Source organism: Mytilus edulis, chromosome 1 (genome assembly GCF_963676685.1).
Source record: "Mytilus edulis chromosome 1, xbMytEdul2.2, whole genome shotgun sequence".
Lineage (NCBI taxonomy): Eukaryota > Metazoa > Mollusca > Bivalvia > Mytilida > Mytilidae > Mytilus > Mytilus edulis.
The window spans coordinates 111,994,315-112,055,232 of NC_092344.1; the positions used below are offsets into that span (position 1 = coordinate 111,994,315).

At 33.0% G+C, this 60,918-nt stretch overlaps 2 protein-coding genes across 2 annotated transcripts; one reads left to right on the forward strand and one right to left on the reverse strand.

Annotated features, from left to right (window-relative positions):
* Positions 1 to 6,810: 6,810 nt before the first annotated feature.
* On the forward strand, positions 6,811 to 29,436 carry LOC139499930 (FGGY carbohydrate kinase domain-containing protein-like). The gene is made up of 16 exons (XM_071288586.1): positions 6,811 to 6,918; positions 12,058 to 12,247; positions 13,923 to 14,040; positions 15,451 to 15,602; positions 16,157 to 16,242; positions 17,095 to 17,222; positions 17,875 to 18,003; positions 19,331 to 19,428; positions 20,157 to 20,264; positions 20,578 to 20,639; positions 21,853 to 22,009; positions 22,456 to 22,530; positions 23,249 to 23,369; positions 24,801 to 24,895; positions 27,379 to 27,440; positions 29,033 to 29,436. Exons 2-16 carry the CDS (start codon positions 12,071 to 12,073, stop codon positions 29,109 to 29,111), a joined length of 1,647 nt encoding a protein of 548 aa, XP_071144687.1. The 5' UTR covers positions 6,811 to 6,918; positions 12,058 to 12,070; the 3' UTR covers positions 29,112 to 29,436.
* Positions 29,437 to 31,571: 2,135 nt separating this feature from the next.
* Positions 31,572 to 55,063, reverse strand: LOC139499863 (ran-binding protein 3-like). Its single transcript, XM_071288447.1, has 16 exons — positions 55,021 to 55,063; positions 50,161 to 50,216; positions 49,379 to 49,409; positions 47,834 to 47,914; positions 46,295 to 46,363; positions 45,522 to 45,566; positions 44,905 to 44,997; positions 41,027 to 41,141; positions 40,286 to 40,364; positions 39,020 to 39,194; positions 38,564 to 38,682; positions 37,387 to 37,513; positions 36,232 to 36,371; positions 35,055 to 35,209; positions 34,221 to 34,288; positions 31,572 to 33,579 (listed from the first exon to the last, which is right to left on the reverse strand). Exons 1-16 carry the CDS (start codon positions 55,037 to 55,039, stop codon positions 33,524 to 33,526), a joined length of 1,428 nt encoding a protein of 475 aa, XP_071144548.1. The 5' UTR covers positions 55,040 to 55,063; the 3' UTR covers positions 31,572 to 33,523.
* Positions 55,064 to 60,918: the final 5,855 nt, after the last annotated feature.

Consider the following 60,918-nt stretch of genomic DNA (forward strand, 5'->3'; position numbering starts at 1 on the left):
GCTCTGTTAAAGGTTTTTGATTTGGGTTTGATAGGTGAAGATGTAGTGATCCCATTAGACTCTGGTAGTATATCACAAGATGTAGTGATCCCATTAGACTCTGGTAGTATATCACAAGATGTAGTGATCCCATTAGACTCTGGCAGTATATCACAAGATGTAGTGATCCCATTAGACTCTGGTAGTATATCACAAGATGTAGTGATCCCATTAGACTCTGGTAGTATATCACAAGATGTAGTGATCCCATTAGACTCTGGTAGTATATCACAAGATGTAGTGATCCCATTAGACTCTGGCAGTATATCACAAGATGTAGTGATCCCATTAGACTCTGGCAGTATATCACAATATGTAGTGATCCCATTAGACTCTGGCAGTATATCACAAGATGTAGTGATCCCATTAGACTCTGGCAGTATATCACAAGATGTAGTGATCCCATTAGACTCTGGCAGTATATCACAAGACGTAGTGATCCCATTAGACCCTGGTAGTATATCACAAGACGTAGTGATCCCATTAGACTCTGGCAGTATATCACAAGATGTAGTGATCCCATTAGACCCTGGTAGTATATCACAAGATGTAGTGATCCCATTAGACTCTGGTAGTATATCACAAGATGTAGTGGTCCCATTAGACCATGGTAGTATATCACAAGATGTAGTGATCCCATTAGACTCTGGCAGTATATCACAAGATGTAGTGATCCCATTAGACCCTGGTAGTATATCACAAGATGTAGTGATCCCATTAGACTCTGGTAGTATATCACAAGATGTAGTGGTCCCATTAGACCCTGGTAGTATATCACAAGATGTAGTGATCCCATTAGACTCTGGCAGTATATCACAAGATGTAGTGATCCCATTAGACCCTGGTAGTATATCACAAGATGTAGTGATCCCATTAGACTCTGGTAGTATATCACAAGATGTAGTGATCCCATTAGACCCTGGTAGTATATCACAAGATGTAGTGATCCCATTAGACTCTGGCAGTATATCACAAGATGTAGTGATCCCATTAGACTCTGGTAGTATATCACAAGATGTAGTGATCCCATTAGACTCTGGCAGTATATCACAAGATGTAGTGATCCCATTAGACCCTGGCAGTATATCACAAGATGTAGTGATCCCATTAGACTCTGGTAGTATATCACAAGATGTAGTGATCCCATTAGACTCTGGTAGTATATCACAAGATGTAGTGACCCCATTAGACTCTGGTAGTATATCACAAGATGTAGTGATCCCATTAGACTCTGGTAGTATATCACAAGATGTAGTGATCCCATTAGACTCTGGTAGTATATCACAAGATGTAGTGATCCCATTAGACTCTGGCAGTATATCACAAGATGTAGTGATCCCATTAGACTCTGGCAGTATATCATAAGATGTAGTGATCCCATTAGACTCTGGTAGTATATCACAAGATGTAGTGATCCCATTAGACTCTGGTAGTATATCACATGATGTAGTGATCCCATTAGACTCTGGTAGTATATCACAAGATGTAGTGGTCCCATTAGACTCTGGTAGTATATCACAAGATGTAGTGATCCCATTAGACTCTGGTAGTATATCACAAGATGTAGTGATCCCATTAGACTCTGGTAGTATATCACAAGATGTAGTGATCCCATTAGACTTTGGCAGTATATCACAATATGTAGTGATCCCATTAGACTCTGGCAGTATATCACAAGATGTAGTGATCCCATTAGACTCTGGCAGTATATCACAAGATGTAGTGATCCCATTAGACTCTGGTAGTATATCAAAAGATGTAGTGATCCCATTAGACTCTGGTAGTATATCACAAGATGTAGTGGTCCCATTAGACTCTGGCAGTATATCACAAGATGTAGTGGTCCCATTAGACTTTGGCAGTATATCACAAGATGTAGTGATCCCATTAGACTTTGGTAGTATATCACAAGATGTAGTGGTCCCATTAGACTCTGGCAGTATATCACAAGATGTAGTGATCCCATTAGACTCTGGCAGTATATCACAAGATGTAGTGATCCCATTAGACTCTGGCAGTATATCACAAGATGTAGTGATCCCATTAGACTCTGGCAGTATATCACAAGATGTAGTGGTCCCATTAGACTCTAGCAGTATATCACAAAATGTAGTGATCCCATTACACTCTGGCAGTATATCACAAGATGTAGTGGTCCCATTAGACTCTGGTAGTATATCACAAGTTAACACATGGCAAGAGTTAAATCTCTTTGTTCTTACTGTGTTATAATCTGGATAATGCACAGCAAAGGTGTGCATTAACTACCTCAGATATGCTGCACAGTTCAAATCTATTTTTATCTTAAGGGGCGGTTCCTGGATTTTAAAAGGGGCGTTATTCTATCAAATAAAAAAAAATATCACCGAGTGTAGCGAGACTAAAGACAAAATTGACGATTTTAAGCTAAAACACGATACTTTGTCCAATCCAAGGGTTAAAGACCTGTTCGCCCCCACCCCCGAATCCGCTATCTGCCTTGAAATTACGACAAAGTTGAACTTCGTACAAACATCGTAGTTTCAAAATAGGAAAACGAAAGGTTTCTCGTTCCTTTTTTTTTTTTTTTTATCTAAGCTGGGACATAAACTATTTTATTATATTTTGTGTACAACGTAAATCTAAATCAGTGTTTTAAAGTTAGAAAGATAGTTAAAACAATTTTTGGTAATTTCTGCCAAAAAAGAAATGTATCTTAGAATATCCGAATAAAAGAAATCTGATTAGGATTAGTTTCAGACTCAATGGAATTATAACGACTTTTTGGATAGCTATTCCTATAAAAGGACTATTTTTGGATCGAATTTAATGAGGATCATATTTAAGTTAGTTTCAAAACGGGGATTAGCTGGTTAGCTGGAGATCAATCAGACTTTATTTAGATGGACGTGTCTTAAAAAGTAATACAGTAGATAAAAAGGAAATTGGTTGGTTTGGGGGGGGGGGGGGTAAATGTTTTAAAAGAGAAATGTATTTTCTGTTTATTTAACATTTAAAATTTAGGTAATATAACATCTTCATCGGTTCTTTTTTTCTCTAAGCATATCATTGAGGGAAAGAAATTCAAAAGCAATTAATCTAATTTAAACTCAATAACCCTTGCAGTTATTTTTCTTTTCATACACCAATTTGAAAGTACACAATATGTCAAAGTCTTAATCGTCACCAATTAAATAAAAATTGGGAATAAATTTAACGGAAACGATAAAAATAAATACACCATTACATCGCAATTTTAGAATGAGTCTAAATATCCAAAAAAGTATTAATTTTAAACTTACCAAAGTCGTATTTCCCCTACAAGAAACTTTCCTAGGATCAGTGGATTGCGGAATAACGTCCACATTTCTAAAACGTTCACGTAAATTGATTGCGTCATGTGTTAAAACAGTTATTGGCCAATCAAATCGGTATATGTAATTTAATCTGCACAGCACGAGATGACCCAATAACCCGAACTCCTACGTCGTTCGGGTTATTTGGTCATCTCATGCTGTGCAGATTAAATGGCATATACCGACTTGCTTGGTCAATAACTATAACATGTAGTGATCCCATTAGACTCTGGCAGTATATCAAAAGTTGAGTCTTGTTCTGTGTTAACGCTTGATCTAGTTTCGTTCGTAATGCTGGATGTTGATGGAAAAGATATATGTGACTCGCTGTATATGACTATCTCAAATATATACAGAGAACAAAATTTCGATGTTCATGATTGCGGAGGGATAAGTCAATACGGACTGCGGATGAGAGTTTTAGAAATTAGTTCAATGGGCAACACAGTGTCATGAATATATGTGCATTTAAGAAATAAGGCATGGGGGCTTGAATTTATACTGGTTTTACCACGGGTTGGCCTTTTATGCTAAATATTTTACCATGCTCAGTGTAAAATATCGACAAATATAATCTATATAAATGCCTACCCACGTTAAAATGAGCATAGATCATGACGTGAAGGAATTATTTCTTTCTTAAGTAATGAACAGTCGGAACATGATTATATGAGTTATTCTTAAATTTCATTGTTTCATTCACTTAATTTTATTTATAACTATAGTTACACATGCTAAGAGAATATATCTTGAAGAGAACTATTCAAACAGTATCGAAACTTTTTGAAAACCCATTTGATCGACACTTGTTTCGACTGAAGTGTTAAATTCAAATATAGACCAAAGAATAAAGGAATTTTAGATGAATAAAATCTATTTCGATTTAATGTCCTCTTTTATCAAGTTACATGTAGACAAATCTATTTAGAGTGTCCTGATGAAAAAAATCAACATATATTATTTGTACCTTTAACAGATTGAAAGGACAGTACGTCAATCCTGCTATTTAAAGTTTATTCTTCGTGGCTATTTATTTACATACAAATAATCACATTTATGTAATGTAAGTTATTACACTAACTTTGTTTTCTATTGTCATTAAATCGACCCACGGAGTGTTTTCTTTACTGAAAAAATAAAAAAAGTTGTGTACATTTAACCTGAGACTACTATAACATATGTGTTATAGTAGTCTCAGATTTAACATAATGTTCGCTTTCATTGTACACTACATTGGTTAATAATGAATTAAATCAGAACCATTAATAGGCTTGAGTAGTTTCAAAATTCAATAGATCTCAATAGACTGAACAATAACATCTTGTACTGGGAGAATTCAGGAAAGAGTTGGTAAATGTTTTCATTACATGCTAGATTTCGTCGGTTTGAATTACAGAGTTTATCATGTTTTAACTGGTATCTGCAACAACAAAGCCACATTTACACCCAATCACCAAGTTCAAGAGATAAACGGTGTTAATTTTACTGTTTTTTTTCTCTGCTAAAAGCAGAAAGAATAATAATAAAACATCGTCAAAAAAGTTAAACCATTATGATAAAGGATTTAAATCAAAATCTCATTTAGACCTATATTCTGCAGGCATTTTCAATATGAATACAAAGGAAATGTTAAGTATACCGCAAAGAGGCAACCGTCAACCTTATATACTTGGGGACAGGACAATTCCTATACAAATGTACTAGTAATGTTCACAGCAAAGTAAGATCTACAAATAATTCAATTGAATATGACAAAAAATGTCAATTGACACTCCTTCAGGTAGATCTTACATTACTGAAGATTATTGCTGTTTACAGTTTATCTCGAACTATACTAATATTCAAGATAATAACCAAAAACTTCCTTATCCAAGTTCAGAGGCACCGGTCCTACTAAAAAGCGCCCGGGAGCGCCCGAGAGCGCCCGGGAAAAGAAAAAGCGCCCGGGGAAAAGAAAAAGCGCCCGGGGAAGGAAAATTAGCGCCCGGGAGAATAAAATAATAATATTATATAACTAAATTTTTTCCATAAAAAAAATCATTGCTTGTTTTGTCCTTAATATAAATTGGGATATGTACAATGCAACATCTAAAGTGCCGGTTCTTGCACTTTTGCATTTTAGATTTCAAAATTGTATATAAATAAGTAAATAAATATAAATGAGAGTATATAGAAGAATCATGAACGATATTGTCCTCGATCAAAACGTATATTTTGTTACTTTAAAAAAAATAATCAGTGCCTGAGGTCTAATATTTTAGCAACTGCATGGTGAACACCTTTTTTTGTGCAGATGCTGATTAGGATATATGATATCTTTTTATAAAACTACAACTGTTTTAATGGCAATGCTTATCAGGATTTTAATGCTTAGTTTTAAATTTAAACAAAACTTCTGCTTTTTACCCCCTTATTTTAACTACGGTACATGTATAGTACCGCTTTATTTGCTGATTTATTATGTGTTACTCTTTAATTTTGATTAGATTAATACTTTTCTGTGAAAATTTTTTTATTACATTTTTCATTTTGGTATCGTTTTTGAAAAACATGTCTTTGATGTCTTACATTTTATAAATCTTCAACATAAACTGTGATCCATTACTATCTGTCTTCCGAAATAGTAGGCCTTTTCATATATTATTGTTAAAATTGAAACATTTATACTTGTTTTTGTGTTTTTATTAAAAATATCTATTATCTTAATTTACAAATTACTTGTCTAAAATTAAAAAAAAAATCAATGTGCATAACTTATTTCATCGCCGGACACAAAGTTGTCTCATGCCAATAAAATATCTATATAATTTCCCCGGGCGCTAATTTTCTTCCCCGGGCTCTTTTTCTTTTCCCCGGGCGCTTTTTCTTTTCCCCGGGCGCTATTTTTTCTTCCCCGGGCGCTTTTTCTTTTCCCCGGGCGCCTTTTCTTCACCCGGGCGCTCCCGGGCGCATTTTAGTAGGACCCCAGAGGCACTGAGCAACACAAAAACGTGTTGTCTGATTCTTCTGAAAATTTCAGTGCAGATGGATCTAAACCTGATGATATATATTTTTTATACCATGTCAGATAGCTCCAATTGCCTGGTGTCGCGATAAAAGACAAACCCTATGTTCTATTATAGTTTAGTCATGTCGGGCATATGTTCAGTGTTATATGGCAAGCGAGGTTACCGGACACATATTAAACTAGATACCCCTATGTGGCCAAGTGTGAATGATTAAATTTGACAAAGACACAGTTTTAAAACTAAAAATGATGATAGTGGCCAAGTTTTGTTGACTTTGTCTCTGCACTTTCAGAGGATGACAAATGTAAAAATTAAAGACGACGGACGACAGACGACTAGTGATGAGAAAATTTCACTTGGCCCTTTGGACCAGGCCGTGAGCTAAAAAGGTATGCAACTAGAATCCTCTTTGAATTTAACGCTTCGAGCTACGAACAAGATGTAGATCGATGTAGGTCGAGAACCAGCTGATAAATAAACTACAGCAGTTTAGATAGTTTCTCTCCCCTTCTCACTCTGAGCCCATCACAAAACAGGTATTTTTCATATGAACACATCACCTTGAAATGCATATTTTTCTTGCACTTACAATCAGAAGTACACAATGCAAAGTCAGAGTATCAATCTGGAACATTGTTTTCTATTTGGAAATATAAGTTATAACATTTTTAAAATAGTTGTCACTTTGATTCTTGAACGGTTTACGCCACCATCTCTAGTCCAAAATAATTTTCTGGGACGCCTTCCTTCATGTTTTTTGCTGGGACGCTTTCTAGGCGTCCCAGAAAATAATTAAAATAGCCTTACCAGACGTCATAATTATTTGCACTACACCATCTCCAGTAACATATGCCCTTTGTTATTTAAGGTTCATCATAAGGAATTGAAAAATAGGGCCGTGTTTACACCTCCAAAATTACTATGAGTACAAACAAACTGGTACATCCAGGAAAGTTTTAAGGCATGGCAGGAACTAGATATATAAAAGTTATATGAAGTCTACGTTTCAGAAAATTAAAATTTAACCTGGATTTTGACGTTCATTTTTTTCCAGTCTGCAGAAGATAGCAAAATAAACAAACACCTGAGTTTCATTTGATACGGTCCATTCAGTAACACAGTTTAAACCTGTTAAATCACCTATTGTTTACAGGTGTCTATTGTCCATCTATTGTCCATTTAAATCAATACTACTCACAACATTGATTATATGAGGGGAGCTTCTCAATCGTTTTCACTACTTAGTTAATTTTTGCACCTTCTGCAGGAACGAAAAAAAATGGATAGCAAAATCTAGAAAAGTTTATAATTTTCTGAAACATAAAATGCATTTAAAATTTATATATCTAGTTCCTGCCATCCCTTAAAACTGTTGCAGGTGTATAGGTTAGTCTGTACTCAGAGTAAAATTTGGGGTGTAAATACGGCCATTTTAGCCAAAAGGTTATGATGAACCTTAAAGGTTCCATAACAATTGAACAAAATGTCTGTTTACATCTCGAAAATTTGTGGGTACAAACAAACCTTTGCAGTTTGAAAAAAATTGTAGTCTACCATCCATTAGCAGGGGCAGATCCAGGATTTTTGAAAGTCAGATCAATTACTGCAATTCCCATTTTTTTTTTAGCTCACCTGGCCTGAAAGGTAAAGTGAGCTTTTCTCATTACTTGGCGTCTGTTGTCTGTTGTTGTACGCTGTCGTCTGTCGTCATTAACTTTTATAAAATTATCTCCTCTGAAACTGCTGGGCTTAATTTAACCAAAGTTGGCCACAATCATCATTGGGGTATCTAGTTTAAAAAAATGTGTCTGTTGACCAAGCATACCAGCCAAGATGGCCGCCATGGCTAAAATTAGAACATAAGGGTAAAATGTAGATTTTGGCTCATATCTCTGAAACCAAAGCATTTAGAGCAAATCTGATGAAAATCAAATTGTTCATTAGGTCAAATCTATCTGCCCATCAATTTTCAGACCAATCACGCAACTTGTTGTTAGGTTGCTGCCCCATAATTGGTAATTTTAAGAAAATTTTGAAGCTTTTGGTTATTATCTTGAATATTATTATAGATAGAGATAAACAGCAATAATGTTCAGCAAAGTAAGATCTACAAATAAATCAACATGACCAAAATGGTCAGTTGACCCCTTAAGGAGTTATTGTCCTCTATAGTCAATTTTTGTCGAGCCTGCAACTTTTGCAGAAAGCTCGACATAGGGATAGTGATCCTGCAGCAGTGGCGGGGCTACGGTGGCAGCAGCTACGTGTGCGGCGTTAGCTCAGTTCTTAAAAGCTTTATATTTTAGAAGGTGAAAGACCTGGATGCTTCATACTTTGTATATAGATGCCTCATGTTACGAAGTTTCCGTCAGTCACATGGCCGATGTCCTTGACCTCATTTTCATGGTTCAGTGACCACTTGAAAAAAAAGTTCAGAATTTTTGTAATGTTGAATTCTCTCTTATTATAAGTAATAGGATAACTATATTTGGTATGTGCGTACCTTGCAAGGTCCTCATGCCTGTCAGACAGTTTTCACTTGACCTCGACCTCATTTCATGGATCAGTGAACAAGGTTAAGTTTTGGTGGTCAAGTCCATATCTCAGATACTATAAGCAATAGGGCTAGTATATTTGGTGTATGGAAGGACTGGAAGGTGTACATGTCCAACTGGCAGGTGTCATCTGACCTTGACCTCATTTGCATGGTTCAGTGGTTATAGTTAAGTTTTTGTGTTTTGGTCTGTTTTTCTCATACTTTAGGCCACAATTAAAAATATTTTGGTTTGCCCAAACCCTACCCAAAGGTTGAGACTGTGGGTAGGTAGGTAGGCGTTTTCTTTTTTTTCTTTTTTAAAAGAGAAATTGAAGTATCAGGTGTTTATTAATCTTCATGCCTATCTGATTAAAATAAAACTTCTTCAAATCAGGACAATAAAAGAATTTGAGTAGGCAGCTTTTTTCTGGGTAGGTAGCGTTTGGGCATCTGACCTTGACCTCATTTTCATGGTTCATTGGTCTTTGTTAAGCTATCTTGGTTAATGTTAAGTTTATGTGACCGTTGTAATAAAGCTTTATACTTAGGACTATCAACATAATATCAATGAATAGTAAAGAAGGCGAGACATTTCAGTGTGTGCACTCTTGTTACCAATTTTTTGTAAATTTTTGTATTCTTTTACAAAAATCTTCTCCTCTGAAACTACTAAGACAAATTGAATCTAACTTGTCCACAATCATCATTAGGGTATCTTTTTTTAGAAAATGTGTCCGATAACCCTACCCGCGAACCAAGATGGCTGACATGGCTAAAAGTAGTACATGGGGTAAAATGCAGATTTTGGCTCATATCTCTGAAACTAAAGCATTTAGAACAAATCTGATGAGAAAACAAATTATTCATTAAGTCAAGATCTGTCTGCCCTGAAATTTTCAGACCAATCAAGCAACTTGTTGTTGGGTTGCTGCCCTTGAATTGGTAATTTTAAGAAACTTTTGCAGCTTTTGGTTATTATAGATAGAGATAAACTGTAAACAGCAATAATGTACAGCAAAGTATTTAAAGAACTACAAATAAGTCAACATGACCAAAATGGTCAATTTACCCCTAAAGGAGTTATTGCCCTTTATAGTTAATTTTTAACAATTTTCAAAAAATTTGTAAATTTTTGTAAATTTTTACAAAATATTTTCCACTGTCACTTTTGGGTCAAGTTCATTATAGATAAAGATAATTGTAAGCAGCAAGAATGTTCAGTAAAGTAAGATTTACAAACACATCACCAACACCAAAACACAATTTTTGTCATGAATCCATCTGTGTCCTTTGTTTGATATCCACATAGACCAAGATGAGCGATAAGGCTCTTAAGAGCCTCTAGTTCATATATATGAATTAAAACAATGCATTTTAATAAATATAACCTGCTGGGGCATTTCATCTGAATTATTTCACCCAACTTTTCAAAATAAGATGTGCATAGGCGGATCCAGGCCCCCCCCTTTCGTGGTAAAAATTTGGTTGATTATATAGGGAATCATTGAAGCATGACTGGAGCGGGCCCCCCTCCCTTAGGTAAGTCAGCGGGCCCCACCCTTAGGAAAAGTTCTGGATCCGCCACTGATGTGGTATGGTTACCAAATGAATTGACTCTCCACCAAATTCAGTCTGAGACCAAATGATTGACGTAAACAGGGTAAAAGTTAGCAACTTTACAAAACTGTATAGGTCATAAATTAACAATGTGAAAAACCATATTGCAAAGCATGCTCAGGGCTTTCCATTGAAATTGAAGTAGAAGGCTCAATTAAAATTATAAGCGGCTGTAACATGCGTTCGGCGAAGCCGGACGCCCACCAAGCTGTAAGCTTGGTGTCTTACGGCCGGGGGTCTGGGGGCCGCTCAAGGCCTCCAGAAGCTCTGGCATAAATAGAGCAAAATCCTGCATTCTCGCAATCTCCTGGCACCTAATTTCATCTTTCAAATGTCCATTATTTATGTATGAAATTAAAGAAAGAAAAAAAAAAACTTAAAGAAATTTCATTTTTTTTTATGTTAGTTTTTTATTTTCATTACCTTATGCTTAAAATTCATTTACTTTTAAAGGAGTTTTATTTAAATAATCATCCGGTTTGTTAGAAATCTTGATCGATTTATTTTGCATAACTACGTGCATTTGTAAACAAATGACCCCCCTTTTCTCTCTTAAGACAGTTACGCGTATTTAAATTATAATTATTTCTCAAACATTGACAGAAAATTGACATATCCTCTGATTTTCTCTTTTTTTTTTTGTAAACTGTTCAATAAGTAGGATACATAAATCATTAGGAAATGTTATTCATTTGAGGTCGAGTCGACAATATTCTACTTTCGTTTTTGACCTTGATTCTCTGAACACCACGTGGGCTTTGAAAAATGAACTTCAAAAGATACTGTTTTCCAGATTCTGAACAATATGATCTACTACACTTTCTTTAATTTGACTAATAATATTCCATAACATAAGATTGTCATTCTATCTGATTGTCTTCACGTTTCAAAAGCCAAAAAAAAAACCAACGAGTTAATGACTATCGGAACGTCTCTATTGTTATCGTTCAATGACCACCGGAACGTCTCTCTTGTTATCTTTGAAAAGAAACGATGCATTCTGACTTTAAATAGACAACCAATCAGTGACCTGAATTCATGTGAACTATACTTAGCCCAAGGTAAACACTGACTTTTCATCCTTGTTTATCGTGACCGCGACTTTGCGACAATACGTCTCTCGGCTGCCTGTAAACATTTGAAAAAGATATTTTTTTCTTTTTGAATTTATATTTTTGTCAGTGAAGTAGCCGGCACTTGAAGCCACCGTAAGCGGCGGATTTCCGCCGGCTACCGGCTTCAATGGAAAGCCCTGCATGCTGTAAAAGCCATTAAAAGGACTTAAATGGCAAATGAGAAACTGATGACAGATAAATAAACAGAAATACAAGAAGATGAACAAAAAAGAGATTATAAGTGATGAATTATGTTGTAACCTATAATGTTGAAAAAGCACATAGACCTAGGTGCAGTTAGACAAAGTCAGATATCTCTAATTCATAAAATTGACTTACAAAGCAATATTTAATTTTGAGTTGCAATCTTTAACCTTCTTCATCTTAAAAATATTGAATAATTTCAGTTTCTATGGTAATATGAAATATTATATTGGTGTAGATGTTGGGACAGGGAGTGTTAGATCAGCATTATTTGATAGTCATGGAAATTTGGTAACCATAGCAACAGAGGAAATCAAGATATGGACCCCCTCAGCTGACTATTATGAGCAATCATCATCTAATATCTGGAATGCTGTCATTCATACAATAAAGGTACCAGATAAAAAAAAATTTAGCCAGAAAAAAATTACGTTGACAGATGTTAACAAAAATTCCTGGTCTGTTAGTAAAGATGTCTAAAGGCAAATTATCTAAAGGTAAAAGATGTGTAGTGAATATATTATATCCTATCAAAACCATTTTAAAGTTTTTCTACAAGATATGAAAATAGGTTTTGATTTGACAGCAGTTTTATCTTTATTTTAGGAATGTTTTTATTAGATTCGTTTGGATTCTGATGATTGTCACAGTTACTCTCCAAGGTATAAAACTCTTTTCCAATTATTTTCTTCATTTTTTCAGATAAGTTTGCTTTGACTGCTCCTGAAATGCATATTGCAGTCATCGATAAGGTATTTTTTTAATCTCTGTGAAGTTTCCACTTCAATTAACTTAGTTGCTTTCAATTAAAAGAGAAGATGTACAAAACTATCCTTATGTTATGCAATGTAGGCTGTGTGTCTATAACTGATAACTGGTAACAGAGAAAAAAATCAACCTTCACATAAATTCATCAATATAAATACTTATAACTTATCTAACTAATCTAACTGGTTTAGACATGTTTAACTGTGTAGAGAATTGAGGGGGATATATATATAATGGTTGTCACATTTTTCTGTAATTAAACATACCGGTATTTTGCCTAAAAGATCCCCTTGAAACAAAGGTATTTAAACCACAATGAAAAGCTTTTGCAGAAAGTTTTGGTCCTTTTTATTATTTTATTCATTACAGTTTTTAGCATTACTTTGTTAGCCCTTCCTGAATCAGAAAAAATGTTTGTGTCTTGAAATTCAATATTAACCAGGGAAATACGAACTAACTTCAGTAAATGATTTGAAAGTACATCAATTTTACATTTTTTTGAAGCATTTTTTGACAAACAAAACTAGAATTTAACGTTTAATATTGCCACAAAATTCTTCTTAATTCTGCTGGAGTTGTCTCCCATCTCATATGGATACATAATTTTGGGGGGATATATGGGTACAATGTTGTTGCATCGGGTTCCGTATGGGTTTCACTCATCACATATTGTTGTTATTGAAACACTATTATTGCAACCTGTTGACTAGATTTGAAGAACATGGTGTGAAACATAAAACAATAAATAGATTTACAAATGTACATGTTTAGGTGTAATACCACCAAATCATAGTACGTCACATCCAGTTGTATACGAAAGTAGGTCTAAAAAAATATTCCCTTGAATTTGACAGTTGTAGGTAATTAATCCTACATTTTATTGCAGTGAAAACATTTCTGTTTCATAAACATATGTCTTGGGTATTTCAAAACACCATTATTTTTTATTTGGGATTTCTATAGAAAATTTTGTAATCTTGAGGTTACATAGTGATTAAACCTTGTACACAGATAAAATAAGGGGAGAAATTTGATGGTTATTTTCTTATATGCAATGAAATGGTATGTGATTTTTTTTCTGTAGTACTGGACAGGATAAAACTTTACTCATGCCAAGTATTTCTTTATTTGAAACAAGGATAAATTCTGCACTTTTTTTTGAAAAGTGCAAATTTAACAAAGACTAATAGGGGAAAATCAATGGTGGTATTACACCTATATATATATATATATATATACTGCTATTTGAAGGGTTTTGTGTAAATTGCTTGATATTTTGACACGCTTATGTTCATTACAGAAAATCTTATTAGATTCTGAAGTGAGAAAAGAAGATATAGGAGGAATAGGTTTTGATGCTACATGTTCATTAGTAGTGATTGAGGAAAATGATAGTCCTGTTACAGTTAGTCCTTCAGGTAATGTACAAAATTCTATAAAAAATAGTCCATTATGTAGTAGCTAATCCTTCAGATGTGTTTTCCCCCTATATTCAAGGGAGTCAGTTATAATTATTTTACAAATATTTTATGTCATTTTGAAGATTTCCCCCATTATTTCTGCTATATATAGATACAAACTATCACTTGGTCTCAGTAGAGATGTTAGATATAAACCATTTCACAACAATGGAACAACTTTGGCAAAGTGTGAAACAATATCATTTCAATTTTAAGTATAATATTAAGCCTAAGCTATTTATACATAACTATTGAAAAATCAAGTATGCCTTTATTTATTACCAAGCAGAACATTTAATCATTTTAAAAAGGGCGGGAGAATTTACCAAGGTGCAATGCGAAAATATATATAATGAAAAAAAAAAACGAAAAAAAAAGACCATGGCTGGAGAAAAAGACAAATGACAAGTCTCTGAAACAATACACAGAAAACTAAATTGAGCAACATTGACCCTAACAAAAACTGAAGATGAACTATGGTGCTCCTGAATGGTAACCACATCCTGCGCAAGTGGAATTGAATGCATTATCATATACAGAAGTTTCAGTTTTATCAGTATGAAACAGTGTTGACAAAGCACATTGTATATTTTGTGTAGTAGCCAGTCAGTTGTGAACAGTGTGGACGAAGCACATTGTATATTTTGTGTAGTAGCCAGTCAGTTGTGAACAGTGTGGACGAAGCACATTGTATATATTGTGTAGTAGCCAGTCAGTTGTGAACAGTGTGGACGAAGCACATTGTATATATTGTGTAGTAGCCAGTCAGTTGTGAACAGTGGACGAAGCACATTGTATATATTGTGTAGTAGCCAGTCAGTTGTGAACAGTGTGGACAAAGCACATTGTATATATTGTGTAGTAGCCAGTCAGTTGTGAACAGTGTGGACAAAGCACATTGTATATATTGTGTAGTAGCCAGTCAGTTGTGAACAGTGTGGACGAAGCACATTGTATATATTGTGTAGTAGCCAGTCAGTTGTGAACAGTGTGGACAAAGCACATTGTATATATTGTGTAGTAGCCAGTCAGTTGTGAACAGTGTGGACAAAGCACATTGTATATATTGTGTAGTAGCCAGTCAGTTGTGAACAGTGTGGACAAAGCACATTGTATATATTGTGTAGTAGCCAGTCAGTTGTGAACAGTGTGGACGAAGCACATTGTATATATTGTGTAGTAGCCAGTCAGTTGTGAACAGTACTGTTGACATGTTGTATCACCAATGAAACATGTGAAGATATCTTTTAATGAGGTATAAACACCATTTTGAAATCATGTGACAGCTTCTTCACCAGGCAAATCAAACTATTTATGGAAAATATTTAATGTTACTTATTATATTTGAATGAAATTGTTATTTGAAAGGTAAAGCTGAATGTAACATAATAATGTGGATGGACCATAGAGCTGTGGATCAAACTGAGAGGATTAATTCCACACAACATCCTGTGTTAAAGAATACTGGAGGTCAGATCAGTGTAGAAATGGAACCACCTAAATTGATGTGGATAAAAGAGGTTATTTAAAATCAGTAGACTCATTCATTTGATCTATAACAAAAGATAGCAAATTTATTAACAAAATTTTGAATTTTTGGCTGACTAATGTTGTTAAAGAAGGTGTTTCATTCATTGTCTTCTGATGGATAATATCAATGATATTCCAAATTGTTGTTAATGTGGATTAACAGGGAAGGTAATGTAAAAATAATAATTCATTATTTGTTGTGTGAACTGAAAATTCTTAAAAAAGTTGGAAATAGAATAGATTGTTTTTTACCATAGATCAACTTTTTGAAGATCATTTCTGTCAGTTATCAATCACCATATATGCATTAATTCTATAGAAATAGACAATGTCAGAAGCAAAAGAGAGGGTCCACTCTACTAATGATTAATAATGATTTTTTTTTGCGTGCTCTTGGTGTTACGTGAGAGAGAGAAAAGCCACCACAATCATTAAAGCAATAATAGCAACATGATGTAGGTAGCATTTGATATCATAGAATCAGAAGGATTTTTATAGATTTTAAATTAATACATGTATAGAGATATATTATTTTGTATTACAGAATTTACCTGATACCTGGAAAAGTGCTACACACTTTTTTGATTTAGCAGATTATTTAACTTGGAAAGCTACAGGAAATCTAACTAGGTAAGATAATGAATCTTGTTTATAAGATACCATTCTGAAAAATACTGAAATTGCAACTTCTTTACACAGGTGTGTTTTTTTTAAATACTATTGTAAAAAAAGGGTGCTAATCCAGCACTGGAAACAGGGTAAAATATATGTTTTAGTGTTTATATTTTAGAAAGTAATGACCTAGGAAAAATGTTCAGTAGATATAAGCTGAGTTAAAAAGTACTAAAAATCTGCAATAAGACTATTTTGATCATCTTCGCTAGCCAAGGGTTACGATCCACTCCCGCTCTCTTCACCCCTGGCAGATTGAGCTAACATTTGTGATATCAATGTTGCGCCATCTATCGGAAAGTAAAAGTCACGCCCATTCCGAATACATTATTCTTGACCAATGGTAGCACTTGAACTCTTCAATTTGGAGGTAAAAACACGGTAGCGTCTAGATTCTACACACTTGGTAAACGAAAATATGCGTCAACATTCATGCATTTGTGCATGAAACATACACAGGGACTTCTATTAGTTGATTAAAAACATTCAAGTTATCACTAAATATAGTCGTATGTTTAGTGATGTAAAGACATGTTGCACAATAAACACGTGGCAATTGTTTACAAACACTTTCTTCATCTACACGTGATCATGGTATAGGCGCTTTTTGATTGGATGCAGCGAGTTTCTACTGCAACCAATAAAAATCCTTACCTTGTGTCTCCGAAATTTTATCTCAATCCGCCATGGGTGAAGAGAGCGAAGATGATTTTGATGGGAAAACACCATTTTATATCTCACAAGTAGTATAACTCTGTGAGAGCAATTCATGTTGGGCAAGCACCTTATCATTGCTCAATATTTGGACAGGTCATTATGTTGTCTGACATGTAAATGGACATACCAAGCTGATGACCAAGGTCACAGGGGTTGGAATGATGAATTCTGGGAAATGATAGGACTTGATGATTTTGTAAAGGAAAAATATCAAAGGTGTGGTAAGTTTTGTTGTTTAATTTCTGTCATTTGTATGTAATATTATGCTTAAAAGATAAATCACAATTACCTGAGTTGAAATTTTTACAGTCTCAATCAGGGGTCACCACACTTTGGAATTATAGGGGGAGAAGTGACTTCTCCCTGGAAGCCAAACACGGAGAAGTGTAGACCCAACAGGGAGACTTCTCAGAGAAGTGAATTCCAATATGCAGACTTCAAGGAAAATTGAAGGATCAAGTTGATACATTTTAAGATTATTTTTTTTTAAGACTCTATACTTTTTTGTTATTTTTCAAAGCATTTTTGAATGACAACTTCAGCTGAGAACTGTATACAGGCAAATTTTGTTCACATGAATTTAACGTGAAATTAACGTGAATTTAATGTATTATTCATGTGAACAAAATTTGGCTGTGAACAATTTGAAATTACTGTATATAATAGATATTTGGTCAAGTTGAAATATTATTCTGACACTTGCTTCTTTAGATAACATGGAATATTTTTGAATATCATTTTGTCAATTTATATGGTGAACTTAAATCTAAAGTATGTTATTACGTGGTTTACGATCTATTCAAGGAAAAGTATAATCAGATAATGACAGAATCTGATTTACTTTCTTTAATATTTTACATGCTTTATTAATAGGAACTGATGTCAAGTCACCTGGTGATGTATGTGGACAAGGATTGACCAATGAGGCAGCAGAACAGCTTGGACTGGTTCCTGGCACTGCAGTTGGAACTTCTATCATTGATGCACATGCTGGGGTCTTAGGTTCTATATCTTTTTAAATTATTATTATTTATTAGAATTCATGTGCAAATTCTGTTTAGTTTAAACATATTTATTTATAGTGGATTGGGAAACAATTTTTAATCCCTTTCCACTTTGCGGGTGCGAGTGCTGCCTTGTAGTGGCTTTAGTCTGCTCTTTTTTCGAGATCTACAAGGGTGTCTTTAACTTGCAAGAGATATGACTCTCTCTTAACACGGGTCAGCTATTTATCGTCCCCTTCCGACAGACTATCATCGTTTCCTCAAGACCATACTCATGAATGGTGTCAAGGTTGCACTTTGTATATGCAGTGATTTCTTTCAGACTATAATTCTGATAAATGAGTTTAAATGTGAGAAAAACTGATTTTAGAGAGTTTTCTATTTGAATAAATGTCTGTATAGGTTGCACTTTGTAAATACAGCTGTTTCTCAAAACACGCCTCTTTTGGGGAGATCTTGAATATTCATAGAAAATTATTTTTTTCGGTTATGCTTTCTTGTGTACCATCTCACAGAGACATAACTTGGGAATGTTACCAGTAAATTTACATGTGCATATTGTTTACATTGAAATCTGTGGTAACCTTTCATTCGAGGTAGGGGTAGATAAGAAAATTAGTGCTAGTTTAAACTCTGAGAAGTTCAGAGCATATAAACGTTGAAAATATGCCACACAGCTCTATATTTTGACATTTGAAAAAAAATTGTGGTGCATATGAACTTTCAATTGTAGGATAAGATTTTTTTCAAAACTTCATAGTAAAAGTAATACAGTCGAACCAGGAACCTTTGTGTTAGTAGTCCGATGGACTAACCACTATGAAAGTTCTGTTTTAAGGGTTATGATCAATTACCAGGTGAAGTCCATGAGCTTTTACAAAATATTGACCCCTTTGATATATTTCTGAATAAATAACTGTATATAAAGTTGAAACACAAAATCAGTTTCACTAAAGACAAACTCCCTTTGCAATATGTCCCATTACATACCGGTAAGTCTTTTAGTCTTGTGGACATTAACTTAATACAAGTATCATGTCTCACAATAATTAAGACTAACATTTTTGATCTGTACAAAGTTTTAACATAGTGGTGGATTTCATAACTGACTCCCTTGACATTTTTTAGTTGTTTTATATTTATTTATATTATTTTTAGTTGCACCAAAGGATATTTTTAATGTCAGATGCAAACATTAGTGTTGAATTAACTTGTTTGAAAACTGACTTTGATTGCAATATTGATAAAAATGTTTACCAAAATATATTTATATATTAACCCATAATGAAATGTTACATAGTTAATATAATTTTCTATTTTGCCAGGTTGTGTTGGTTGTATAGCAGAAGATGAACACTTTACCGTGCCAGACATAACTTCAAGGATGACCATGATCTGTGGAACTTCTACTTGCCACATGATTGTAGGTTTAAAAGTATTTCGTACAGTTTCGTTCCTTTTCTTAAAGGAGTAGGTTCGATAAGGCCATAAAATGGCCCCCTCATTTAGCTAAATTTAAAATTAGGATTTATTGACCAATATTACAATGAATCATAGCTAATACAGTGACTAGATAGGAAATAAGTATATTTGTTAACAATTTAAGTTCGTGCATTTTATTCATGACGTCACAAATAGTACTCGTTTTGAATTTTACCCCGTAACGAAAAATCAATGAAAATCGATAAATTTCCATTAATTATTGGACAGGAAACATAGGGCATATACTTCGACAAAAAAGATATTTGAAAATAATGTTTGTAATGACATTTTACATGTCCAGCTTGAAAATTTAGTTTGTTTACCCCTGCACTCTATATTTCCTGGTCCTAAAATTTGGCAGAAATCTGGCTGATTTTGTCAAATTTCACCAAAACCCTACTTTTGACCTAATTGTATGGTAAAAATGAACGCCTGTAACATTGAACTTAATAATTGGGGCCAAATATGGCCCTTATCGAACTTTCGGTTTCCTATAAAAGTTAAAAGTATTGTTTTAAAGAGAAACCACTTTTTCTTAGTGATCTACAACTTAATTGAATGAATATTGAATTTTATTAGTCAGTTGCTGAAAAAAACTAAATTCATTTTGTATATTGAATTATGATATTTCAAGTATTTAAGATTTTAAGATATATATTTATTTTAAAGATGAGTCAAGAAGCCATATTTGTACCTGGTGTGTGGGGACCATATTATTCACCAATATTACCAGGCTTGTGGAGCGCTGAAGGTGGACAAACAGCTGCTGGCAAACTGGTAAGTAAATATAGCATTCTGTGTCTATCTTCTCAGTATTCTGATGCTCTTTAGAAGATTTGGTGTGGATCAATTGTTTTCTCTGTTAAATTTATAAACAATTTGGACAATGCATGATTTAAAGTCGTATAGATACATGTAGTATAAAAACAACTTATTGGTTGTGTTAACTTCTAGATATAAAAAGAAGATGTGGTATGAGACAACTGAGTGGCAAATTGGTTTCATTACCTTCAATGTTCTCTTCAATTAGCTGATTAATGGTGCTTAAAAACAAGGGACATGTATGCATTTTTGAATATAATCTTTTCAGATAGACTTTATTGTGGAAACCCATCCAGCTTATGGAAAGTTAAAGGGCACAGCATCAGACAGGTGTGCATTATTTATTAATATTACAGTGTATAGAATTAACATCTTAACTTCATCCAAGACTTATTTCTTGTTGGTGTTATTTTGTCTCATGAAATGACCTTATATTCTCTAATTTAAATAATTATTTTAATAAGATTGAAATTGAAAGTAACGGGACAGTAGTAAAAAAGCAACATATATAAGTGAAAAATTAACACCAAGAGCTCTGTGGTATTCAGTATTTAGCTGGTACTCATGCAAGATTCTAATAATGCCGGATGTGTAAAGAGATGATTAAAATCTGAGTGAGATAAAGAGTGTCTGTCTGTCTGTCCAGCAATACTTTTTTTCTTTATGCTTGAAGATAGTGATTTGATATTTGGTGTACCGGTATAGCGTTATCATGACAAGTTACAGGTCAATTTTGATTTTTACGATTTTAGCTTTTTTTTTTAATTAACTTTGACCACTGAACCATGAAAATGAGGTCAAGGTCAGATGACACTGTCAGTTGGACATGTTCTGACCTTGACCTCATTTTCATGGTTCAGTGGTCAAAGTTAAGTTTTTGAGTTTTGGTCTGATTTTCTTGCACTGTATGCAATAGGTCTACTTTATTTGGTGTATAGAAATATTTTAAGATGTATATATTTGTCAGTCTCGCAGGTTTTATTTGACCTTGACTTTATTTTCACAGTTCACTGCCAATGTTAAGTTTTGTGTTTTGGTCTGTTTTTCTTAAACTTTAAGCAATAGGTCATCTATATTTGATGTATGGAAGGATTGTAAACAGTACATGTCTGCCTGACATGGTTCATCTGACTTTGACCTAATTTTCATGGTTCATAGGTCACTGTTTAGTTTTCTTGATTAAGTCTGTTTCTTAGAAACTATAAGCAATAGGTCAACTATATTTAGTGTATTGAATGATTGTAAGGTGTACATGTATTTCTCCTTTCCGTTTATATGACCTTGGCCTCATTTTCTTGGATCATGTTTACCGGTAGTTAACGTGATTGTTGTAGTAAAGATATATATTTAGGACTATCAACAAAATATCAATGGTGAGTAAAGAAAGCAAGACATTTCAGCATGTGCACTCTTATCTGTATATAGATATTGAAAAATATCATCTGCTTGACATAATGTGCAGAGACTGATATTTAATGCTATCAATGTTCAGAAAGCCAACCATCTTTGCTTCTTTATATTTTATTTTGTTTATGCATTTCAGAAAGGTACATATACATGAAGTACTAGAAGAAAGATTAATACATTTAACAAATGAACACAAAGTCTTGTCAATGTCACAACTAACAAAACATCTACATATCTGGCCTGATTTCCATGGTAACAGATCTCCTCTGTCAGATCCATCTTTAAAAGGAATGGTTAGTGCATTTTTTGACACAAATGTAAATTATTGTTGATAATCCCAGTTTGGAAAGGCACAAAAACTGTTTCAAGTTAATTTGTTGATTTAGTCTTAACTTGATTTCAATTGTTTTTTGTAATCTCCTGATGTAAACTCCTAATATTTTATTTTACATGGGGCAAATTTCGTACAAAAGTTATATGTGTGATTATATAATAATTATATATCTATGTTTTATAACAAGACAATGACCAAGCAATAAACTCATATGACTGTTCTGCTTCTATAAGTTTCAAATTAATTAAAATCCAACCAAAAATGACCTCATTTATAAAAATATTTCTTTGAATTAAATAGTGGTGAAGAATACTTGTGTCAGTTCACTCTTTATTTGATAGTGATATGACCTTTAATTTTGTTTTAATAAGAATGATATTATATGATGAAGATTTTGTATTTCAGGTCAGTGGATTGACCCTGTCATCAGATATGGATGATTTGGCAGTAAAGTATCTAGCAACAGTACAAGCACTTGCTGTAGGTAATAACTATCGAGTTTTGCAAACAAAGTTTATATGAATTTATTGTTTTTGTTGAAACTAGGCATTATAATGCACTATAAAAATGTACTTATAAAAAAGAAGATGCGGTATGATTGCCAATGAGACAACTGTCCACAAGAGACCAAAATGACACAGATATTAACAACTATAGGTCACCGTACGGCCTTCAACAATGAGCAAAGCCCATACCATACTCTGTTTTATACCTTTCATTCTTAATCTTTGAAATGATAACATCAAACTTTGCACACAATTTTAAAGAACTTCTGATCTCCAACAACAGAAAAATATCACATCCAAGAAAATTGAGGGCATAAATGTCCCATATTCCTGTGATAAAAAGTCTGAATATTTCATAATAACCAGAAATCTAGACAATATTCATTTATATATAAGGTTTGATATTTACACAATGCTACAACTTTATTTCATTTTTCATTTAATTTTACTAAGTTGCATATTTAATTTAGAAACTCTTTGACAGAAAAAGTTACAAAGTTTCAACTTTGAATTCTTTTATACATTTTAACTTGAATGAAAGTAGATACAGTCACAGAAACCCAACAACAGTTAAACTAGAAATATATCTAGAAGACAACACATTGTCGTTGACAATAGTCAGATTTTATTTGTACAAATTTTCCAGATTGAAGGATGTTTACATGTACTTTATAACTTGTGCTATGTTTTAGTATGGAACAAGAAATATTTTTGATGAATTAGTCAAAAGAGGACACACAATAGAACTGATTTACATATGTGGTGGACTCAGTAAGAACCATGTGTATGTGAAAACACATGTGGATGTTACAGGTGTGTTAATTTAGATTGTATCAGTCAGGATTCTACTTCGTCAAAATTATCTCCCCATTACGCCAGTTCATTTTCACAATCGTAGAAATGGAAGCCATTGTAGGGATGACGCGCTGCCAATTTTGCTCTTGGAAACCGATAAATTTATCCACATTGCACCATTACGATCCTTATATGTCAGTTGTATTTTAAAAGACAAATGTATCAACTAGCTAATGAGCATCAGTTAATGATCTTGTCTGCATTGATTCAACTTAAAACTATTGTCTGATCGGTTGTCAGGTGGAATTTTCGAAAATTCATAAACATTTAAAAAAATTCTAATTAAATATTTCCTGGAAGGGCAGACTAGATTTTTTTAGTGGTTGAAGACTATAAACCCTAGTTTTCACACACACAAAATTATAATTTTTCGAAGATATGCATTTGCATCATCCAACTTGGAAGACTGTCGTCAAGTACTTTCAGTAAAAAATAGCTATTCGAACACACCTACTCTGTTTTTGTGATTCATTAGATAGGTATTTCACTTGACCCATATATTTCATCTTTTAGTACTGTGATTTTTTTAGGTTATAAAGTCAACCTGTAGCTTTGATATATAAAAATGATAGAATCTGAAGCGAGACGATGTATGAAATATTCTTGCTTTGTACGATATCAAGACAAAATATTCAACTCAAACACGCCCTAACATAAAAAGTTGCACTCGATTTTCTCTTTTCAATACAATTGTTACCCATTTTTTGGAATTTTTTCTTGAGTCACATAATGGAAGGGCAGTCACGAAAATTACTGAACTTATAGATTAATATGTTTTCCGTCCGTGGTAAATTAAAAAAAAAAATCGGAGGTTATGCATTTTCTACATCCAACTTGAAAGATACCCATGTCGTCGACTTGATATCTAATTGTTCTGCTAAACTATGTAATAAATAAATTGGAAACTTATGCAAATGGTGTTTTCAAAATAAAACACTTCGTAATTGAGAAGAAAATTGTAATTTTGTTTGTTTCTATTAACTTTTAAAATTTTTGTCACTATAGTAAACATTACAGTAAGCATTTATCGCCTTCTCTAACAAAGAGCGTTGATTCTTTTGTTCTATTTCTACCTGGTTTCCGACTGTGTATAACATATGTAAGCAAATAAATTACTTTATAGCTGAACCAAACTTTATACATGTTTGTACAATTCTTAAAATGTGATTTTTTGTTTATTGTGTGAATCCGGAGTTGTAACACGTGTTTGCTTTCTTACAACTAGTTCAACCTTATCAGGAATCAGAAAATTATTATCTTTAAATATGTCATACAATATGTACTGGTATTGGTGTATAAAATGATTGTGTAACTTGAAATTTTTCATCCATTTTGTTGTCATCAAAGAGGAAGTAATTTAATTAGCCATTTTGCATTTTGTTTTTGTAGGTATTCCTGCTATTCTACCAAATGAAAAAGAATCAGTGTTATTGGGAGCTGCAATGCTGGGTGCTAGTGCTTCAGGCAACTTTGCTAATGTACAGGTAAGTAGATGTTATTTTGAGCTGCTATGCTTAGATCTCAAGCTCGAGGCCATTTTGATAGTTCACTGGTATGTAGATGTTATTGGGAGCTCCTATGCTTGAGGCTCATGCTTGAGGCTCATGCTTGAGGCAACTTTAATAATGTACAGGTATCTTGATGTTATTAAGAGCTGCAGTGCTTGGAGCCAATGTGTCAGAGAACTTTGATATTGTACAGGTAAGTAGATGTTTTGGAAGCTTCATTGCTTGGAGCTTGTGCTTCAGGCAACTTTAACAATGTACAGGTGAGTATAAGAGTAAAAATTTTTGGGAGCTACACTGCTAGGAGCTCAGGCTTCAGGCAACTTTAATAATGAACAGTTAAATAGAATTTGCTTGGAGCTCACGCTTTAGGCAATTTTATTAATGTATATGTAAGTAAATGTTATTGGGAACTACCATGCTTACAGCTTGTGCTTTGGACAACTTGAATGAACAGGTATATAGATGGTATTGGGGGCAGCAATGCTGCATGGAGCTAGTGCATGTAAGAGCTTCAAGACCAAGAAATAGCATATGAAGAAACACATTGTTTAAAATAAAGTGTTTTCTATATGACTGATAAATGGAGTTTGGCCAAAAGATAAGGCTTTTTATGTCTTATGCACTGAAAGCAGCAAACACAGGCAAATCCCAGGGTACATGGAACCTTTACAAATGTATATTTTTGTTTTTTGGTAATAGTTTCATTGATGTAACACCCATATCCTTATCTATTCATAACCTAAATTACTCCAGGTCATGTGCCATGCCTTCCTTATCATGCTCCAAATATACAGTTATATTTGTATATGTTGTGTACAAGTTATCATTTTGTACAAATTATAATTTGTACAAAAACATTGTACAAATTATAATTTGTATTTTGACTTTGTACAAATTGTAATTTGTACAAAAAGTGCCTGTACAAATTACAATTTGTACAAAATTCGACTAAAATTCACTTATAACTTGTACAATAATTTATAGTATGGATTGTGTTATAAAAAATAATTGATACACACTATAGAACCTTCTAAACCTTATTTACAAAATGCAAAAACACCCATAGACAGCAAATGTTATTGGTACGTGCATGCTAGTTAATTATTATAGCCGAATTGGCGAATAGAAATTGTGACAATTCTGATAGAATATTAAAAAAGGCCTCAGTGACAATTCTGATAGACTTATAGAAATTGGCCTCATTGAAAATTCTGATAGTATAATAGAAATTGGCCCCACTCAGAATTTTGATAGTATTATTGAAATTGGCCTCAGAGAAAATTCTAATAATATAATAGAAATTGGCCTCGCTAAGAACTCTGATAGTATAATAGAAATTGGCCACATTGAAAATTCAGATAGTATAATAGAAATTGGCCCCACTCAGAATTCTGATATCATAGTATTATTGAAATTGGCCTCCTACAGAGAAAATTCTGATAGTATAATAATAGATATTGGCCCCAGTAAAAAAATTAATAGTATTATAGAAATTGGCCTCTGTGACAATTCTGACAATATAATAAAAATTGGCCTCAGTGACAATTCTGATATCTGTCCCAGTGACAATTTTGATAGTATCATAGAAATTGAAGCAGTTAGGATAACACTAACGTTGAAAAACAAATCATATGTGCCAGGAACTGTGCGCTGTCTGACTAACAGATCCAAAATTAATCACCATGAAAACAAAACAGCAATTATAAGAACTTGCTATTGGGTATAATGTCAGTATGATCGTACCACAACTAATCATCGATATATTTGTCTAATAATTGCATCTGGAGAATTTTGGTACAGTATTTGAACTGCTGTAGGAATTTTTTCACAGCAACATTTGTGCACTTCCATATTCGCTATAAAAGCAGGAAAGTTTTTTTTTTATTTTGGGGGCACATACGAATGTGAGAAGCAAATGATTCTGTGTTATTCCCATTGCCACAATTCACTCACATACTCAAACAAGTGATACAGAAATATTTCTGTATTTTGTTAATAAGGTTGATTGTGTGGTCATGGAATACAACTTCTTTGGTGTGTATCAATGCTTTTACATAACAAGATCCATACCATAAATTATTGTACAAGTTATAAGTGAATTTAAGTCAAATTTTGTACAAATTATAATTTGTACAACCACTTTTTGTACAAATTACAATTTGTACAAAGTCAAAATACAAATTATAATTTGTACAATATTTTTGTACAAATTATAATTTGTACAAAATGATAACTTGTACACAACATATATACATAAAACATGATCTGAATAATTTGATTGGGGTGTCTTTAGCACAGTTCAGAAACTGTGTAGATTCAAAAATTAGTTTCTATACAAGATTTAACTTATACATTACTGATTTAACTTACTAATTTCTGAAATAGCGTCCTTTATTACCATGGTTTAAATTGTCTGTTCAAATGATGCATTTTCATATCTCAATTATTTTGTATTACAGGATGCAGTAAAACAGATGGGAGGAAAGGGAAAGTTAATCAAGTCAGATTTACAGGAAAGACAGTATGTATTTTCATCACAGTATATTTCTCATTAATTATACCCCAGCCTCAAAGGAGGGATATATGGTTTTGTCCTTGTCTATCTTTTCTCATTAATTATACCCCAGCCTCAAAGGAGGGATATATGGTTTTGTCCTTGTCTATCTTTTCTCATTAATTATACCCCAGCCTCAAAGGAGGGATATATGGTTTTGTCCTTGTCTATCTTTTCTCATTAATTATACCCCAGCCTCAAAGGAGGGATATATGGTTTTGTCCTTGTCTATCTTTTCTCATTAGTTATAGCCCAACCTCAAAGGAGGGATATATGGTTTTGTCCTTGTCTATCTTTTCTCATTAGTTATACCCCAGCCTCAAAGGAGGGATATATGGTTTTGTCCTTGTCTATCTTTTCTCATTAATTATACCCCAGCCTCAAAGGAGGGATATATGGTTTTGTCCTTGTCTATCTTTTCTCATTAATTATACCCTAGCCTCAAAGGAGGGATATATGGTTTTGTCCTTGTCTATCTTTTCTCATTAGTTATACCCCAGCCTCAAAGGAGGGATATATGGTTTTGTCCTTGTCTATCTTTTCTCATTAATTATACCCTAGCCTCAAAGGAGGGATATATGGTTTTGTCCTTGTCTATCTTTTCTCATTAGTTATACCCCAGCCTCAAAGGAGGGATATATGGTTTTGTCCTTGTCTATCTTTTCTCATTAGTTATAGCCCAGCCTCAAAGGAGGGATATATGGTTTTGTCCTTGTCTATCTTTTCTCATTAGTTATAGCCCAACCTCAAAGGAGGGATATATGGTTTTGTTCTTGTCTATCTTTTCTCATTAATTATACCCCAGCCTCAAAGGAGGGATATATGGTTTTGTCCTTGTCTATTTGTCCCATTTTAACAGTTTTCTGTGTGTGTTGCGTTTCGGTGTTGTGTCGTTGTTCTCCTCTTATATTTAATGCGTTTCGCTCGGTTTTGGTTTGTTACCCCGATTTTGTTTTTTGTCCATGGATTTATGAGTTTTGAACAGCGGTATACTACTGTTGCCTTTATTTCTCAAACTTTGTTTCAAGCATCATGTGAACATGAAACACTACATGACAAGTTTTCACATTACTTGCCCATTGACTTCATATTGGAGGAACATTTCATCCCATCGTTATTATGAACTTCAAATTAGAACTTTTTGAAATTTATCAAGGTACATGTAGGCATGCTTCAGTGTATGTTGCTTTTTGTAATTCATATCTCATAATATTCGTGGTTCTTTATACACATGACAAATTTTTTGATACATTTTTTTCTGAGAACAATTGATTAGATCACCCTGAAATTTGGTATTCAGCCTCATGCTGACATGCTTTACCATTTGATGCATTAGCATTTTCTACTGTTAATAACACAGAGGAACACATACATACCTAAAAAAATAAATAGCGGTATATGTAAATCTGGTGAAACTTTTGAGTAGTTATCTTCTAATGAAGCCAATAAATTAAGCCAGTATCAAATGAATTACTTCCATTTCTCATATAAATAAGATTAATAGTTACAACACCAATGTTGACATATTCCTTTTTAACAACAAAATGATCCCATTATAGGTTCCATGATAAGAAGTACCAAGTGTTCCTGGGGATGGTTCAACATCAGAGGGAATACACAGCTATCATGGATGGCTGACAGTAGTTGGTGACTCTTGACTGGAATTAAATGTTTGTCAAGACTTGGAATTCCTCAAGTCAATGCAGTAATGATTTGTTCAATTTTATAATACAGAATGTAATTATTTGTATTTAAACAAGATTAATCAAGAACAATAATAAGTGATCTTACTAGGGAAGAAATTTTAATCTGGTTGTTAACCAATAAATTTATAAATCTTTCATGGCAATAATTTGTTATGTTTAATTTTTAATCATGTTATGCAGAATTAATTTATTTATCTGCATTTTTTTTCTCATATGTAATTGTTAATTATGTTTAGCAAAAATAAAGATAAACCCTTTATCTCCATCTTTGTTGCTGCATGAAATGACACTTTAAGGGAGGATACAAAAAAAAAACATTCCGTCACTGTACAGTTTGACTTATGGTATTTGGAAAAAAAAAACACTTCTCAAATTATCAACTTTTTGCAGAAACAAGTGGCCTTTAACCCAGAAGTTTTAAATTATTATGTAACTTTTCAAAATTGTTATTTAAAGATCTGTTTTTCCTATTTTGTACCCCATTAGTATAGTAAGCATCCTTTGTGTCAGTAGTGAAATTGGCAATGCTTAGCAACATCCCCCATATCCTGGAAATTTGAACAAAGTAAAGCCATTTTCCTGCATTCTGACTTGTTTTAATAGCTGAAATGAATAATTTTTCATGGTTCATGTAGCCTTATCTAAAAAAATCAGACAAAATTCTGATAAAAAGAAAAGGAATAAACTAAAACTCAATTTATGAGTCATCATATACCCTAATGTACAAAACTGAAATGGCTTCCCTATTTGACTGACCATTGATTTTATGTTTGAAAGTTTTAAAAGATAAGGTTTTACTACAATTATCACATAAGCTTAACATTTTTAAAGTTTTCAATAACGAGTTCAAGGTCTGATGATACCTGCCAGACAGATATGTGCACCTTACAATAATTCCATACACCAAATATAGTTGTCCTACTGCTTACAGTTTTTTGAAAAACAGACCCAAAACAAAAACATTTACCATTGAACTATCAATATAAGGTAAAGGTCTGATGAACTGCCAGTTGGACATAAAATTGAGAATGGAAATGGGGAATGTGCCAAAGAGACAACAACCCGACCATAGAAAAAAACAACAGCAGAAGGTCACCAACAGGTCTTCAATGTAGCGAGAAATTCCCGCACCCGGAGGCATCCTTCAACTGGCCCCTAAACAAATATATACTAGTTCAGTGATAATGAACGCCATACTTATTTCCAAATTGTACACAAGAAACTAAAATTAAAATAATACAAGACTAACAAAGGCCAGAGGCTCCTCCTGACTTGGGACAGGCGCAAAAATGCGGCGGGTTAAACATGTTTGTGAGATCTATGAATACCTTACAACCATTACATTCACAAAATATAGTAGACCTATTGCTTAAAGTATCTAAGATATGTACTTGACCATAAAAATTAACCTTGTCTAATGATGCATGAAATGATCCAGGTCAAGTGAAAACCCTCGGACAGGCTTGTGGACATTGCAAGGTACACGCATAACAAACATTATTATCCTATTACTCATATTTAGAGAGAAATTAATATTACAACCAGAAGGAAATGCAAACTCAATCTAAAAGTCATTATAATACACTTTAGTACCAAATATTTGATCAATATCTGCAAGAATCCTGAAAGGAAGTTCTGACAACTGTTTGATTTCAGAAGGATGGTACATTGGTACCTATTCTAAGTTACAGGATACAAAACAAGAAGCTGTCCGAGTGTCAGCAATCCGGACACAGAGGTTAAACCCTGAACAGTTGAGATCCCTGCCAGTTTTTGGTGGGGTTGATGTTGATTTTGCTTTGTCTCTATTTTTTTCTATGTTGTGTTTTTGTGTACTATTGTTTGTCTGTTTCTTTTTTAGCATTGGCCTAGTCAGTTTATTTTCAATTTTTTAGTTTGAATATGCCTCTGGTATCTTCCGCCCCTCTTTATTATTTTCAGTACACTATATAAGTTAGGAATCTTAATGTAAAAACAGCTCTGAATTACGTTTGTGAAAATATTTTGCACAGCATAGATTTGTGACACATAATGATTGGTCAGAGAACTGAAAAATTTGAAATTTGACATTTACCATTTAAGGTCCAATGTCCAACATCTATGTACATTGTTAGAATCAGCATAATAAAGAACCCCCAAAAAATCTTTTTTTTATGAAATCAAACAAAAGTTTTATTTAGGACCCTTCAGACCTAAATGTGGACCAATTTGATACTAGCCCAAAATCCAAAAATCTCTATATACATCGTTAGATTCAGCATTTCAGAGAACTACATAAGTTAAAATCCAACAAAGATTAATTTTGGACCCTGATTTGGACAATCTTGAAAACTGTGTCCACCTTGAAAATACACCATTTTCCCCCCTTTTCTGGCTATAAATAAAGAAGTAATAAGATAGATTACATGTTTATTAACATATTAACAAGTCTCTTAGGGAGACTGAACATTGACTACATAGGCATGATGGATAATTGTTACAATGTAAACTTTCCACAATGCTAATCACTACTAATTGTCACACTATGTAAAAAGCTGATTTATAATATTTCATGTTAACATACATTAACAATGCAAAAAAATGTATCACTGATTTCCATGTTTAAAAAAAACTACCAAGGCATGAAGATGTCAAAAAGCTGAAATGTTTTTATGTTTTTATTGAAATAAATTGCCATCTGTTGACATTAGAATCTAACCGGTATATTAAGTTGTGAATGTATGGCAAGATAAAAATGAATATTTAATTTTTTAATAATAAAAAAAATTAAATGAAAAAAATATTGCCAACAGAAGCAATTGTTTGACTGACAGATATTAGCATGTTTAGATCAAGCATACAAGCTCAAGCACAGTTTGGAATTGATCTGTTAAGGTGATTTTTAACAGTATAAAAACAGTGATTATATGTTGCTCCTAATATAGGAATATTACTATGAATAACATAGGAGTAAGCACTTATGGTGAAAGGGAATTCGTTCAGCACTTATTGCATTTTATTGTCATTTTCTAAGAGTTCTGAAAAGCTTACGACTTTAACAATTGCAATAAAACATTTAGCACACTTTTGGTGTAAATAAATGATAGCCAACATTAAATTTCGTCAAATCACATGGGCACATAAAAAAGAAATAATTTTGAAAAATGCATGTACAGGTACCACATCAGATTATTTCGTTGCGATTTTTGCTTTTTCAGTGATTTGTGCTTTACATCTGAAAATCAGTATTTTCTATAAGGTGGGTGTTCTTTAGTCAGTATTTATCTTTTTATCAGTTATACATCCATCTCCTAATTTGGGTGTATGGCAAAGTACTTTTAATGTAAAAATTATCAAGACATACAATTGATTGATTGTTGGCGTTTAACACCACTATAAACCAGTTTTTTGTGTAAATTATGCTTGAAAATACCCTTAGAGAACCCCTTTGGAAGGAAAACTGGCTTTCAGAGAATTTCTGTGACACTAACATACTGTACAGAAACAAGGTCAAGGGTGTATTTTCAGTTGATATTCTGTCAATATGAGAATTTACATTTATCAACATATTCATTAAAATTAATTGCTTTTGGTTTTACACCCAGTGGCAAATATCTGATACAAATTTAGAAAAAATCAACAAAAATTAAAATAAGAACGTTCTTGAAAGTTTATCAATCTGTGTTATCGAAAGACAGGCAAAAATTGGACTTTAGTTAACAAAAAATTGTTCTGACTGAAATTGGAATTCTATTTTAATTCCCAAACTTTTGAGCCTTATATATCCTAGGATCATATCATGAGTATCTAAGTGACGTTATCAGTCGAAATATGATTATTCTCTCTTAGAAAAAATACAATCTTCATGTTAATCATTACAGGTTTTTAACAAAGCATCAGATAACCAAAATGGTTTTAATACAATGTCTAAGAATATCATATAATGTAATGACAAAAAACCTAGAAAAACGTTCCTTAACATTTACATAATATATTGTGAGATGATATTTATCATTCAGTATAACTACATTCCTGAGCCAGAGAACACAGATCATCAATACATTATAAACATACTGGTATCTCTGGTGTCACTTTAACTAACACGGTTTAGTGTTTACAAAGTGTTTTTTTTTAAAAGCAATGGTGCAATACTTTAAAGGTATATAACATTATGTTTGTGGATCATTTTTACTCATTATTTGAGAAATACACTATGAAGAAGACTAAAACAAAACCTAATATTATCAAATTCTTTGTAGCCAAGTTTTATAGGTGTTGTCTTCTCCATGTTTAGATATTGATCACAATTTCATTGCTATAATCACTATGTCCTATTTATAGATTGAAATTCATTTCCTCCTGGCCTCAGTCTGATTCTGATCTCACAGTCAATGATGAAGAGGTACAGCTTTCAGATGATGCTGAAAAAATAAAGAATATAAAATGAAGTAGACAACAACTTATTAAAGGTTTAACTTTTGAAATGCTTTCCAATTATTTTGTTGCCACAGTGGCTGATCTTTTGTGGAAGGCTTTTATATTCATAAATTAAATTTATACCTATATGCATAACTTTCATATGGATGCACGTCCATGAGTTTCGGAGAACTGTCTATGTACATGTACACAAATGCTGGGAGTTCAAATGTAGTAGTTTCATCAATTTTACTAAGGTGTATGAAAAAGAACAATAGTCTTTCAAAACAACTAATTTTTCCTAATCCCTAATGTATTTCACGATCAGGTGGCACTATTGTATGATGTCATTTTAAGGTTTTGAGAAGAAATGTGAAATCCTCAATCAACCATTCCAGTCATTTCTATAACACGGGTTTACACTTTATTGTGTAGTTTTTAACTGATTAGTTTTATGTGGCATATGCCTCTTAACATATCATTTAAGATTGTCTGCAATCAACAAATATTTATCCATGCTCCATGCTTACACTATAATTGTGTTAAAACATTTACTAACGCTAGAAACGACTAAACGATAATGACTGTTTCTACTAATCATTCAATCACTGTAGGAAAGTGAATTAACCTATAAAATAATCAATACCTTCTGTTTCTGGATCCAGAACACTGCCATCAGATTCTTCTCTTCTGATACAAGGTACTTCATCTACTCTAAAATACCATATTGTTTCAAATTAATAAATAAGAAGGTTGGGTATGTGTGAAAATGAGACAACTCTCAATCCAATTCACAATGTGTAAAACGTAAACAATTTTAGGTCAAAGTACAGCCTTCAACATGGAACCTTCACTCACACCGAACAGCAGAATAAAACTCTTACCTTACTGTAATTTAGTTATAATAAAGAGTTATATAGAATGGGTGACCCTTTTACATCACAAAGAATTTCATGCTCAAACATTTTAACTTTGAGAATCAAATCATTTGCCTTAATAACAATTAAAATATACTAATATATGCTGTTAAAAACAAAACACAAATTAAATATGACTTTCATATATACTATTTTAATCCTTTCAATTATATATATCCTATTTTCTCAGATAATTGTCCTTCGGGATAAAACATGTGTTTACCATATGTTTTAGCCAATGAGGGAATTGTATGAACTCCAAATTAAATGAGTAAGAGTGCATAAAACAAGTAAGTGTTTCCTATCTTCAACGTGCAAATGAGGCAGAGGTTGATAATGTTTGGAAATGGAAAGTCAAAATTGGGCAAGCTAAAATCATCGCCATAGTTGCACCGATTTAAGAAACAAAAACAAATTTTCCACAAAGAAAATAAAACTTTCCCTCAGAGTAATAAGTTTAAAACTTTACTTTTAGAATATTCTGCTTAATCAAAACAGACATATACTAAGCAGGGTTTCTTATTACATGAAGATAATAAAGTACACTTGTATCTTTTGACTACCTTGATTTTTTTTGAGAAGCGTCATCAGGTGAGGAATCTATATCTGCTTTGCGTTTTTCTGAGAATTTGGGTTTATCTGCTTCTTCTCTGACTCTTAACTGTTGTATTCTCCAGTCTACAGCTCTCATTATATTCTCACTGTCTTTAATACTTGTCTGAAAAGATATTCATCAAGAACTGTTTAACCTGTATTCATCTGTTATCTTATTTAAAAATAATAATTGTGTACAATGAAAGTCTACATTGCCGAAATGCATTTATTCCTATACCGTAAATTCAGAAATTATTACGTGAAAAATGAAAAAAAATGAGTTTAGTTATTGCATTTTAGAAAAAAATACCCATGCATGTATTTGATAACAGAATGTGAGTTCTTAATATTATGATACTCAGGTAGTTGCATTATCGCATCACTAATAACCTGGCAATAATTTCACTATTTACAGTAGTATTAGGATTTTCAACCCAGAACCTTCAAACTTTCTTAAACGGTTGCATATACATGAAAGATATGCATCTTATAATTGTTTCAATTGCTGTAATTTGTAATACTGTGACATTTCAGTACCTTATCCATTATTCTAATATTTTTTCCTGAAATTTTATCTAAAATGTATGCCAGAAAAAAATCTAGCCATGAATAGCCTATCTATACAGAGGTGTTTAAAAGAAAACAACTACCAATCTTACCCCTTAAAGTATCTAGGTGGATTATTAAATAAAGCTTTGACCAATCAATAATCCAGGTGAATTATGAAATAAATATGTATCTTGTGTACCATTATTTGTCTTGTTTGCTTTTTTCTTTTTAAGCCATGGCATTGTCAGTTTATTTTTTTATGAGTTTGAATGTCCCTCGGGTATCTTTCTCCACTCTTCTATAACCACCAATCAAGAATCCACTTGGATTTCAGAGTTTAGCTTTGACCAATAATCCAGGTGAATTATGAAATAAATATGTATCTTGTGTACCATTATTTGTCTTGTTTGCTTTTTTCTTTTTAAGCCATGGCATTGTCAGTTTATTTTTTTTTTGAGTTTGAATGTCCCTCGGGTATCTTTCTCCACTCTTCTATAACCACCAATCAAGAATCCACTTGGATTTCAGAGTTTAGCTTTGACCAATCAAGAATCCAGAAGAATTACAAAGTAAGGTATGTTGTCATATTGTACTTACATTTATAAGAAAGACTTTAACACCTTCATCAGAATCTGTAGCTGTTATCCTAAGACTTTTCTGACTAGCCTTTTCTACCGTCATCCCTGGCCATATCTTTGTATTTAATATAACCCTAAGACTGCCTTGTGTTCTCATAACTGTGATATATGTAAATTGTATAGAAATTAAAACCCTTTCAACGCTACACAAAAAAATAGAATAAAAATGGCTGCTGCTGCTGCATTTTTTTTGTGTTCATTCATTAGAACAGTATATTCCTTTTCAGACTGCTGTATCTTTTTTTATTATAAGAGATACAGAGAAAGTAATTGCATGAAAAATGCTCAGGAGAGCATGAACTGTAATGTTAGGCAATTATTTCAGTAAAATCAGGTTACCTGCATTTTCAGGTAATTGAGAGGTGTCATTTATTACATTTGTGTTGAATTTTAAATAAAAACTACTTTAAGACTTTATTTTTTGTTGTTTTATCTGCCATATAATAAAGAAGACACCAGTTGCTCGATTCTGTAGCGTATTGCACCATGCACAAGGTATTATGTAATTGTGGCACAAATAAGTGGCTTCGTCCTCAAATTTTCAGTCAACCTCCGTTTCCCCCCCTTTTTCTACGTCTCTTAATGATTGATAAAATTCCCACACGAATTAAATGTAATAAACACATTGAGATAACAAGAAACCTTGTAACTAATCCTCGTTGTCAGTTTCGCCATAAAAATGCTGAAATATTGCCATATTTACAGCTTCGTTTCCGATTTCCGCCATTTGCATTTGTCAAAAAATTTGTTTTTATTTTCCTTCTACTGCATCATTTAACTATAAAAATTGCGGGGATTTCAAGTGCAAATGAGACCTTATATATCCTCAATTCATATGAAGTAAAATTAGGTAGGACCCGAATGGTTTAAGAGTCCTGATGAAAAATCCATTGTCATCGTGGCATGCTGCAAATAGCAGTGGCGGACGGCGTACATCATCGCGGCATATGCCGTGTATAGTGTTGAAAGGGTTAAGATATTCACATGAAATCATATATTAAAATTTCTAGAGCCTTTAAACAAAAAAACATTTATGGAATTTTAATCAAAATATTTATTGCAGCTAATATTTATCAAGTGCTTCATATGATACATGCTTTAAAAAAAGATATACCTAATCGTGAGTGAAATTCTGTTCCCATTCCAGATGAACTCCTCAAATCATTCAATCGTAACAAACCACGTCCTCTTTCTATCCAATTTTGATTAGCACTGTCAAACACAAATAATTTACCAGTTGCCTGAAATTCAAAATTAATATACTATCAATAAAAAACTTGACTGCAATCTTAATTGACTAGGATTGTCAGTTTTTCTATCGAAGGTCAGTGTTTTTCTACGGGCACTCCCGCTTACTCTACAAATAAATACTGACAGCCACAAAATAGCTTAAAAGTGGTGCCTAAAAGAGGCATTAAAACACCAAAAATCTTTTTGCTACATATTTTATATAAACACACAATTTTTCAAAAAATATTTTAAAGGCATATCACCTTGATTTTTAAAACCTAAGGTGTTAAAAGACACAAAATTGTCTAAAGAATATTTGTTTATTTGGTCATAGTTTTGTCTCCAGCTGTTTTTGTTTTCTCTTGATGTGAACACAGATAATGAAATTTAACAATTTACTTTGGTTGAAATATACAGCAAATTTCTCCAGAAAATTATATTTGTGTTTATATTGTGCGAAAATGAAAATGATCCAAAAAAAATACACAACCAAATAAACAAATAAACCTGGGACAATTCCACTTCTTTTGGTATCAAGTTGCTTAAAATCAAACCAGAGATGAGCCCAAAATAATTTTTGGAAAAAACGTAGTCTATATGAAATATAGTGAAAAATCTCAAGTGTTGAATACTTATGGCCACACTCTGTATGTATTGATGAGAGTTGACAAGCTTAAATACACCTGCCTAAACTATAACTAAACTGCATGCATAATAGACATACAATATGCAAATTATTTAAGGAATGACTGTAATATTTTTTTCTGTCTATGAAGAAATAACATAAAAAATGTGGTGCACACTGAATAAGGCACGTAGTGGGTTATTAAACAGTGTGAACCACATTTTTTATGTTATTTCGAATAGACTGACAAAATATTACAGTTATTTCTTATAATTTAATTCTATATTCCATTTTAAACCAGTGTAAATCATGAAAAAACTTTGATGACGTCATGGTCACATGACAAAATTGTGTCTATGATATGATAAACAAAATTACGTCAGCCAATCATAAGACGCTATTTAAATTAATTTTTAATAAAATATAATGAATTTACCTGCAATACATTAGATTCCCCTTCTTCTCCAGTTTTAATCTCAACTTCTTTTAATTCTGTCTTTCTCTCATACTTTGCCTGAAATTCTCTAGCTGATTCTTCTAAGGATTTAGCTTTTTCTGTAAATAAAATAGAATCACAAATGTTAAATGTCTTTATCAAATTTATTAGATAGAATAATTCATTCTAAAATTCACTTTAAATGTAAATAATGTAATCTAGTCAATTCTTATTTACTTTGTTTGAAACCAAAACTAAATTCAATTAATTATTGAGAGCACCTGAGATCCCCCCTCCCCCAACACAGTTTTTGTTAGGGTTCGTGTTGCTTAGTCTTTATTTTTCTTTGTCCTGTTTTGTGTACTATTGTTTGTCTGTTTGTCTTTTCTTTTTTAGCCATGGTGCTGTCAGTTTATTTTCAGTTTACGAGTTTGAATGTCACTCTGGCATCTTTACCTATGCATTTGCCAGCCTCTGCTTCCTCGTCATCTGATAAGTCTTTATCTTTATTTTCATCATCAGGACTCGTGGAAGATTGGACTACACGGTCAGCTAAATTCTGACCAAAAACAAATTCTTTACTTGATTCAGTAGAATCTCTTTTACTGTCAGGTGATGCTGTATTTACACCCTGAAAAAAAGGTAACTTAATCATATATCCTGTATTCGTTAATCAGGTTTTAATACCATTGTGAAAATGAGCTCAAATGATGGTGTACTGAAGTTGTTGTAGTGTCAATTTTTGAGAATTAAACTTTATTTTTAATTGAAAGATCATCATATGAAGAAAAAAAAATAGTTCTAAAAGCAGGGGTTGAAAATTAAGGCTTTTTTTCTCCAAATCCATTCAAGAACTTCAAGTAAAACAGAGTAAGGGAATGTTTCAGTTATGAGACCCTTATACTTGTTCACATATATCTTTGATTCTGTTAACTTATTTAAGCAAAAGATTGTAACTTAAACTGATCAAGACATTGGCACACTATAAAGCCTTAATTGAGCTCATTTGGACAAGATTTTGACAACAATCTATTTACTTTTTTGATAAGTTTCATTGGGTTGCTGTTACAATTACAACAATATCTCTCCTAATTTTAATAAATTTTCTGAATATCATGTCCATATTCTATTCTGTCATTTCACACCACTAAATATACAATATACAAGTGAGGAAACCTTTCAGTTCCCCCCATTAGTTACATCACATCTTGATTTTATTGTGGATTCATTGGTTTTTGTCGGTACCAATTTTCGTAGACTGATGAAAATTGTATATATAAAAAAGAAGATGTGGTATGATTGCCAATGAGACAACTGTCCACAAAAGACCAAAATTACACAGATATTAACAACTATAGATCACTATACGGCCTTCAACAATGAGAAAAGCCCATACCGCCTAGTCATGTATGTTCGTAGATATTTGGTTTTGTGATTTTACCAAAGTCTGCATACAAGCATTTAGGAAATTTATACTTCCTGGAACATTTAAATTCATGGTTAACTTTAATCCATGAAAATTGGTATTCCAGGCAATAGTCGATAATCTTTTTTTGGAGAATTTGGTGATGATTGCAGATATCTGATCGTTAAAGCTTAATTTATTTACATTTTCAGTCTAGAGAAAATAGGAAAGTAAGTCTATTGTTGAAGACTGTATGTATACCTCCAAATGTTATTTGGTTATTTGGTTTGCAGGGTTCCTTCAAATAATGTTCTTACCGTGACTCTTTCATTTAAATTTGTACCAAATATAAATTCATTTTTCCCTCCACCATCATCAGTCGTTGAATCAGGTGCACTGAAAATAAACAATGTAAATAAAATATAAAATGCAAATTATTTTTATATTTTTCTTTGATGATTGATTTGCCTTTACAATAAGTTGCAAAATCCTGCTGACAATGTTAGTTTATGACACTTGTCTGAGACTTATTTTGATTTACACAAAAAAATTCTATAATCTCAACTGTACTGTCATGTAACAAAGTATTAACAATACAGTGATCAAACAGACCTTTATCAACCCAGAACTTTAATTATATTGAAATATGTATATTTGATTACCTCCCCTTCAAAATGTAGACCAGGAATTATATTCTTGTATGCACAACTTTGAGTACAGTTCTACAACTCTATTAAGATTCAACAAATTCCATCTACATTGTAGCTGTGTTGAATGAGTTGTGTTTATAAAAGATAAAGGACTTTGACAGCATAACAGGAGATACAGATGAAAAGATCACAGCATGATTCCTAAATACATTATATTAATAATATTTTGTTATCCTCATGTTTGAGTAAATAAATAAATTACATTACATACCAACAAAATAGGTCAACACATTTTTGTTTCCTCCTTTAATTAATGCATCTGAAATGATTCATGTGCAATATCCTCGAAGTAAGTGTGCAATATCCTCGAAGTAAGTGTGCAACACACCAGCAAATAAGTAAACCTACCTTGTAAGAGCTGTGGCAAAATAGTTTTCTTTTGTAATAAAACTTCCTGGAGTGGCTTCAGGTGGTTTGTCTTGGTTGACTGATTCTTGGTTTTCTTTTTGTTCTTGTTGTGAATCTGCAAAAATAAAAAGTTTAGTTAACTTAGAGCTTCAAAGTCTTGTTCCACAAATTTGCTTAATTCAGTCAACCTCTGCGTAATTATTAAAGAGCTAAAGGTTGCTCTAGTGTTATAATAAACAACTCCTTTTTTATAATCTCTAAAAGATGTACCAAAATTTACCATAAATGCCGCAAATAACTAGACAATTGTTAGATATCATCACAATGAAACAAATTCTAATAATAGAACAGAGTTGGTTCTTGTATAATATGAAACGACTTTCTTTTGGTTGGTGTTAAGATACATGATTCATTCCTCTTGGTCATGAGGGTACTTAAAAATTGCCTTCCGACCCTAGTACCTCATTTTCAATGGAATAGCCCTTATTGCCCTTGTAGCTTAGATAAACATATGTGCAACTCTGTTCTATTATTTACTTGATTTTCTCCGTTATTAGAAGGAAATATAAAGGAGTAGGTCCGGTAAGGGCCGATTTCGGCCTCAATTTTCAAGTTCATCTAATGAAAGATTTTAGAAACTTTCTAAACACTTAAGTGTCTATTTCAATTGATTCAATTCGTTAATGTGGAAGATTTTAACTTAATAAGTCATTTAAAACGCCCCGATTCAAGCTTAAATATGAAAAATCTATCAAATATGCCAAAAAACGTCACTTTTCAGATGGTTTTTGTCAAAAATGAAAGTGGCCGCATCCGTGTTCCTCCTCAATCTTTATATGTATTATGTATTATCATCAAATACAACTTACATTTCAATATTATGAATGAACACGAATGCGGCCACTTTCATTTTAGACGGAAACCGTCTAAAATTTAACTAACATGCTACAATTGTGAAGATTTCAGTAATTTAGCATGACTTCATGATGCAAGTACCCGATATATGTGCATTGTGTTGTCAAAAACCGCCCATATTTATGTAGTAGAGGCATTCTACTTTGCAATGAATATCTAAACGATTACATTTTCACAATTTTCTAAAACTGCTATATTTTGAGGCCAAAAAGCGGTCTTACTGAACCTACTCCTTTAAAACTTTGTGAATGTGTTTTTTATGTTAAGATGAACATATTTAGATGATAAGTAAAAAATCTTGGACTTTCCCTTTAATCATGCATATTGGTACACAGGTAACTTTTATCAATAAAAAGCTGAATCTCCTGGAGTTTTGTTAACACACACAACATTAAACGATATACTTCTTCATAACATGTGACCTCACATGTGTGGTAAAATTTGTTGATTGATATGCAAGGCTATTCTGAATGAATTAATCTACAAAGCGAGAACACTTTTCATTTTCATCAGCTAAGAGACAGCTAGCTTTTTTTGAAAAGCTATTACTGGTTTTATTTTATTGTACTTGACCAGCAAAACCCGGAATTACCCTTATCTGAACCCAGAATTTGATTCAGTATTGTAATGGTCTTCATTTCCGGTTTATGGCTAAACTGGCCACCTGCTAATTGATACTTTGCTTGTGTAGATAAGAGTCCATAAGAGAGAAACAACAGCAGGGGGCCAGTTTAGTTTATGACATCCAATGTTTAACAATGTTGTTTTTGTTAGTCAGATACCATTTTACTCATATTTACACATTACTTGTTGGGGATTTTCAGTAAAAAGCTAGCACTTGAACAAAATGAACATCGCTGTCATGAATAGTAAAGATATAAATAAATTTGAGATTGTTTGGAAGTTTTGGTCCCAAATTGAAAATTGGGAAAAACGTAGGGTATTTGCCATTGCCAATAAGAATGGGTACAAATACCGGACCCTGTGGAATGCTAGAAAAATCCCTAGAAGGGTATACGATCTCAATAGTAATATGGCTTTAAAATTACCATACTGATGGTTAACAAGAGTGCACACGCTGAAATGTCTCCCCTTCTATACTAATCATTGATATTATGTTGATAGTCCCAAGTATAAAGCTAAGCTTTATTACAACTGTCACATAAACTTAACATTAACCAAGATAACTAAACAAAAACCAATGAACCTTGAAAATGAGGTGAAGGTCAGATGAACCATGCCAGGCAGACATGTACAGCTAACAATGCTTCTATACAACATATATAGTTGACCTATTACTTATAGTTTTAAGAAAAATATACCAAAACACAAAAACTTAACACTGTGCAATGAACTGTGAAAATGAGGTCACGGTTAAATAAACCTGCGCGACTAACAAAAAGATCAAAAAATATTTCCATACACTAAATATAGTTGACCTATGGCATATAGTATTAGAAACTCAAAAACTTTACTTTGACCACTGAACCATGAAAATGAGGTCAAGGTCACATGACATCTGCCTGCTAGACATGTACACCTTACAATCATTCCATACAACAAATATAGTAGACCTATTGCATATAGTATGAGAAAAACAGACCAAATCGCAAAAATTTAACTATAACCACTGAACCATGAAAATGAGGTCAAGGTCAGATGATACCTGCCAGTTGGACATGTACACCTTACAGTCCTCCATACAACGAGTATACTAGCCCTATTGCTTATAGTATCTGAGATATGGACTTGACCACCAAAACTTCACCTTGTTCACTGATCCATGAAATGAGGTCGAGGTCAAGTGAAAACTGTCTGACAGACATGAGGACCTTGCAAGGTACGCACATATCAAATGTAGTTATCCTATTACTTATAATAAGACAGAATTCAACATTACAAAAAAATCTTAACTTTTTTTCAAGTGGTCACTGAACCATGAAAATGAGGTCAAGGACATTGGACATGTGACTGACGGAAACTTTGTAACATGACGCATCTATATACAAAGTATGAAGCATCCAGGTCTTCCACCTTCTAAAATATAAAGCTTTTAAGAACTGAGCTAACGCCGCCGCCACCGGCGGATCACTATCCCTATGTCGAGCTTTCTGCAACAAAAGTTGCAGGCTCGACAAAAAGGTAGGCAAAGTCAATTTTTATTTTCTTTCAAATCGAATGTCCGTCAGGCCTAGCTAGTAACCAAAACGAAAGTCTGATTGAAAAGTTGAAGGTAGTAGACCTCGTAATATTATTTTCAATAGAATTTGACATCGTCTTCCATTCCCATGTGCTTGTCATTAAGGGGAAGCAACTCTTACACTTCCAAAACTGGTACCATAGGTAGATTACGATGTTGCACCTACTGCTGTGTAAGTGGCGGGAACAGTTTTGTTCCAAAATATCACCATAAGAGCAGGAGACAAAAACAATAGGTTATATAAGTCCTTGCTTAAACAAATAATAATAAATAACGAAAAATAACATAATAAAACTGAGTCAAGAAAAAAGAAGACCAACAACCAACAATACTGACTTTCTCTAAACACCAAGGGCCACTGGCCATAAACGCTTCAACACATCATCAACCAACAGGATTTTTCATAATTACCATCCGACCCTGGTTCATTCTTTTTAATGGAATAGCCCTAACTAAAAGTAGCATATTTTTTTTGCTGTTTAAATATCTTAAGAGAAATGAAGACTTCAAAGCAAATGCAATGCATTTCCTTATAATTAATATGCAGATCTTAACTATAAATTATTTGTACATTTTTCAATTAATTTTAAACCGATGGTTAACTTGGAACTTACTTCTGTGACTGGAGTCAATTTCACAAAGAAACTCACAATTAAGATTGATTGTTAGTACATACTGAATTGTTCATAACTTATGGTCAATCTTAGTCCTAAGTTTTTTTGTGAAATGGACTCCAGAATAAAGCATTGACAAACTATATTACCTTTTTGTTTTAATGTTTGAACTTGAGCTGATAATGCTGAAGGTCTCAAGAGACATTTTGTGGGACTGGCTACATCTGTTTTATTCAACATTCCTGAAAATATAAATCAAATTCATCTTTACGTGTTTATGTAAAATGAGCAATGATGTATTGTGCAACGAATTTGTGTCAAGATTTTGCATAGCTCATGTATAGGTTGAATTGGAATACCATTTTACAATATTTGGATGAATGAATTTCTTTCTTTCTTTCTTACTCTTCTAACTAATCCAGCAGATTTGCTGGAATGTATGCGAAACAGGTGTCAGAGGACATTTCCAGAATTAACTTAAAATGATAATTTTCCTACCAATTCATAGATTTTTCTTAAATATATTTTTTGCCAGATTAATTTCTGTTTTAATGAAACAAAATGAAAGTAGCATCACAGTAGATATTGGATTCAGACATAATCTAGTTACCTCACAGCAAAAACTAAAACTCAAAAATTATAAAGTGCTCCACAGAACCCTGTCTGTGACTTGCCCGTGATTGATGCTGTAAAAGTGTAATGTTTACTGCCAAAAAGTAAGCCTTTTAATCAGTAAAGTTGTCTTTTTTATGTTGTTAAAACCTACCTAAACGTGAAGGTGCAAGTATGGATGATCTGTGACTTTTCTCCTCTGTAAAATAATAATAATAAAGTCATAAACATACAAGTTTATATAGAAGATGTTTTTTTATTTACTAGGTTTCAATCGCATCTCTGACATTAACAACATTTGAAAATATTCAACTAAGACCTATCTTAAATATTGTTTTAATTTTATGAAATTGTTTGAATAGTAAACAAGTGAAACTGTGAGCTACTGCTCACTGATGATACCCCCGCCGCAAGTGGATAATATTAATTGTGTAAAAATATGCAAGTGTTCGGTAAACAGGAATTTGTCGAGTGATGAATCTGAAAACGCATCACACGGTATAGCTGACTTATATTAACCCTTAAACCAAATTTCAGAAATCCTTGTATTGTAGTTCCTGAGAAAAATGTGACGAAAAATTTTCAACTTGGCTATCATGGGTAAAATCAAACAAGTGTTCGGTAAACAGGAAGTTGTTGAGTGATGAATCTGAAAACGCATCACACAGTATAGCTGACTTATATCAAGCCTGAAACCAAATTTCAGAAATCCTGGTAGTGTAGTTCCTTAGAAAAATGTGACGAAAATTATTCATGGGACGGACGGACTGACTGACAGACTGACGGACTGATGGACCAAAGCGGGGGTATAACTAACTGTTATGTGGCTGTCAGGATTTATTCATCAAACTACATATACTACAACAAAACAAATGGAATTGTCTGACAATATTTTAGTTTAAGTACTTAGTGTTCACATAAACTTACCATCAGAACTTGAAGGATCGCCTCCCTTTAATCCTGCATTGGCAGATAATCTACTGGGAGTAAGATGGACTGAAAATAAACAATAGTTTTAGTTTAACAAAAAAGTCAAAGAATTTGAAAAAAAGTTATTCTTCTATGAATATTGTACTGAATTCATTGGTGTTATCATTTACTCTTTATCAACTAAGAAGAAATTAGTGTTTTGCCCCTTTTTTCATGAAAATGAGAAAAAAAAACCAGAACTAACAGACACACCTAAATTTGAAGACAATTAGAACTTAACTTATCTGCAAAGTTATAGGGACTAGAAGAAACTAACTTACCTGTAGAATTATAAGAACTAGAAGAAACTAACTTACCTGTAGAATTAAAAGAACTAAAAGAAAATAACTTACCTGTAGTATTATCGGCGTTTTGCATTTGCGCTGATCTGCATTTCATTTGCGCCGATTTTTGTTTTCATTTGCGCCGATTTTTTTACAGGTAAATTACAGGTGAATAGAGTGTCAATGAGAGAACTCTCCATCCAAGTCATGTTATTTTTCATTTATCATTATAGACCTCTTCCATTTGCCACTTATACAAATGAAATGAATTGTCAATCACAACATGTATATAACTGTTGTCCCCTGCTCACCACTGGGAGGTGGAAGAAGGCCTACAAGATACATCTCCAGACTTTTTTCCTTGTTGACTGTATCCGTAGTTCTTTAGCATCTGTCTTTCGGACATTTACCACATGGTTATGCTCGATCTGTGTTTTGACAATAGAATCCGTGGTAACTCTGGCTTTACACGATTTTATGGTACATTAGTAAGATATGTAGTTATGTTTGAGAAAACTGACCTTCCGATATGTATGGCCCTCGATGATTAAAGAATTTACTTCTCGGTCCGTTTCAAAGTGCAATATGACCATCAAGTTACAACGAAGTTCCAGAACAATATGAATCAAAATTAACTTAAACATGGATGAAAAACAATTATAACCAGATTTTACCAATGGTATAGCACAGTACATGTACAAGTTTTAACTTACCTGTAAATCTAATTAGGAGCAAATATAAAATCAGCGCAAATGAAAAAATGAAATCGGTGCAAATGAAAGAATGAAAATTTTCAAAATCGGCGCAAATGTCATACGCCCAGTATTATATGAAGTAGATGAAACTAGCTTACCTGTAGAATTATAAGAACTAGAAGAAACTAACTTACCTGTAGAATTATAAGAACTAGAAGAAACTAACATACCTGTAGAATTATAAGAACTAGAAGAAACTAACATACCTGTAGAATTATATGAACTAGAAGAAACTAACTTACCAGTAGAATTATAAGAACTAGAAGAAACTAACTTACCTGTAGAATTATAAGAACTAGAAGAAACTAACATACCTGTAGAATTATAAGAACTAGAAGAAACTAACATACCTGTAGAATTATAAAAACTAGAAGAAACTAACATACCTGTAGAATTATATGAACTAGAAGAAACTAACTTACCTGTAGAATTATATGAACTAGAAGAAACAAACTTACCTGTAGAATTATAAGAACTAGAAGAAACTAAGTCAGTTTTTATTCCTGGACGAGGACCAAATGGATTAGGGGCTGTTGCAGCTGAAATCAAAAACATTGCACATGAATTCTGTAAATATTACATTTATTAATTTATGACTTTGTAAAAGTCTAAGTTGTCTTTCAATAAAATGAAAAATATGTATAACATTCCAAATTAATGCTTCTTAACATCAATGTACTTCAAAATTTGTAGTTAAAAATTTTGTTTCAAATATTTCAGTAAATTATCAACCGATAGATGATAAAATCTAAATATCTTTTCAGCTTTTGTGGTTTTTAATTATATCTATTTTCAAGTTTCAAGTACAGTTTACAATAAGAAAGTATGAGTTTTTGATGTATTGATTATTCTGTTGTCATTGTGTGTGTTAAGTATATGTTTATGCCGTCTTATTTGAATATTTTTTAGATCAGTTGTATACATAGAGAATAATACATGGCAAAATCTGTATCATGTGCCGTATCATCCCGAGATACCAATATCAGCCAGAGGGCCTTTTGGCCCGAGGGATGATATTGGTCGAGGGCGATATGGATTTTGCCGTGTTTTATACGCTTTATCATATATTTCAACAGGAGAGTATATATGGACTGCTTTCTGACCCCTAGCACTTGGGTTACCTTCAGTTCTAATTTTGTCTTGTTTCAAAAGCTTTTAAAGAACTGCCCAATTACTCATACGAAGCACCTGGGTTACCTTACAATTTGCGTACTGTTGTTTAAAAGATATTTTGTTTATTGTATTTTTGTGTGTGTTTTGTATGGTATTCCATTGAGTTCTTTTTAATAGCTGCAATTCGTTTGTCAGAAAGATGAAAAATGTCGTTTGTGATGTCACATGCCATACAATGACGTCATTCAATAAATTGCGTCACACCCGATTGACCATTCATTTAGGACACATTTTGAGGAAAAATATTTCTGAAGAAGCTTGCATAAATTAAAAATGAGTTTATGTAAAAATGAAAAAAAATAAATGAATTGGGGTGTGATTAAGGGTGTGATAGAGTAGGGGTGTGATAAAGAGTATGATAAAAGGTGCGCATCAAACATGCACGATATGGATCAAATATTCAAAACTACTGCGTTTACTACTAAATGTATGATAAATATGTATATCATGTGTATGTACTTCTAGCAAAGCAACAATTTATTTTACTGATATCTGTATTTGTTCTTAAATTTAGAATATAATTAACAAAGTATGTTCTTCTAACACCATTTTTTAAGTTATGAATGGAAATTGAATTAACAGTTTCCTGTTGTAATTACCATGGAAATATGTCATTCAACAATAAATAGCATGACTAGAAAACATTATATATTATTAAATTTAACATGATTTTTTTTTATATTACATGTAGATATAAATAAAAAGATTTATTCCTTACAATAACACATTAAACCAAAGAAATGAGCAAATATTTGCATATAAATAAGGAAGTGTGTGAAATAAAATTTTCACAACATTGGAGTTTATAATTTGTCAACTATAATAGTTACCTTGATATCCTGAAGCTGTGGAGTCACTTTCCTACAAAGAGCAAATCAATTTTTTATTCATATGTATTCATACTGATTATTTCCTATTCATGTGTATTCATACAGATCATGTCCTATTCATGTGTATTCATACTGATTATTTCCTATTCATGTGTATTCATACTGATTATTTCCTATTCATGTGTATTCATTCAGATCGTTTCCTATTCATGTGTATTCATACTGATCATTTCCTATTCATGTGTATTCATACTGATCATTTCCTATTCGTGTGTTTTCATACTGATCATTTCCTATTCATGTGTATTCATACAGATCATTTCCTATTCATACTGATCATTTCCTATTCTTGTGTATTCATACAGATCATGTCCTTTTCATGCGTATTTATGTGTTAAATCCTATTTTGAAAGATAGTTTGTGCCTGATGGCAGAGGATACTACTGCAAAAATTGCAAGCATGATTCCCCATTTTATTCTCTTTACCTATTTCGTATTTACTGAAATCCATCAAAATATTTTAACAAACACCATTAGAATTAAGTGAAACACAAGAAAGGTCAAAACGAAACTTAGCTTATCTATCATTTAAAGCTCAGATATAGTTGGACTTGATGCTAAGTAAAATGTCAAATCGATTGTTATCAATTTATACGATGAGTGTAATACATGTACTATTTCAGAAGAACCTTGAAAAGATAGACCTACATGTAATAGAAGACAATGAAATAAAAAGTTTCATAATATATCAGTCCTTTTTAATATACATTATATCTTTTTACCTGTTCTTTGTTCTGATCAACTGAATTGTCTTCTTTTGTACTTCCTGTTGTCGATTCTGTAATTTAAAAAAAAACATTTAGAGAAAAATAAATTTAATACTGTTTTGGATACTTTATAAATAGCCTTAAACACATAATACATGTATAACATACTTTCAAGGGAACACATTTGATACCTACCAAATCTATTTTATTTATATATACAATCATTCCCATTTAATTTCCACAATTTTTAATTTACAATGTACATGTAGCAACCATCAAATAATCCTGATTTTCAGAGAAAAGAATTTATTAGTTCATTATACAGTGGTTGGATATAGGAAGATGTAGTATGAGTGCCAATGAGACAACTCTCCATCCAAGTCAAAATGTATAAAAAAGGATAGACATGGGACTCAATGCAAAATATTATTTGTCGTTAGCTGGGCGATCAGGATGATAAATATATTCGCCCAGCTAAAAATCTGGTCGTATTGGGCGATCGTTAAGTTTAGTCCCTGTGTTTGGAATTGAGGGAATAGTGATATATTTGTTGAAATATGAGGTTTTGGTATAATTCATGTATCCAAATGTTCAAGTCATTTTGACAAGTGCATGTACATCTTGTGGTTCATTCTGTCTTTGATTCTTGTTCTTTTTTCTTTCTCTAGAAAAGGATCATCAATCTCAGTAGCGGTCTGTGGTGTTATAGAACTCTTTTATAGACAAATGCAGGGGTTCAAAAACAAAAATTAAAAAGAAGTTAGCCAACTCCTTCTGGCAGTAAAACTTTGAAGAGTAATCAGGTTGATTGTGATAAAGTGTCATTTCAGTAAACTTGCACCCTTTTGCCTTAAGATTCCAGCTTGAAAACTACGGTCAGAGGTGGTGCAGAGTCTCTAGCCAGGATTTAGCAACTTTTTACTTATTTGCAAATCACTATATAATATTATACCAAGTTTTTTAAATGTATTAAAGACAATGAACATGTACAATTTTTTTATATTGAAAAATTATATACCCTGTAACTTTTGAAGGAACAAGTGCAAAATTGAGTTTATATTACTCCTAACAAATATTGTTATGAACTTCAGTGTTCTAGCTTATAATCAAGGGCAGAAGAGTAAAGTTTTATGATAAAGGACACAAAAGGGATATTATTTTTTTTGTCTGAAAAGGGAGAATGTGTTGATATGTTAATAGATAAAATATTAAAATGATCGAATATTATACAATAGCATAATTAATGCATTTGGGTTAATTTATAGTATTTGTTCGTTGTAAAAGTCCATTTACAGAAGTTATTAATACTAGAACACACCCGCGAAATCGCGGGCATATACAGCTTGTGAACTGTTTTTTGTAAAAGATATTATGTATGGAGAATTACATAGAAGGTATAGGTCCCTTTTTCCAAAGTCCGATATTTGTTTCCTTTCTGTTAAATACTATTATATTCGTGTTTCTGGCCTACGACCACAATTATTCTTCTCCTTTGCTACAATGCTTCTTTTGGTAAAAGTCAAATCAAATTAAAAATTTGCACCGTTTCAAACATGAAATAAATGTAACTGCTTATATATAGACCATTATTAGTCTAAAAAATATGCTTCTATGACAATTCATCGGTGCTTTATTTTGAGAGCCTTATTAACATGCCAATTGTAGGATTTGAATCATATATAAATGACTAATACCGACTAAGGCTAATTTGAGGGGTTGTCGATCGGAGGGTTCCTGATCCCGAAATCCCGGGCTTAAAACCATGAAACTGAGATGCAGAATTTAAAGAAATTCATATCCCTAAATCGAAAAATATATTCCCGGATCCCGTAAGGATCCATCCCCAAATCCCGAGCTTAAAAACACCCGATCCCGACGCCCTTAAAAAGGTCCTGCTTCCCTCTAATCTCTACCTTACTTTCAATTTTGCAAAATCACTATTTTCCCTTTTAACAATAAATTTTGATGCCCCAATTATGGGCATTATGTTTTCTAGTCTGTGCATTCGTGCGTTCGTTTGTTCGGTCGTCCGTCCGTCCGTCTGTCCCACTTCAGGTAAAAGTTTTTGGTCGAGGTAGTTTTAGATGAAGTTGAGCATGTTTTACTTATTCTAATATATAAAACATGATAATATAGGCTATGCCTGTGTCGTTAATTTACGTGACGATAAGTGATTGAATGACAATAAAACATGATAATATAGGCTATGCCTGTGTCGTTATTTACGTTACGATAAGTGAATGACAATAAAACATGATAATATGGGCTATGTCTGTGTCGTTCTTTACGTAACGATAAGTGAATGACAAAAATGATTGTGTTTATTTTCACACGGTCTGGGTCGTTGCTTACACTTGGGACAACATATATAACGATTCAGGCAATGTGAAAATGGCTTGCATGAATCTTAAATAAAACATGATAATATAGACTATGTCTGTGTGGTTATTTACGTGACAAATAAAACATGATAATTTAGGCTATGCCTGTGTCGTTATTTACGTGACGATAAGTGTGAAAAAGATGGCTTGCATGAATCTTAAATAAAACATGATAATATAGACTATGCCTGTGTCGTTATTTACGTGACAAATAAAACATGATAATTTAGGCTATGCCTGTGTCGTTATTTACGTGACGATAAGTGAATGACAAAAATGATTGTGTTATTTTCACACAGCCTGGGTCGTTGCTTACACTTGGGACAATGAATAACAAAAATGATTGTGTTTATTTTCACACAGCCTGGGTCGTTGCTTACACTTGGGACAACATTCTTATATAACGATTCAGGCAATGAATCTTAAATAAAACATGATAATATAGGGTATGTCATGTGTAATGTAAATTTACCAAACTTCTGGAAATATAAACGGAAGAGGAAGTTGTCTATGAATAAAAGCCGGAGTGATGACGGACACATATCCGGACTTCTTTTTTTCCGTTTTTCTCCCAAAATAACCGAAACTGAATAATCATAAGAATGGATGACAAATGCGACTATGCATGATACCTATAGGACATATAGTCACAATGATCAATTTATTGTGGAAGGAGGAGAAGCGACACCAAAAATGAGGTCTTCTCGTTTAATAGTATAGATGCTTTTGCTGCAAAAAAGACATGGTTGGAGGACCCTTCAGGAAGGGTTCTCCTTATTTTAAACTAGATAGCACATTGTAAACTTCAGTGGTGCATACTATTTTCAATCAGACACATGTCAGAAGAATGTGACTAGCAGCATGGAAACAGGGAAGGTGTCAAAGACAACAATGTGTCAAAGACTGGGAGAGACAACCAAAGAGCAATGCATAACCCAATTCCAGGATATGGTAGATAGTAGCGTTAGTTGAATCTGTCATGTGACTTCCAACACATGTTGAGCTTACAGATCAGATATTTTAATCTAATACTGCACAAAATATTTTGGAAATTAAAATCGAATGAGTTGGTCAGTCATCCACCCTTCAGTTGTACCAGAATTGCTGAACATAATTTATTTCAGGAAAATCCTGCAGAATGACAATTCTGGGAGTGCATGAAAAGGAGTCCCATTTGGGAGGGATGATCCCAGATCCGGTCTATTGTTTTGTCAGAATCCCGACTCTCTTTCTCGTTTTCACATTAAATTATTTGATTTTCATGTGTCACGCTTCTAAAAAATAAGCTACATTTGTAATCTTGCGTCCCGCTAAGATCCCAATGAGACCCACTTAACCTTTTATTAAAGAAGGGATACAGACATGTATATCTCAGTATCTGGTAAATGACGTCATAGAGGCATAATTTTTTCCGGTGAAAAGACAAAATTCAAGAAAAACCCTTTCAACAGGTCAGGGACTTTATATCTCAATTCACCCAAACCAAGCTTGCAATTAATGAATGTGCATTTTCCAATTATTAAGGTTCATCATAAGGAATTGAAAAATATGGCCGTGTTTACACCTCCAAAATTACTATGAGTACAGACAAACTGGTACATCCAGGAAAGTTTTAAGGCATGGCAGGAACTAGATATATAAAAGTTATATGAAGTCTACGTTTCAGAAAATTAAAAACTTACCTGGATTTTGATGTTCATTTTTTTCCAGTCTGCAGAAGATAGCAAAATAAACAAACACCCGAGTTTCATTTGATACGGTCCACTCAGTTACACAGTTTAAACCTGTTAAATCACCTATTGTTTACAGGTGTCTATTGTCCATCTATTGTCCATTTAAATCAATACTACTCACAACATTGATTATATGAGGGGAGCTTCTCAATCGTTTTCACTACTTAGTTAATTTTTGCACCTTCTGCAGGAACGAAAAAAAATGAATAGCAAAATCTAGAAAAGTTTATAATTTTCTGAAACATAAAATGCATTTAAAATTTATATATCTAGTTCCTGCCATCCCTTAAAACTGTTGCAGGTGTATAGGTTAGTCTGTACTCAGAGTAAAATTTGGGGTGTAAATACGGCCATTTTAGCCAAAAGGTTATGATGAACCTTAAAAGATTTATTGAAAAAAAAATCAAGCAGTCTATCTCAGTCAAATGCCTTGAAATGGTGGATATGTGAATTGATGTACAGCCTACAGGTGTATAATCCACAATATTATAACTTTACATTATTAATTGGTCTGCACTATTTTCTGTTTGTAATAAGCTATAGAAAGCAATGGAAACATGCAGATGGTTATATTTTCATTTGTTGACAAACTTGTAGCCAGTCTTGTTTACAAATGTTCTCCAAGAATACGGAACTAATTATCATTTTAAGCTACCAAAATTAAAGTTGTGAAATTGTACATTGCTACTGATATCATTTTAGAAATTCTTTGTACGAAATACTGACAATAATAGAGTTTTTATGCTTATTTTCGCGCTCACCTGGATAAACATCCGCCATGATTCTTTCTAGAAAAATGGGAGATAATCCATAGATTGCAATGCAGACGGGTGATTTAAAATAAAATATAGCAGATGACAAAATGTGTTATCTCAAAAGGATAGCACACATTTTAAATTAAATAAGCTACCTTGTTGACTTTTTTTTAAATCATTTTAAGTTATATCAGCTCATAAAATTTTGTATATATGCTGTAGATTTCCAAGCAATTATTGCTTCAAGCATATCTGAAGAGAAATAAATTGTTGTATGAGAGGCGAAAAATACCACAGGAACATTTAAACTCAAATATCGAAAATAAACTGAAAATAAACGCCATGGTTAAAAAAATAAAAATGCCAACAAACAAAAAATACAAAGCCAAACACTACATAGACAACTAAAAACTAACCCCACTAAGAACTAGTGGTGATCTCAGGTGCTCCATGTGGGTAAGTAGATCCTGCTCCACATGTGGCACCCATCGCAGGCGCGGATCCAGAGGGGGGTTCCGGGGGTTGGAACCCCCCCTTTTTTTTGGCCGATCAATGCATTTGAATGGGAGCATATAGCTGGAACCCCCCCCCCTTTACTCTGGGTTGGGAACCCCCCTTTTTGAAATGGCTGGATCCGCCCCTGCATCGGGTTGCTCACTAATTTGTGTTGTGTAATGTGCATCTAGTGAAATGAAATTTGAACAATAGAACCATGAAATGTACAACTATAGGATGTCTTACAACCTTGATTACCCATTAAAGTCTTCCACAGTCCAACAGACCTACCAAATGATATAAGGGGCGCTTCTACTGTTTGGAAGGGGTGGTACAGGTACAAACTTGTTCTTTTTGTACATATAATTATGTGCTTCCAATGAATCTGGAGCGGATGGCTGACAAATAAACATATTTTTTCTAGTTGCTTACGCTTGATTTTTTGCTTAGTTTTTAAAATATAGAGCCAAATCTGGTTACGGTAGAAATTTCCTATTTTTTGGACGGTGAGCAGGACTCTATTAAGACGTGGCTTTGACACATGGACTCCAGTTGATGAACCCTCTAAAGAATGGTTTAAATAGTTAAAAAAATAATATATATTGAAATATGCTATTGTAATTCCTAGTGCTATAGTGCTTTGATCTTATATCACTTTTTAGATTCTGCATTACATTTTCAGAACCAAATGAGAATATTTATATATGTGCTTATTACAAATTAGTGGTTTTTTTTTCTTTTTCTACCTATATGCTTATTTATGTTTTACGTCTGCTATTAATACTTTACTAGTCATGTGTATGTGTTGAAAACTTAAATCTGTGGAGATTTTTTGCAAGTTATCTGATAAAAAGTAAAATAGCAAAAAAATGAACCTAAGGAAAACATATTCAAAAGTCCATATTATATGATTAATATGAAATGACTGCCATTAAATATATATTATAGGCAAGTTTAGATGATGGCGTTAAACTACCATGGGACTAAAACTCTTTGGAAATATCTTTTCTGGTATATGTCCAAAGTTTTACCATATTTTGGTTTCAATGACTTTTTTTTGTTGAAGATACCAATACACAAAATCATAAAAAATAACTTGATTTATGAAAACATTATTTTACTCAACTCACAGAAACCCAGAGCAAATTGGTTATATATGTATGGACACAACATTCAAGCTTGATACAGCTCTGAATTTGGATTGTGATTAAATATTTGACACAGCATAAGTCTAAGAACTTAAAAACTTTAAATTGGACATTTACGGTGATTTACCTATTATTGCCCAATATCCAAAATCTAAATACATGGTAGATTCAGCATATCAAAGAACCCCAATAATTCCATTTTTGATGAAATCAAACAAAGTTTAATTTTGGACCCTTTTGACCTCAATGTGGACCAATTTGATAACCAAGCCCTAAAAAACTAAAATCTAAATACACGGTTAGATTTGGCATATAAAAAAACCCAATAATTCAATTTTTGATGAAATCAAACTAGAGGCTCTTATAAGAGCCTGTGTCGTTCACCTTGGTCTATGTGCATATTAAACAAAGGACACAGATGGATTCATGACAAAATTGTGTTTTGGTGATGGTGATGTGTTTGTAGATCTCACTTTACTGAACAATCTTGCTGCTTACAATTATATCTATCTATAATAAAATTGGCCCAGAAGTGAAAGTGGAAAATATTTTGTAAAAATTTACAAAAACTTACAAAATTTATGAAAATTGTTAAATATTGACTATAAAGGACTATTAGCCTTTTGGTCAAGTTGACTTATTTGTAGCTCTTACTTTGCTGTACATATTGCTATATACAGTTTAAATATCTCTATCTATAATACTATTCAAGATAATAACCAAAAGCTGCAAAATTTTCTTAAAATTACCAATTCAGGGGCAGCAGCCAAACAACAAAGTTCCCGGATTGATCTGAAAATTTCAGGGCAGATAGATATTAGCCTTATGAACAATTTTACATACAGCATATTTTCTCTAAATGCTTTTGTTTCAGAGATATGAGCCAAAAACTGTATTTTACCTGATGTACTATTTAGTTTAAACATATTTATTTATAGTGGATTGGGAAACAAGTTTTGCAACTTATATTAATCCCTTTCCACTTTGCGGGTGCGAGTGCTGCCTTGTAGCGACATTAGCCTGCTCTTTTTCGAAATCTACAAGGGTGTCTTTAACGTGCAAGAGATATGGCTCTCTCTTAACACGGGTCAGCCATTTATCGTCCCCTTCCGACGGACTATCATCGTTTCCTCGACCATACTCGCAAATGGTGTCAAGGGAGAGCCGAAAATTCAGTTCCTGAAATTTTCATCCCAGACGGGAATCGAACCAGGAACCTTTGTGTTAGTAGTTCGATGCACTAACGACTACACCACGGCTCTCTAATGATCTACTATTTTTAGCCATGTAGGCCATCTTGGTTCACAGACAGGGTCATCAGACACATTTTTCAAACTATATACCCTAATGATGATTGTGGACAAGTTTGGTTAAATTTGTCTTAGCAGATTCAGAGGAGAAGATTTTTGTAAAACACTACAAAAATTTAAGAAAATTAGTAAAAAATGACTATAAAGGGCAATAACTTCTTAAGGGGTCGACTGAACATTTTTGTCATGTTGACTTATTTGTAGATCTTACTTTGCTGAACATTATTGCTGTTTACTGTTTATCTCTATCTATAATAATATTCAAGATAATAACCAAAAACGGCAAAATTTCCTTAAAATTACCAATTTAGGGGCTTTCTCTGATTCATCTGAAAATTTCAGGGCTGATAGATCTTGTCTTGATAAACAATTTTACCCGTGTCAGATTTGCTCTAAATGCTTTGGTTTCAGAGTTATAAGCCAAAATATACATTTTACCCCTATGCTCTATTTTTAGCCATGGCGGCCATCTTGGATGGTTTGGCGGGTCACCGGACACATTTTTAAACCAAATACCCCAATGATGATTGTGGCCAAGTGTGGTTAAATTTGGCCCAGTAGTTTCAGAGGAGAAGATTTTTGTAAAAGTTAACAACGGACGCAAAGTGAGGAGAAAAGCTCACTTGGCCCTTTGGGCCAGGTGAGCTAGAAACAACATTTTCGAAGCATAATATTGTTGTCGTATGCCATATTTCTCATTCTTATTTATCATGCCTGGTTTATGTAAGGACTTCCCTCTTGTACTGTTTTTGAAGTTGTCAGGGTGTTCTTTCCATCTGTATCCATATTGATAGATGTCGACCTTCAAAAATTGTGAGTCAACTCCTATAATGATTTTGATGGGTGTTGACCTTTATATTTCACTCTTATATAATCTATTAAATAGATGGTCTAGAAGAGTCATCCTCTTTTAATGGTAATGGCAAAAGTACAAAGTTATACTTAATTCAGTTTATTTTACACACAGAATTTATTGTTGTTAGCTCTGTCTTCTGTTGATAACTCAATTATCATGGACTGCAAAAATTCTTGTTTCTGAAGATGTAGACTTTGTTTAATCTGAAACACAATATCCATTCATATGAGATGGGCCTATTCTGCTACAAAATTTTGCATACCAAATATCGTTAAACTACCACAATCAAAAAGTTTAACATGAAAACTATGCATAAGTTTAAAAGTTAATTGAAATATAAAGGGGCGGAGGGCAACTTATCTCCATGGCTATAAAAACAATTCTTAAATAACTGCATACAAAATATCACTAATACATATCACTAGTGCATCCCCGTCAACTGTCCTAATCAAATACTCCAAATGAAAAATATGGTAAGTCAATAGACCATGACTGAGGGGGCTGGGCCAAATAACCTGCAATATTTTTTATACCTTACATTTATTACAAACAGTTCTACTGGGCAACACATTATCATGTGACATGGAATAGTTCAGTTCATTTAAGAGATAACTGTATTGTATTTGAAGCTTTAAGGACGTCCATCGGTAGTTTTACTGTCGCAAATTTAGTTTACCTGGCGACGCGGAGCGGAGACAGGTAAACGGGTATTTGTGACAGTAAAACTACCGATGGACGTCCGCAAAGATTCAAATACAATACAGTTATCTCTATTCTAATGCAAAACAAGTCTATAATTAAATTTCAATCATTATTTCAGTGTAAAATGTTCATTAAAGAAAATTCCGCGAAAAGATGTTATGTTCTTTGGTCCCTACACTAGGTGACGTCATAGGTATGCTTCCGGCGTCAAACATAAACACCGGCCGTTTTCTGGCTTCTGTGCCGCTTCAGAATGTAATAAAATTTGATAAAAAGATTTTTAGGCGCAACAAGTGAGTTTTTTGTTTATTATTGTAGAAATAACATGTCAATACATTCCGAAATTCAAAATGTCGGCTTCCTTAGTTACAGACAAGGAGATAGAGAATTTTACGCTTGCTGTTATCCAATCAGAACAATTGTTACAAAATAATTGCATTAGAATTACATTTAGTTGCAAGGAAGGACGAATAACACTAAAATTTTCATACCAGCAGTGAATAACCCTATTATTCACAGGCGAATAACCTTTTTGTGTTTTTCACCTTGTACACGAGTTATGTCCCATGAAAATGATCATTGATGTCACAGGCATAAATAAACAAAATGGTAATGTTCACGTTACAGGAAGCCTATTGAGAGACAAGAAAATAAGGCTTTGGACATGCGTCTGGAACTGATAATATCTCTAATAAACATTCCTTTTCAGGGCCATTAATATTTTACAAAAAGATTCTACCCTTGTTGTACAAACAAGAAATTCTAAGACACAAATGTATTTTTGAACTTGTGTTTGATAAAGTAAGGTAAGCATTTTATCAAGGCCCTTCCACTGTTAGTTTGGTATACTAAAACAATTGTGGCCCCTTAGAAGCAATACATATTCAAAGTTGTCAACCCCTTTAAATTATTTCAAATTGTTTTTAACCATTATGGTAATGAGTTAGGCCAATGTTAAAACAACTGCATATCATCATGTGTGGTTCCCTTTAATCCAACCTAATAATAAACTCAAATATAGGTGATGCTACCTCAGCCTACCTAATCATAAACTCAAATATAGGTGATGCTACCTCAGCCTACCGAATCATAAACTCAAATATAGGTGATGCTACCTCAGCCTACCTAATCATAAACTCAAATATAGGTGATGCTACCTCAGCCTACCGAATCATAAACTCAAATATAGGTGATGCTACCTCAGCCTACCAAATCATAAACTCAAATATAGGTGATGCTACCTCAGCCTACCTAATCATAAACTCAAAAATAGGTGATGCTACCTCAGCCTACCGAATCATAAACTCAAATATAGGTGATGCTACCTCAGCCTACCTAATCATAAACTCAAATATAGGTGATGCTACCTCAGCCTACCGAATCATAAACTCAA

Bases quoted from the DNA above. Each gene is read 5' to 3' on its own strand.
- LOC139499930 (XM_071288586.1), top strand. From the start codon at position 12,071: ATGAAATATTATATTGGTGTAGATGTTGGGACAGGGAGTGTTAGATCA. The intron at 19,429-20,156 runs GTAGGTTTAAAA...TTTATTTTAAAG, and splicing joins CTTCTACTTGCCACATGATT to ATGAGTCAAGAAGCCATATT. The intron at 23,370-24,800 runs GTGTGTTAATTT...TTGTTTTTGTAG, and splicing joins AACACATGTGGATGTTACAG to GTATTCCTGCTATTCTACCA.
- LOC139499863 (XM_071288447.1), bottom strand. The intron at 45,567-46,294 runs GTAAGTTTATGT...ATTATTTTACAG, and splicing joins CGATCCTTCAAGTTCTGATG to AGGAGAAAAGTCACAGATCA. The intron at 39,195-40,285 runs GTAAGAACATTA...CCTTTTTTTCAG, and splicing joins ATTTAAATGAAAGAGTCACG to GGTGTAAATACAGCATCACC.